The sequence below is a fragment of the Vicia villosa genome, unplaced genomic scaffold, assembly GCF_029867415.1.
Source record: "Vicia villosa cultivar HV-30 ecotype Madison, WI unplaced genomic scaffold, Vvil1.0 ctg.000073F_1_1, whole genome shotgun sequence".
NCBI lineage: Eukaryota > Viridiplantae > Streptophyta > Magnoliopsida > Fabales > Fabaceae > Vicia > Vicia villosa.
In genome coordinates this window covers 93,769-165,857 of record NW_026704997.1, presented here as the reverse complement: position 1 = coordinate 165,857, position 72,089 = coordinate 93,769, and the positions used below count along the sequence as shown (strand labels likewise).

The 72,089-nt window shown below is 35.0% G+C and overlaps 3 protein-coding genes across 4 annotated transcripts; 1 reads left to right on the top strand and 2 right to left on the bottom strand.

Annotated features, from left to right (window-relative positions):
* Positions 1–18,734: 18,734 nt before the first annotated feature.
* On the bottom strand, positions 18,735–24,030 carry LOC131623512 (bifunctional dihydrofolate reductase-thymidylate synthase-like). The gene is made up of 12 exons (XM_058894523.1): positions 23,820–24,030; positions 22,793–23,239; positions 22,315–22,714; positions 22,197–22,241; positions 21,928–21,993; positions 21,484–21,545; positions 21,324–21,398; positions 21,070–21,235; positions 20,846–20,969; positions 20,618–20,724; positions 20,353–20,517; positions 18,735–20,221 (listed from the first exon to the last, which is right to left on the bottom strand). Exons 2-11 carry the CDS (start codon positions 23,221–23,223, stop codon positions 20,407–20,409), a joined length of 1,587 nt encoding a protein of 528 aa, XP_058750506.1. The 5' UTR covers positions 23,224–23,239; positions 23,820–24,030; the 3' UTR covers positions 18,735–20,221; positions 20,353–20,406.
* A 6,527-nt stretch (positions 24,031–30,557) lies between these two features.
* Positions 30,558–34,358, top strand: LOC131623511 (phosphatidylinositol/phosphatidylcholine transfer protein SFH3-like). 2 transcript variants are annotated; one of them, XM_058894521.1, is made up of 15 exons: positions 30,558–30,702; positions 31,013–31,185; positions 31,291–31,537; positions 31,640–31,739; positions 31,839–32,105; positions 32,212–32,289; positions 32,428–32,529; positions 32,620–32,669; positions 32,760–32,859; positions 32,950–33,045; positions 33,132–33,200; positions 33,282–33,393; positions 33,506–33,873; positions 33,959–34,027; positions 34,125–34,358. In XM_058894521.1, exons 2-15 carry the CDS (start codon positions 31,137–31,139, stop codon positions 34,134–34,136), a joined length of 1,719 nt encoding a protein of 572 aa, XP_058750504.1. In that variant the 5' UTR covers positions 30,558–30,702; positions 31,013–31,136; the 3' UTR covers positions 34,137–34,358. The 2 variants fall into 2 exon arrangements, with proteins under 2 accessions (XP_058750504.1, XP_058750505.1); XM_058894522.1 differs by lacking the exon at positions 30,558–30,702 and adding an exon at positions 30,739–30,865.
* A 1,589-nt stretch (positions 34,359–35,947) lies between these two features.
* On the bottom strand, positions 35,948–41,376 carry LOC131623510 (phosphatidylinositol/phosphatidylcholine transfer protein SFH8-like). The gene is made up of 14 exons (XM_058894520.1): positions 41,102–41,376; positions 40,702–41,005; positions 40,517–40,616; positions 39,928–40,194; positions 39,764–39,841; positions 39,517–39,618; positions 39,361–39,410; positions 39,081–39,180; positions 38,892–38,990; positions 38,656–38,769; positions 38,234–38,372; positions 37,112–37,491; positions 36,481–36,558; positions 35,948–36,378 (listed from the first exon to the last, which is right to left on the bottom strand). Exons 1-14 carry the CDS (start codon positions 41,133–41,135, stop codon positions 36,361–36,363), a joined length of 1,863 nt encoding a protein of 620 aa, XP_058750503.1. The 5' UTR covers positions 41,136–41,376; the 3' UTR covers positions 35,948–36,360.
* Between the last annotated feature and the right edge of the window lie 30,713 nt (positions 41,377–72,089).

Sequence of the window (72,089 nt, the reverse complement as noted above, 5' to 3'; positions counted from 1 at the left end):
ATGGTCCCTCGTAGGTGGGAGTCCATTTGCCTCTGGGATCACCTTGTGGTAAGATGATGCGTTTGACAACCAAGCCACCAGTTTGGTATGCTTGACTTTTGACTTTTTTGTTGAAGGCTTTGATCATACGCTTTTGGTATAGCTGACCATGACAAATAGCTGCGAGCCTTTTCTCATCAATCAAGTTTATCTGGTCCAACTGTGTTTGAATCCAATCGTCTTCGTCTAGATTGGCTTCTTTCATAATCCGTAGGGAAGGAATCTGAATTTCAATTGGAAGAACTGCCTCCATACCATAGACTAAGGAGAATGGAGTTGCCCCTGTTGAAGTACGCGCAGATGTGCGATAACCATGAAGAGCAAAAGGTAACATCTCATGCCAGTCTTTGTAAGTTACTGTCATTTTTTGTATGATTTTCTTGATGTTCTTGTTGGCAGCTTCCACCGCGCCGTTCATCTTTGGTCGATATGGAGAAGAATTATGATGTTTGATCTTGAACTGTGTGCAAAGTTCAGTAATCATTCTGTTGTTTAGATTTGTGCCATTGTCCGTGATAATCCGTTCAGGGATGCCGTACCGACAAATGAGATTGTATTTGATGAACCGGGCCACCACATTCTTGGTAACAGAAGCAAATGAAGCTGCTTCTACCCACTTTGTGAAGTAGTCAATAGCGACCAGGATAAAGCGATGTCCGTTGGAGGCAGTAGGTTTGATTTCTCCAATCATATCAATACCCCACATTGCAAAAGGCCAAGGAGCCGTCAGGACGCTTAATGGAACTGGAGGTACATGTACTTTGTCAGCATATATCTGGCATTTGTGACAGGTTCAGGAGTGATGATGGCAGTCTGTTTCCATGGTAGACCAGTAATAACCCGCTCTAAGGATCTTTTTAGCCATTTTATGTCCACTGGAATGAGTACCGAAGGCACCATTGTGTATTTCTTCCATGATCTGTTCTGCTTCCTTCTTGTTTACACAGCGAAGTAAATTCGAGTCATGGTTGCGTTTGTATAAGGTTCCATTGCTTAGAAAGAATTTGGCAGCAAATCTCCTTAGAAACTTTCTGTCGTTAATGGATGCCCCTTCAGGGTACTCCTGAGCTTCGAGATATCTTTTTACTTCATGGAACCATGGTTTTTCTTCTGTTCCCTCGGTATTGATCTCATTGCAATATGATGGTTCATCTTGCCTGTAAATGGTGATCATAGGCGCCTCGTTGTCCCATCTGACTTTGAACATGGATGACATGGTAGCTAAAGCATCAGCTAGTTGATTTTCCTCGCGTGGGATGTGTTCGAAAGTGATTTCTTCGAAGTAAGGAATCAAACTCAGCACATATTCTTTGTAAGGAATTAGATTCGGGTGCTTTGTGTCCCATTCCCCTTTGACTTGGTAGATTACCAAGGCCGAGTCTCCGTAGACTTCCAGGAATTTGATTCTTAGATCGATTGCAGCTTTAAGACCCAGAATACATGCTTCGTATTCGGCTATATTGTTAGTGCAGTTGAAGCATAATCTGGCAGTGAATGGTGTATGACCTCCTGTGGGGGAAATGATCACAGCCCCGATGCCATTGCCAAGTGCATTAGAAGCTCCGTCAAAAACCATAGTCCACCGGGATCCTGGCTCGGGTCCTTCTTCCGGTCCTGGTTGTTTGTAGTCATTGACTAGCATAATGTCTTCGTCTGGGAAGTCAAAGTTCAATGCTTGATAATCATCCACTGCTTGATGAGCCAGATGATCAGCTACCACACTTCCTTTGATTGCTTTTTGTGAAGTGTATTGAATGTCATATTCTGTTAAGATCATTTGCCATCTCGCTATTCTTTCAGAGAGAGCAGGTTTTTCGAACACATATTTGATGGGATCCATCTTGGAGATTAGGAAAGTGGTGTGATTTAGCATGTACTGTCTTAGTCGGCGAGCCGCCCAAGCTAAGGCACAACAAGTTTTTTCGAGTAATGAGTATCTTGTTTCACAATCGGTAAACTTTTTGCTAAGATAGTAGATTGCGTGCTCCTTTCGGCCGGATTCGTCATGTTGTCCTAGTACACACCCCATTGAGTCTTCTAACACAGTTAGGTACATTATCAGAGGTCTGCCTTCCACAGGTGGCAACAAGATTGGAGGTTTTTGGAGATATTCTTTGATTTTGTCAAAGGCTAACTGGCATTTGTCATTCCACCTTTCCACTTGGTCTTTCTTCAACAGTTTGAAGATCGGCACACAAGTAGTAGTCATGTGGGCAATAAATCGGGCGATGTAATTTAGACGTCCCATGAATCCTCTGACTTGTTTCTCGGTACGAGGTATAGGCATTTCTTGAATGGCTTTAACCTTGGCGGGATCAACCTCAATACCTTTGCTGCTGACGATGAAACCTAAGAGTTTGCCGGATCTTACTCCAAAGGTACACTTATTTGGGTTCAGTCGCAACTTGTATTTCTTGAGTCTGTCAAACAACTTGTGTAAATGACCCAGATGTTCTTCCTCGGTGTTGGATTTTGCAATCATGTCATCGACATACACCTCTATTTCTTGATGAATCATATCATGAAATAGCGCTACCATTGCACGTTGATAGGTTGCTCCTGCGTTTTTCAGACCAAAGGGCATTACTTTGTAACAAAAGGTTCCCCAGGGTGTTGTGAAGGTTGTTTTTTCCATGTCTTCGGGTGCCATCTTGATTTGATTGTACCCTGAGAATCCGTCCATAAAGGAGAATACCTTGCATTGTACGGTATTGTCAACCAGTACATCGATGTGTGGTAAAGGGAAATCATCTTTGGGGCTTGCCTGGTTCAGATCTCTGTAGTCCACGCACATTCTGACTTTCCCGTCTTTTTTAGGTACAGGCACGATGTTAGCTATCCAAGGAGGATAACTTACAACTTTTAGGAATCCGACATTGAACTGTTTTTCAACCTCGTCTTTGATCTTTTTTTGACATATCAGGCCTACTCCTTCGTAGTTTCTGTTTGACTGGAATGCTACCTTCTTTGATTGGCAGGCGATGAACTACAATGTCCGTGTCAAGACCTGGCATATCTTCATAGGACCATGCGAATATCTCGACGTAGTCTCGCAGCATTTGAATCAGTCTTTGCTTGATGCTGTGTTCTAAATCAGCCCCTATTTTGACTTCTTTCTTTTCTTCGTTGCTGCCCAAGTTGATGACCTCAATTGGCTCCTCGTGAGGCTGTATGGCCTTGTCTTCTTGTTCTAGCAGCCTTGTAATTTCTCTTGGCACTTCACAATCTTCCTCACTTTCGTCCTCAGTTTGGTAGATCGGACTTTCAAAGTCATGACGGGCAATAGCAGAATCGTTGCTGACTGGATCCAGAGTGTATGTGAATCTGCATGTTAGTTATGTGAGTGTGTGTGAAGAAAAACATAGCTATTTGAAAGCGAAGAAAGAAAGAAAAAGGATCACAAAATTTAAATATGCAAGCGTCCCATGATTTTATTGAATGCACATGATCATGATATGATAAGCCCTTATAGAAGGGCCAGTGTGCTTTGGGCAAGGCACACGGCTTTCAGGCTCATGGTTCGATTGTTCAGGAACCATTTTTATCTTTGCACAATATACACAAAGAAAACAGGAAATGGCATTTACTCCTGGTCAAAGGAGATCACATCCTCAGCTTTCCAGTTGTTCAATCCACTGTTGTGAGCAGGGAGTATCCAGCTGTTCCAGTTGCAGTTGTCTTCTTCATCTTCCACAACATTGATTTCATTAGTGGGAAAATGAACCGACGATCTTTCGGGATAAGCGATATACTCTGCTGGATACGAGAGCCCAAGCTGAGATATCTCTGCTGGTTGAGCAAGATGCTCAATAAGGCTGTCCCATGCAGTCGGGATGATGTTTTGAATAGAGACTTGTGCATCCTGATGAGGAGTGTATTCTGACAGAAAGCAACCTTCGTTATTTGGTATTTCCCTGGCTTCTTCAAAAGCGAAATTGTCATCGTAATGTTCATCCCATCCAGTTGGGACAATGTCCTTCATAGCAATTTGTGAGCTCGGAGGAGCGGAATATTTCACCATATAGTCATATTTGCCGCTGGGTTCTCCTAGCGTGTCCCATACTTCTTTGGGTGGATTTTGATATTGCTCAGTGATGGGACTTGTGAAACTTTTGTCATTTTCAATTTGATCACCCCATCCAGTCGGGGTAATGTCTTCCATAGCAACATAAGAATTCTGAGGTGCGGTATGCTGATAATTATACCCGTCACTTGGTTCTCCCACAGCATCCCACATTCCCATAGAAATGGGTGAAATCTAATCTGGATATGGCTGAATGATATGGTTCAAGAACACTCCTTCATCTTCAATAGCGTTTACTTCTTGGCTGACGAAGTGTGACATTAATCCTCCAGAACGAGGACCTTGATCATTCTTTTGATCTTTACTATCATAGCCCAAGCCTAGCTTGTCAGACTTGTAAGGTATATCGGGAAGTTGTCCCCATACTGTGCAATCACCCTGTTCAATCATGGCTTTAGCATCTTTGAGAGAAGCCATAGTTGTAGTTGGAGTAGCAGGAATATGCTTGGTGGTAGAGACATCTGGGGAGACCACCTCAAATGATTGGCATGGAGTTTCGATGAATTCGTCCTCCAACTCAACATATTTGGAATTGCTTAGGTGACTAACCACATATTCCTCTTCGCCATAGACTGTGACAATCTTTCCTTTTACTGGATATTTTAACTTCTGATGCAGGGTAGAAGTTACAGCATTTGCCCCATGTATCCAAGGGCGTCCAAGTAAACAGGAGTAGGCTGGGTGAATTTCCATTACGTAAAAGATAGAATCGAAGATTTGAGAACCCACTCTGATTGGGAGATTCACTTTTCCGTATACCGTTCTTGTTGACCCGTCAAAGGCTCTTACCACAACATCACTTGGTTGTAACACAATTCCTTCGAAGTCAAGCTTTTCTAGTACTGTTTTCGGTAACACGTTCAAAGAAGAACCGTTATCTACTAGCACATGAGATAGAGTGGTGCCATTACATTCAATGGAGATATGTAGGGCTTTGTTGTGATTTTTTCCAGCAGGGGTTAGATCCACATCAGAGAAACCGAGACCATTGCTCACGGTTAGATTGGCAACACAATTCTCAAATTGGTCGACTGAGATCTCTTGAGGCACATGCGCAGCTTTAAGGAACTTCATCAGAGCTTTGGCATGAGCTTCTGAATATTTTAGCAGAGATAGCATTAAGATTTTTGAAGCGGTGTGCCCTAGTTGCTCAACAATATTGTAATCACTCTTGCAGATGATTTTCAATACTTCCTCCATTTCTTGCTTTGATGGATCCTCAGCAGTGATCTCCACCGGGGTTTGAACTTGTTCAACTTGTGGCTCTTTGCCTCGAGCGCTGTTATCTTGACTAGGAACTGGGACTCGGACTGGACCAGCAGCAACATTTGGAGAAATTTCTGGTGAAAAGATTCTTCCACTTCTCGTGATCTTGCTGGTACCCACAATATTACCCACAGTTGGAGTAGTTAACTTTGCGGCCTCTTCAGTCGAGGTACCCTGCTTAACTCCATGAACATAAACATTAGTGTCGTATCCCCATGGGACAGCTTTGTCTGAGGAGTATGGAAATGGAGTTGGACTAGCAATGACTACTGATGCCACTTTGAGTGTAGCAGAAATTTTGAATGGAGCCTTGGCAGAGATTTTGAATGGTAAGCTGGATATCACTGAGGCATCCTCTATTCTCATCCCGTTTGTAAAGACTTCGCACAGCACGTCCATAGAAGGGAGCCTCTCAAACATAATGATACGGTGATCCATCCACTTTTGAATTCCCATTCTTAGATTTTCACAACCATTGGGCAGGTATGAGCAATAAAAGCAGTCGGGGTCACACCCTGGAAAGTAACCAGCTTGGATTAGCTTTCCTTTGACTTCGCAGAGTGGAGTTGATAATTCGTTCACATCATAGATGTAAACAGTGTCCAGGATAGCGTTAACAGTTTTGTCATGCTTTGGCATAGGTGCAGTGATGACATTTGGAGTTTCTGGAGGATCGAACTCATTTTCCCCAGCATCTATCATATCTTGTATTTTATTTTTCAAGGCCCAGCAGTGATCTGCGTCATGTCCTGGAAAGTTTGAGTGATAGGCACATGTTGCATCAGGGCGATAATTCGGAGAGGAAGTGTTGACATTCTTTGGAGGACCTTTTAATGTGATCAGATCTGCTTTTAGCAAGTGCTGCAATGCCTGAGAGATTGGCATGTTGATTCTGGTGAAATTTCTTCTTGGTGCATCTGGTCAATGCGTATATTTTGGCTGTTGATCTTTTTGAGGTGCAGATGCGGAGATCAGAACTGCCCCTACAGATTGATGCTGCTCACTTTTGCGACTTTTCTGAATTTGTGTTGCATTGACCTCATTTCTCCCGCTGATGGGCCTTTTTGTAGTACCAGAGGAGGAACCTATTTGAATTTTTCCATTTTGAATGCCACTTTCGACACGTTCTCCGGTCAGTATCAGGTCAGTGAAACCTGATGATGAGCTTCCCAGCAAATGGCTATAGAAAGGGCCAGTTAAAGTGCCCATGAACATGTCGACTAGTTCGTGATCAGATAAGGGTGGTTGAACCCTTCCAGCCATATCTCTCCACTTTTGTGCATATCCTTTGAAACTTTCTTTTGGTCCCATAGACATGCCCCTTAGTTGAGTATGGGTTGGCGCAAGATCAGCATTGTATTGGTACTGTTTGTAAAAAGCAGCAGCTAATTCTTCCCAAGTATGAACTTTGGTATTTTCCAACTGGTAGTACCACTCGAGTTGTGTACCCGACAGACTTTCTTGGAAGAAGTGAATCCACAATTTGCTATCTGTTGTATGAGGTTGTATTTTCCTCACATAGGATCTCAGATGTAGTTTCGGGCAAGAAACTCCATCATATTTTGCAAAGACAGGAACTTTGAATTTTGGAGGGATAACAACATCCGAGATGAGCCCCAGATCATTGAAATCTAAACCAGGTACTTTTTGTATCTCCATAGCTTTCATACGGTCTTCCAGCTGTTGGTACTTGTCATCATCCGGTTCGTCCCCAGAATGATCATCTTCTTCATTTGAAGAGAGAGAGGGTTTAGCAAAACCCTGGTTGCTTTGATTGTCTTCTTGTTCACCATCACCGACTGTTTCAGGGATCGGTGGCTTTTTGAACTTTTTGACTGGGATTTTGATCTTCCTTTTCAGGTGACTCACGCCTACAGATCCTTTGGGCTTCTTTTTCTTCTTGATTATCAGAGCTTTCAGTTCTTGTTGCCCCTTTGCCAGTTCCAGAATTGCCACTTGAACTTGGGCATTCTGTTCTTCGAGGTTCTTGATGCTTGTCTCAGATTCCATCTCCTATGACTGAAATAAACAGCGAGGAGATGAGAAATCCGTCATGTGAACCTGTTATGCAATGTGTATGACTGGATGCAATGTATATGCAAATGTATGAAATGTATATGCAATGTATATGAATGCAATGTATGTGAATGCAGTGTATATGAATGAAATGTGTGTGCAATGTTTTCAAGGATCTTAGAGTTTAGATTTGTTAAAGAAGAAACAAACATTAGTTAATCAATTTATTCTCTTTTTTTATTTGCCTCATTTGGGCTTACAAGACAGAAGTAAAATAAATGATCCTTCAGGTTTCCCATGGACGCTTTCTCTTGCCCCCAGGAATGTATTGATCTGCTGTTCTTCTTGAAGCTGTCCGGTGAGCTCCAATATCCGTCTCTCATAGTCCTGACAGTGTGCTTTGAAGGTGTCTCTTTCCTCTTTTAGTTGAACCCAAGATTTTTGCAACTCTTCTAGGTCAGTTGGCATATCCGGGTGTAGAATAACTTGGGGTTCGTCTCCTTCGACCTTTGGCTCAATAGTCATAGGTAGAATAGCGGGATATGGCATAATGAGTTTCTGAGCATGAGTGCGGACCCATCTGAGGTAAGGTTCCATAGGGATAGAATTCCATTGCCCCAAAGTTTTGCTTTCTATTCTATAGACACTGTCCCATGCATGTATGAAACTTCGTCGGTGTCTATGAGAATCATTCTCATAATCAAACACAATGCCACGGATAATCATGTCATGAGGACCGTTGCTCCTTGCATATCCGAATTGGCGTAGAGCTAAAGAGGGATTGTAAGTGATGCCTCCTTTGATGCCAAGGAGTGGTACATTAGGGTACTCTCCACAATGATCAATGATAGTAATGTCTCTTTGAAAGAAGTTGTTCCACCGGATATCTGAATGAGACAAAGACATAATCCTGCGAGACCATTGCATTCTTTGTTCATTTCTCAACACTGATCGGGGAAGATGAAATGTAAACCACCTAGCCAGTAGTGGTATACAGCACATGAGAGTTCCTCGTTTCTTCATGGTACGTGTGTGTAGAGAATGTAGAATGTCTCCCAGCAATGTTGGTACCGGGTTACGGATTAGGAAAAGGTTGATGATGTGTACACTTATGAACTGGTCGGGATTTGGGAATAAAACCAACCCATAGATCAAAAGGGCCATAACCTCCTCAAAAGCTGGATAACTTTTGTTTTCTAGCAGTAGTCGAGCCTTTTCCAATAAGAATTTAGCAAGCAAACCCTTAACTCCACTCTTTGTTTCCTAATTGGACTCGATTTCTGATTTTCGCAGATGTAAAGCAGTAGCAATGACTTCAGGTTTTGGAATCCTTTCTAAACCAGTGAAAGGTAATTGATCTCGAATAGGTAATCCCATTAGCTCAGAGAACTCTTCCAAAGTGGGTACCAACTGGTAATCAGGAAAGGTAAAGCAATGATGTTCAGGGTCAAAGAACTGGAACAGGACCCGTATCATGTCTTCTTCAAATTTTGAGGTAACCAAATGGAGTAGGTGACCATGCCTTTCGGTGAATTGAACATTCCTGGGGAATTCTGACACTAAGTCTTTTAGTTCAGATGGTACCATTGAGATGTTGATTCGGATGTAATCTCGGGTGGCGGGAGCCATTACCTGCAAAAACAAAGGTAAACTCTTTGATCCTTGAAGTGTTTTGTGAGAAAATGATATGCTTATGATGCAAACATGTGGCACACAAAAACAAATCAAACAATAGCCTTAGGTTTAAAGGCTTGCATGGAGCTGATAGGTGATACCCTCCCCACTGAAGTTGAGTTGGTTAAAACCTGTCCTAGAATAGTATTCGGGTTCTATGATCCTTGGAAGTAACATCTCAATACGGCGCTCGAGCGGCCGATCAAAATATTCCTCGAGGATAACTAACTTCGATCAATTTCAAAGCTAGCCACTTAATAGGCCATAAGTCAAGTTCAACTAAAAAGGTTCTAAGACAAATTAGTGTTTAATGACATTTCGGAAGCCTAATATACTCCTTGATCGTTTTCAAGGGACATCAGTATAAACCAAAGTATCGCACTAACGATGACTACCAGATCAACCGTATCGGTACATGCCGTACAGTTTCCTTGGTCTATTGTCATATACTTAAGGTATCTCGAGATTCGGGTTAGAATCTTTCACACAAGCAAAATACCCAAACAAACCTTTGAAAAATAGAGCAATCAAGTCAAACAATTGAAAACATCAAAGTAATCTATTCTCTTAAGGTAACCCCTTTTGAAAACATTTTGTTTTTTGAAAGTGACTCCCCAGCAGAGTCGCCAGTTCTGTGGACCTCCGTTTTTTTCGGGCCATACCTCTGAGCGGGAGAGATACGTGAACTGACTCTTTTTTATCGCTTATGCTTTCGCATTTTTTAAAATTCACAGAGTCGCCACCGACCTTTTATTTTATCCAATTAAGGAAAGGTTTATAAAAGAAACAGAAAAAAGACCTTTAAGAAATTCTGGGTAAGGGGGTAGGTTATACAAAGGGAAGGTGTTAGCACCCTTTGTATCCATGGTTATCCATGGGCTCTTAAGTTTGCTTAGCTCACTTGTTTTTCGATTACTTTTCAATTGCTTTAGAATCCTCATATGTGGTTTCAAATACCTTTGTAAATTGAATTTGTAATGATCCTTGTGCGGATGTATACAAAATGTTTGTTTATCTTTCGAAAGATGTTTTGAAAAGAAAGTTAACTTTGTAATGATCCGTGTTTGGATGTATACAAAATATTGTCTTTTTGGAAAGTTTTGTTTTGAAAAACGACAGTGTATGAGAATTTTGTTTGTTTTGATTTGAGCAAGCAAACTAGGAGGTCTACCCTGAGTTGTAAGGTCTTTATCCTATTTCCTTTAAAAATCTATCCTTTCACCGGATACAAACAAAAGGTTCGATTTTGTACTCAAAACAGTAGAGTTTTGACTTTGATTTTGAAAAGAATGAGAAGGGATTACCTTAAAAGGTGCAAGTGTGATTGTGATTGGATTCAGATATTTTATCTTTGAAGTTAGTGATCTAACGGTTCAATTTTAACTTTGACATACACGCAGTTTATATTTGCTGGAAATTAAAATGCGGAAATGTAAAGTGCGGAAAGTAAATCTACGCTATTACATCCATTGTGCAGGAAATGTAAACTAAGCCTATTTACATGATTTTGACATCCTATACATTTATCTAGGAATTTAAATTGCAATAAGATAAATAGAGAAATGCATGTTTTTGGTTTTTTTTGATGATTGATTTTAATTTAAAATTAATGCATAATTAATTAAATTAAAATGAGAAAAAGAAAATAAATTTAAACCTAGAAATTAAGCTTAAAAATATGTTCAAATGTGCTTGTTAATTAATTTTAAAACAAAACTAATTTTTTTTGGAATTTTTGAAATTGATTTGAAGTTTATTAAGTTAATTAAGACATAATTATGCAAATAATTATACAAATAATTAAAACTTAAAGAGAAAATTATCCTAAATATGTACAAAATTAGTTTATAATATATAAACAATATTTAATATAAAGAACAAATTTTTTTATGATTTTTTTTGATTGGTTGAAAATAATTAAAAAGCAAATATATAAATATATACTAATTAATTATGCAAAATATTGGAATTATGAAGAAAAATAAAATATTTTTATTTCAGAAAATAATATATTATTTTAGAAGCTTAAAAATATTTTTTGTGTATTTTTTGGATTTTTTTAAACTATTTTTAATTAATTTTGCAAAGAAATTAAAATAGAAATAAAAAATAAAAGGATACTAATCAGATGTGATGGTTTATGAGGGAACATGGTGTGGAACACTTGTCGGGTGTGTTGGATGGAAAGTTGAGAAGATCCAAGGGCTCAGATCAAAGAGGACATGGTGCGCTTGCATTGACCAGTCACGTGGGATCATAAAGACTTTCAATAAGTCAGTCTGGTCCCACCATGTATGCGTGGACGAATAGAAACAAGGGAGAGAGTGCTGAAGATTGACCAGCCAACCAGGGATGCACGCGTGGAGGTCAACAGGTCTCAATCACTGTTCATCATCTTCTTCACAGCTATGGCAACGGTTTTTTCAAGGTTTTGGCAACGCTTTTGATTCCAGATTTCCTCCTTCATTAAACCTGCATAAACACGAAAATAAATGGATGCAAACAACCCAGATAGCCTAATTAAGACCCTCTGAGTTCATTAGTGGCATTAGTTTTTGTTAAAAGTTCCTGGAAGATGCAACTCGAAGCATCTCAAGTTTAAACAACCAACAATGGTGGAAGGTGTTAGAGGCGAGATTCCTTGCATGAGCTACATTGGATCCACTCTAAATGATGTCAGGAACTCAAATCAAAAGTTAGATTAAGTTATTACACGTGAAAATTTGGAAAACGAAAGTTATAAAGTTATGAACATGAAGATGATGATACACGTATTTAAAGCATTATGGGACTTGTTTAGTGCATCAATCTTACTCTATGTGACCTCAAAGGATGATTTGAATGATTGTTTTGTATTGATATTGATTGGAAATATGAAAATGAAAATTACAAAGTTTGGAGATTTTTGTGAGAATTTTGAGGTTTCTATGCTATGCTTGGGCTATAATTTCGTGCTCTCTTTTTTCTCCTCCTTGTTGCTGAAATATTCTAGCCTATTTATAAGCCTTGAAGTGCTTAGGAACTAAGCTAATAAGCCTGGATTGTCTTTGTTGGAATCTTGACTTTCAAACTTAAAATCTAAGCAACCATTGCTTGAATCTTCCACACTCTTGCTCTAGGCTTCCTTTGCTGAATAATTAAGTCCCATGTGGATACTTTAGCTTAGAAAATAAGCTATGCTTTATCATTCCTTTTTTTCCCTTTTTAATTTAATCTTAAATGATAAAATTAAATCAAAAAATGGAGAAAAATGTTATGGGCTTGGTCTTGGTCGTGGGAGGCCCATAATAACATGGCAAACATGTTTGAACCATGAAAACTTGGCCCCATTTGGAAAAAATACATTTTTGAGCAATGTTGGTTTCATGCATTTTCCCAAAATTTAGCCAACTTCAACAAGGTGTAAATCCCTCAATTTTTGTCATATGAAGGAGTTCTTGCACTTTTTGGAAACCTCAAAGAGTCCTCTAACCAATGTCTTTGGTCTCATGTCAAAATTATTTTTGATGCTCCTTGTGTGTCCTTTTGAAAAAAGTGTCTTTTTGTTGACTTTGAAAATGACCTGTAATGTCTTTGGTCATATTTTTCAAATGGTGAATGCAATGACCATGGGATCAATTGCATTTGAAAGATAATTGAATTTCCTTCAAAATGAGCTTTGATTTGAATTTTTTGGATGAAGGATGAGAGAGTTATGACCAGTCAAAGTTGAGTTGACTTTTCAGGCAAAAACCCTAATTTTGAATCTTAGGGTTTTGTTGATTTTTGATCTTTCCTTGATGAATTATGATCATCCAATGATCAAATGATGAATCCTTTGACAAAATATGGACTTTGACAAAAAATTTCATTTTTGACTGTCTGTTGACTTTTTGGTCAAACGGGTCGTCTGTTGACTGTTTGAGCTGCTGACGGTGCGTCTGAGTGAATTGAAGTTTGAAAATTTGTATGATGGTACTTTGAGATATATGGATGTGCATGAAATCCATTTGAGGTCTCAAAAACTTGTTTCTCCTGTAAAAACAAGAAAACCCTAGTCAGGGACTGTTTGTGTAGGAGACAGTTAAGCGTACCTGATTTTTGTGCAGTGTTGAGTCTCTGCTAATCGCGTGATATTCAGAAGACTTCTAGAACAAAAATCTTGGAATTTTGAATTGTAAAAGATTGATTTGATTGATGGTACAAAACACTGAGAATTGTACTGCCAGCAGTTTGGCTGTCAACTGACTGTTCAGGTATTGACGTAGCAGTTAGAGTGAAAAATCAACAGTCAAAGTTAATTTTCTTTTCTTGTTGTTTTTGTTTTTGTTTTATGTGAAAAATGAAAGTTTATTTACATGACTTGTTAAAAAAAACACAGACATAATAAATAACTAATATTTACTGTATGCGGGCAAAATTACCGATAATAACCCTGAAAATCATTTAATGCACAGAAAAATGAATATTTGACTGGCAGAAAACACACAAAATATTATCTGAGTAATTAAGCAATATTATGACAAATAGTACAACATTTAATACTGACAGTACAAGTATTACATACTATATTGAACAGTACGACGAATAAACGGTACATTTAAGAAATAAGAAATACGGCAAATTTTAAGAATGACGATTGATAACCCATGCTACAAATAGTAACATGTAGATGATTGGGAGCATAAGCATCCCAGGTCCACAGTGTTCCGGGCTATGTAGACAGAAGAAAGACATGATCACCGTAGCAATGGTGATGACCATAAGAAAACACGTTTCCCACCGCTTCGCCATTTTGTCGGGGAAGAAGAAAGGATGGATTATGAAGTAGAAATTTGAGAGATGAATTAGAATTTGATGTGAGATTTTTATGAAAAAATGAGAGGTATTTATAGAGTGGAAAGAAGGATAGAGACGTTGGGGAATGATGTGATTCCGTACAAAAGGAAAATTTGAGTGGAAGTAAGATTTGAAAGAAAGTGTATGATAGTGTTGGGAAAAAGAGAGATGTAGAGAATAAAGTTAGGATTTGATTTTTGAAAAAGAGATTTGAAAAGATTTTTGAAAATAATGGAATATAGTACAAAAATTAATGGGAAACAAAAGATAATAATAATCTACTTGTTACCAGTACAGTCTGAGTTTCCTGATTTTGCGTCTGCAAAAAGATTTAACTCTGTACCAATTGTGTCAGTACTATTTATCTGTAAATAAATAAAATAGCATGTGTGAAGTAATAAACAGTATTTGGCGTTTGCGTAAGAATAAATTCAACTGCAAGCCAAATTACTGTATAAGAAAAATTCTAAAAACTAAGTATTTCATATGTCAGGATATTTGTTGAAATAAAATCCATGATTATATGAGACTCTTAATTTTCAGATTGGAGTTTTCTTGAAAAAAGATGCGGGCAAATTTTGGGGTATAACAGTATGTCACAAGTGTCTCCTACTCCGATAGCAAAGCATCCAGACGGACGTTCAAACTCAACTATTACACCTCGCTCGATGATATCATTGACGAAATCCACTAGACAAACGAAAGGCTGTGAAGCTCGAGTATCGTTCACCTTCAATTGACAATGAATGGAACTTCGTTTACAGCAACTTTGAGCTCAATAACCGAGAGGATGTTTTGGCGATGTGGCGAACATATTGCGATTTTGAAGAGAAAATCCCGCTCGAGTTGGTAGCGACGGTACGAAGAACGGTCGAGCAAATCTTAGAGATGTGCAAACGTCCACTATTGAAATGTAATATTTTTTTTCTTGAATTTATCAATGTAATGCCAATTTTAATTTACAAATGTCGTTTTTCTCGTTTCAATGTTGATTTTCTGATTTTCAATTTTTTGATTTCTTCCGTAAATATACATACAGACAGATTCCGTATATGCATCGACAGAAAATTTTGACGTTGAGTAAGAAAAAAGTGCGTCCAAATATACATCTATGAAAACAAAGGGTATTTTTAAAAACGTACATGAGACCTAAAAATCCTAAAGATGGGATAAGATATTTTCATTTAGATAAATTGAACCCAACTAATGACTAGATAAAGTCCATAGTATTCAAAATCAGAAACATATTTTTGTTTAAATTGTATAACATAAAAATTTAATAAACAAATGAAGAAAATGGCAAATCTAAATACTGTACGTCAAAAGAGAGAACAACTAAAGTCAAAATTAAAAAATTGGTCAAAATTCTTTCTTGCTTTCTCTATATCACATAATTTTCTAATAGCTTTTTTTTTATATTCCTTTCTTATGTTTAAATTTTTAAAATTAGATCATATTATATTACACTTTTCATTTACCTTCTTAATACAACTTTTTCTAATCTTATACTCAACATTTTCAATCACAATACACAGAAAGACTCAGCAATTCACACTCTCTTCTTTTCCCATGCTTCAAATACACTCACTCATCATCATTTAAATTTTTAATAATTACAAAAAAAGGAGATTAGAAACATACTATATTTTTACCAAATAAATATTCATAGCTATTTTCAATTAATGACTCAACGTTATAAAATCAATAGTTTATATTCATACTCATAATTTTTTTCCATATTTGTTTCTTTACACTTTTTTTCTAACTATTTTCAATAAAATATCAATATTTCACATTTATTTATTTATTAAAAATATATTAAACACTATATATATATATATATATATATATATATATATATATATATATATATATATATATATATATATATATATATATATATATATAATCAATCTTTTTTTCCTATTCTTGCAAATATAATTCTTTTGTGGATTTAAATTTTTTTATACACGCACAAAATATTGAAACCAATTTATTATCTCTTTTGTAAATAATACACTATTTTGATTAGGCAATTTTGTTTTTTTTCATTTCATTTATTTTATTTTATTATATTTTAAAATCAAAAGCGTGCGTATCATACGTGTACCCATGTTGATACACGGGTAACACATCAATACTATGTGAACGCACGAGTAATCATATCAAAATTTGTGTGAACGCACATGTTATTACATTTTTTGCACAATTAAAGAAAATAAAAATAAAATTTATGTTAGTTGTATTATTGACTTTTCATTTTTTTTTATACTTGTGATTAACACGTATTCTTTAAATATTCTCTGCTCATTTATTTAACTTACACTAAAAGTAATTATTTTTTGTCTATTAATTTGTTTATATTTAGCAACTTGTTTATGTAATAATGTTATTACACAAAGAAATCCACAAAACAATTTGATTATAGGGATTTAATTTGTTTCCATTTTCATTCTTTTTACTTTTAAATTACAGTTAATTTGTATTTAAGTTAGTTTTTAATTTTTTAATATCTATGTATATTTTGTTTTTCTATTTTAAAATATTAAATGTTACATACAATTAAAAATAAATTATAAAATAATTATGTATAAATAATAAATTTTAAAAATTGCTATTAATAAAATTTGTATATGATAATTTAAATATTTTTATATACAAAAAATGTTATTTATGATCTAAATATCTTTTATCAAAAAATTGTATATGGAAAAAAATTCATTATTGAGCTACATATTTTTATATACAAAAATTTACTATCGATCAAAATATTTTTCTAAACGATACCTAAACAAAAATAATATTTATATACGAAAAAAATTTATTATCATTGGTTTAAATATTTTTATATAAAAAATGATATTTATGATCTAAATATTTTTTATCAAAAAATGGTATACCGGAAAAAAATTATTATTAATCTAACTATTTTTATATACGAAAGTTTACTGTTTATCCAGATATATTTTGATAATCATTCATACCTAAACAAAAATAATATTTATACACGTTATTGATCCAAAATATTAATTATTAACGGAACATAAAATTATTGATCAAAATATTTTTTTTATTAATTATACATTTAATTATTAATTTTTTACGAGTAACTAGATATATTATATTAAAAATATATATATATTTGGAACAAATGTGCGTAAGCGTCCCCTATCAGAAATGCACGGGTTACTCGTTTAGTAAACAAATGAAGAAAATGGCAAATCTAAATACTGTACATCGAAAGAGAGAACAATTAAAGCCAAAATTAGAAAATTGGTCGAAATTAAACACAAGAGAGACTAGCGTACGAGAAAGAGAGAGAGAGAAGGAAAGCATGGAGAGGTTGCCATGGATTTCCGATAGTGCGTGTTAGGCGTCAATTGAGGGGTTACGGTGGCTGCGGTGGTGACGAGGTGATTTCGCAATGGTGCGAGGGCCGACGAACGATGGCGGTTTCGGAAAAGATTGCGGGAAGAATGGAAACACGGTGGCGCGGTTACGGTGGTCGCTGGAATAGAATCCAAATTGTGAGTTTTATTTTCCTTCTTCCCTTTTCTTATAATTGGATTTAGATTGTTTTATGGATTTTGAAGAATCAATTTATTGTGTTGTTGATACAATGACTAAATTGATTGATTCAAATTTTCTTCTAAGAAACTCTCTCTATTCTGTTTTGGTATTGAAGGAGATGATTGATGTTTAAATTTCAACTGTAATATTGATGTTTGAATGGGTGAAAAGCTTTTATTCAAATTTTGAGGTGATTATGGTTTTCTTTCTCTCCAAAAACCCTCCCTTTCTTAGGTGAAGTTGTTGAAGAAAACAAAAGTGATTCATAAAAATAAAGAATGAGGTACAGTTGTTGAAGTTTTGGAGAGGTGGATGGAGCACTTTGAAGGACAGGGGTTGGATACAAGACACGCCCCTGCAGAGAATATTGTTCATTTTTATATTTTTTTAGTTATTATTTTTATTATTTTTTGTGTCATTGTTTTTTTTGTTATTTTGCGTTGATTGTAATATGGATGGATCTTTGGGTTTAAATCAAATGGGCCAGCTAAATGCAAATTAGATTTTTGTTCTGTTTTAGATTTTCTTTTGATTTTTTTGTTACATGATAATCAAATAAATATTAAATATACAATATTTCTTTTTGGATTTTTTTAAAAAGTAAATTAAACATGATATTAGCATACAAAATTAAACACAATATCTACATTTTATAGATATTTTTTAGAGAAATTTTTGAATTGCTGGGACAAAATTTGGATACTTTAGCCGAGGAAAATCCAAAACAACTTTAGGACCTTTGATGGCCAATACAAACAACTCAACACGGAAAGAAATGCCTTGTATAATAATTGGTGCATTCTTACATCAAAAGTGGCACACCAAATACGTGCCACAACTTGTTGCCACTTTGAAACGAGAGGAAGGAGTCACTAGTAAAACCTAAACGCACGACTAACGCGGTTTGATGAAATTATGTGTGCTCCAACTATAAATGAGAATGTGATGTCCATACACCCCAATAACACGTAAAGAGTGACTCTGAAGCTGACTTGCCAAAGAATGCAAGCTAGAAATGTCAATGAAAACTTCATGAAAATGTGGACTCTCTGATATGGGCTCGGATCATCATCTTCGTCTCTAATGATGAGTAACACCTTACTACGATAACGTTGGGTAGAACTCTATTTCTTATTACACTTAAAGCATAAATCTTTAGAACGGCAGCCCCAGAGCTCCGTCATGGGGGTGGGGGGAGGTGGCAAAAGGGTACGTTAGATGAGAGTGTAGGGAGTAATGGTGGAAGGGGTTACGTTTTGGTGTTGAAGAAGATATTTTGGATTGAGAAGTGTTTAGACGAGGTTATTTGTGTGGGAAAATCTATTTGGACTGGGAGAATAGATTGGGCCTTTAAACTCTCTTCAATTAAGGGGAATTGGCTTCTAAGCTTCTAAACGAGCTTCATAGGAACGTGTCATTGCAAAAGCCTCGACGAGAGAATGAGGACGATGGAATTGCAATTCACAATGAAGGTTACGTTTCAACTCGATAATGAAGAAGCTGATAATTAACAATTCTAAGATTCCGGTGACCTTGTTCAAAAGGTCCTCAAATTGGGCCTGAAAACCAGTGACCGACCCCATTTACGACAACTAGGACAAATCAATTTTTATATCTTCGTATGTCGTTGGACCAAAATGGTGGTGAACAACATCCAGGAATATTGGCCACGACTAAAGTAGAACCACGCACGCATCAACTCAACCCTCCAAGTGAAATGCGATGATTTCTAAGAGCACATAATCTAGCATCTCATGAAAATCAAAGAACACTTCAATTTGAAATAGCTACTCGGTGCAATTAGATCCATCGAATCTGAGAACGCTCAACTTCATCGCTCGTGAGACTGGTCCAAACGCACTAGGAAGGGGATGTGAAATTGAAGGACAAAGATTTGCGACTTTGGAATCAACTTACAATAAATGATTATGAAGAGTGGAATGAATGGAATCAATATGAAACTCGAGTGTTGATTAAATGAAATGAATGCAAGGGATTTTCTTACATGAAGAAACTTTGTCTTCAAAGCATTCTTTACCTAAATTTTCTCTAATGAAATTAGTGAGGAGGAAGAGAACAAGAGATGCAAAATCTGATGGCAGAGAAGGTTTTCAAAAAGTGAAAAAAATAAAATAACCGATATCATGGGGTGCATAAAGTTTTTCTATTGCAGTTTTTAACAAAAATAAGTTGACATCTTCAAAACTCACCTAAAATTTGCTGGTGGTACGCCATTAGAGTTCTCATTGTCATTGCTGAAAGAAACAGCGAGAAGTGTGCACCATTAGTCCATTCTTATAAAAGTGTTCAGACTCGTCTACTGTAGTTTCGTGCCATAAGCGAGATTAATGGCTTGTGTATCCACACAGCAGCATACAATCACATCAGAATTAAGAAACATAGTGTCTAATGATGTGACAAAGCAAAGAGAATAATATAGCAAGACAACATCCAACAGTCATGTAACTCTATCCTCCATTCTTTCGGTTTGAGGCGAGGGTGGTAATAAATTACAGCCAAATAGCCCACACAAAGACACCATTTATCTTAAAACGCGAAGTTGCTGATCATTCAAAATTATACCAGCACGTCTTCACCGGAAAGATGTGAAAATGTTAAGTTATATCACCTCAGAGCCACGACACGCGTGGAACTAAAGGATTCAGAATTGTAAAATAAGTAAAGTTTGAAGTCTGTCCAACTAGTTTCCTATTAGTTGTCCATAAATTTATCACAAACCTCCTTTAGATAAGCCTGAAACAAATGAAAATGCAACACTTCAGTAAGAACATACTAGATATATTTTTTAAAAATGCACCTTAACTACCTATGTATTTTCCATTAAAATAGTTAAAATAAGAATCAATAAAAGACATATTACTTGCCTTGTTTCAAAAAGCACAACAGCCTCAAGAAGGGATTGAGAATCTCATAGATTCCTAAACAGCCATCTTCATTTCTATCTTCTGGTGAGGATCATAGCCTATGAGCTTGAAATCAGCACCCACAAAAGAATCTATGTCTTTCTTCTTTGGATTTATCTTCAAAATCTGAAGTAAGTTTAAGTAGTCAACAAGGAAAAGGCAATTAATGCGAGTCTTGAAGGCATCTACATCAAATCAAATGATTTTCTTATACATGCCCACATACCGGAAAAGGTTTTGGCAGGTTTTGTAGCTGTTCCTGCAAAGGCCTCACATGATTGCGGTAAACATGTGTATCCCCAATAACATGGATAAAATCACCTGGGACAAGGTCTGAGTAGAAGTGATGGATAGTCAGTTGCAAATTTTCCGTCTTTAAAGTTCAAACTCTATCAAACTATAAATGTACATAATTAAGGTGTCTTGTACATCCAAGTACATATAATTTGCTTACCACAAACATGAGCAATCATGCATGTCAAGAGCGCATAAGATGCAATATTAAACGGCACACCCAGGCCCATGTCGGCAGATCTTTGATACATTTGACATGATAACTCCCCATTTGCCACATAGAACTGCACAAACAAAAAATGAAGTAGAGAAACTGTAAAATAGATATACACCTACACGTAGACATACAGAGTTCTAAAGAGAAACCCAAATGTAGCTGCAGACCTGTGCAAACATGTGGCAAGGCGGAAGGGCCATTAATTTCAGATCAGATGGATTCCATGCTGAGAGGATGATGCGTCTATCATCAGGATTATGCTTTATCTTATTAATAACATCTAAAAGCTGATCAAATCCTTGGCCGGAGTAGTCCTCATGCATGTTAGTATACCTACAGAATGTGAGACATTAAGCAAAGAGCTAACCAATCCCACAAAATAGTGTAATGACGGGCAGAGAGAAAGGCACAATCCACCTACTTTGCACCAAAGTGCCTCCACTGAAACCCGTAAACAGGTCCTAAGTCACCCTCCTCCCTTTCTTTCAAACCAATGCTGAAAAATAAATTGCGGATCCAGTTAATAATTGCATGGAAAAGAAAAATTTGCGAAAAATAAACTAGTCGATAGTCATGCTTGCCTATCAAGGTATTCTCTCGATGCATTACCATCCCATATACGAATGCCTTTTTCCTGCAGCGCCTGTTAAAATAGTATTTTTAAGAATAAAATTCACCGCAGTCATTAGTGATATCATAACCAAAGAATCAATGTGACATTCTTTGAGAACCTAGGAGAAGCACATCATGCAAAGCACTAGTATAATTGAATTTTGATCCAGAAGCATAATTTTTGAGAATCTAGTAGAGCAAAACAATAGCTGATTACCAAGCCACAACTCTAGCTATATTAAAAGCCAAGCTCAAGTGTTTAAATAATATCAAGTACAACATCCTCAAGTTTCCCTATATTTAGCCCATGCCAGCTAGTTTGTGAATTGTAACCTAACTACGAAATGTCACGTCTCCTTACATGAGCGTGCATGCGTGTGGGAAGATTGGAAAATGGAAAATTATATCATTACCTTGGCATTAGTTGAGCCACTGATAAACCAAAGAAGTTCTTCAACAACCCCTCGCCAAAATACTTTCTAGAAACCAAATGAAGAAATCATGTTAACTTTTTTATCAAAATGTAAACAGATATTCCTCTTCAGTCTTCCCCATAAAGATTCAAAGTAGCAAACACAAATAATAATTACATCAAAATAATAGAAAAAGAAAATGAGAGCACATTAAACAAATTACTTTCTGCAGTATATTATACAAATTTTGAATCAAGAGTTGGGCATACCTTAGTTGTTAAAAGTGGAAAGTTTTTTCGCAGATTAAATCTCATCTGTGAAATTATAGAGGAGATCAGCATGTAATTTATAGAAACTCCACAACAAACAAACCAATTAAAATGTTACCTTGGAACCAAATATGGACAAGGTACCAGTCCCTGTCCTATCGTCCTTAGTTGTACCTTCAGAAATGATTTCTTCTACTAATTTAAGATACTTGTACTCCTCGTGTCTCTCAAAAATAATCTTGGGAAGAAAAGAAAAATCCTTGACCTCAAATTTTACAGAGTTTGAACTATCATAAAGAATTGGATCAGTATTCAGACCCTGGGACTCTTCTGTTGAAGACCTTACGCGCACATAAGTGTTAAAAGAATAGCGGATGCCATTTTCCACCAAAGGGAAAGACGAGTACCACGGATGAAATACAGAGAAATCAATTTGAGGCATAAAAGTGTCACACTCAATGCTCGCTTCAATTTCTGTAATATGGATGGCTTCACATCCAGGTCCATGAAGTGCTTCTCTGTACATAAAAATCATCAGATACTACAAAGAAAGAGCTTCACGTGATTACGAAGACCGGAATATAGATAATATATACCTAAATATCTCACCGCCGCCTGTAAGAAATACTTTCTCAATTGAAAGACAGTAAGGAGAAGCAGCCAACAGTTCCATAGCAGACGACACACTTCCACATATAAGAACATTCTCTGCAGTTGCAATATCAAAACTACCCGAGCGAGTCAGAACAACATTTAGACGGCCACTGAGAGGCCTGCTCTCAGGAGGGATAGCCTCCCATGATTTTCTACCCATTACAACAGCATTCTTCTTCTTAGGATCAGATGTTATTGTTGTGATATCCTCAAAAAACTTTTGATCAGTAGGCAATGTCCATGGTAATTCCCCATCCTTAGAAATACCCATATCTCGGGTTGCAATCACTACTGCTTGGTAAGTCCTCTGGGGATTCGGCTGTAAGTCATCAATGCCATTTCCATTGGTGATTACCAAAGAATCACTAGCCATAATTTGATTCAAAAGCCTACATAAAACACTATGAGATGAAACACACATGCATTGTGCAATTAGAAATGAACAAAACATACAAGGAGGTGTTGGGTAAATTATTTATATCAATTTCTGTAATATGGATGGCTTCACATCCAGGTCCATGTGTGTATAATTTAATAATGATACAGGAAAATGATATCAATAAATTTAATAATTTAAAAATAAATAAATAACTAATCACATGAATCCATGTGTGGACACAGAAACGTGTTGGATAGACACATATCAGACATCAAACACATACATATATCAGACACGTCTTTGTTCAGATGTGTCATTCTGCACATATAATCATAATATGAATCAAATTATCAAACCATGAAACTGATCAAGACAAATGTCTACCTAATTCTTTAACCTAATTAATTGCTTAGTATTGGCTATCTAATATCTAATACTAATCAATTAACATAGTGTGTGTGAAACTCCATCAACAACACATGCATAGTATTCATAAAAATCAAACTAAAAATAAATAAAAATATGTGAAAATGTGAAAAATAAGTTAACGGATCTGACAAAGAATGACGAGATTCAGAAAGTGGTCTGACCTAGAAACGTTCTGTTCTGCAGAAGCTCCCACCAACAACTTGGTTCAACAATACCGAGAAAATGTAAAAGAACAAAAAGGAAGAAAAGGAATGGGAGAAAAAGAAAAGGAGAAGTAGCTGAAATTGAAAGTGAGATAGTAGAAAAAAGTGGCTTCGAAAACAATGAGAAAAAGAGTGAGTGGGAGAGAAGGAAAATCGAAAACTATGGTTGACAAAATATGCCGCCAAGTAGCGTATAACAATGCCTTTTCTACGTTGCCGTATATTCATTCGTATAGTGTTTGTCTTGTATTGGTTCACGTTAGTGTGTATTTTTTAATAATTATCTAAATATGTCATAAGTCCTCTAAATTAATAGAGCTCAATTACACTTTAGCTGTTAAATTAATTTGAATGTTTAATAAAGGATAAAATTTAGATAAAATATTTTTTATTATTTTATAATAAAAATATGACAAGTGTATAATTTTTTCTTAAACGTTTTATTTTTATTTTTAAAATGATATTTAAGTACATTTAACATATTTCTATTGAAAAATAATAAAAATCATGTTGAGAATCAAGTGTGAGGAAGAAGTCTCATATTGATTAGAAAATAGAAGATTGAACACTTTATAAGGAGAAAACCCACACACGTATAACCTTAAGATTTTGGGTGAATAAGTGGTGTGTCTCTCACAAAGGTGTCTAGTCATACACTATGTGTTAATGCTCTCTAGTGAAAAACTCCCCCAACAAATGGTATCAGACCCTTTCATTCGAGAAAGGGACCGACTCACTTGTATCAAAAAGTCCAGGAAGTAGTGTCCCGTTGCAAGGTGTCAAGTTGACACCTTGCAACGAGACACTATTGTCAACAGCAGTACAAATATGAGGGTGAGCATTGTGGACTCAATTGTTGGTGCTAGGATTGGAAGCTTGTAAACCTAAATATATTACTACGGTTAATAATAAGGGCCACAGTAAAATGTCTTTTAATAAGATAAATAAAAATACAGGTGCCTAAATAAGAGCTATTACTTTGGTTGATATAGTAGTTGAGATAATAGCATGTTACGTTAGATGTATTTTGTACCAGTGCATAAACTTAATATTTATTTTGAGAGAATTTGTAATTAGTTTGATTTCACTGTCTTATTTATCATATAAATCTTCTCTCACATGAATCAGCATACATTCATATGCATCAACATACATACATACATACACACACATATATATATATATATATATATATATATATATATATATATATATATATATATATATATATATATATATATATATATATATATATATGGTACGGTTATGGCCCCTAGCGCAATTGTTCCCTCAAGTTAGTGAGAGATCCTAATTTAAACCTAATAACAATTTATGTGTCTCCGAGCTAGACCTCCATGGTTGTTTTCCTTTGATGTTTTCTTCTTCTTTTCTTTATTACATTACATCACATCAAATAATACTCATTTTACATATGAGGGAGTGAGATGAGAAAAGAAATTAGATAAATAGGGTATAGAGAAAAACACGACACACATGTCATATTTAAAATCTCAAAACAAAAATAAAATAAGACTAAGGGCATAACAGCTCACCACAAGACAATAGTCATAAATACACTATTATTATTAAATAATTTATGTTAATTAAATAAATTAAATAAAATTTTGGCTATTGATTACACTATGCAAAGTTAGTTAGGGGTTCCACTACCCGGTCAGTTCCCCTTGCGGGCTTTCCAGAAAAGTGCCCCAAAAGCTAATTCAAAATTAACAATTCACTTTGAATCGGAGTTGTATTTTGCATCAACACTTGACACTTTTTACAAACCCTAAAGACACAACTCTTGTGGCGTCATAAACCCTAATCACATAACTCTTGACACCATAACTCTTAAACCGTCATAAACTCTAATGCAACACATTCATACCATAAAAATGTCATGATCAATTATTCAATTTGACTGCTCAAAATCTAATTGCATCACCATACAAATATCGAATTATGAAGCAGAGTGAACATTGATCATTCAAATGAAAGACAATCATCAACTAATCGAATGGACGAAATAAAACCGTATATTAATATACTACCATTGCATATAGAGTTATTTATATTATATCATATATAAATGGGTCGGTCGTGTTTATATCCATTATAGATGATTGAAGTATCGCTGCTTCACCATACAAAAGTCAAATTCTGAAGCATAGTCAACAAGGAACATCCAAGTCATATAAACATGATGGTCACTCTGTTATGGACAATGTTTTATTAGCAATAATGTTCTCAACTCCACATCTAGATCCATGGTGGTTTCAGGTCGAATGGTGGCATGATCACCTTGAGAATAACTTATGATACTTGCATAACATTATATGTAGCATTCTCACGGTGGGTCAATCCAATAGAAATATTACTCATAATGTTCATATCTTTGTGAAGATTTAATAGCTCTTTTCTATGATCCATGGGATGTCATCATCTGTCTATCCAAATAATAGTCTCAGTGCTTTAATGTTATCTCACTTTACTCTAAAGCTTGACTATAGATACATTAAAAATATTGTCATTATGTTTAATAGGATCTTATGCTTAAGATACACTTAATGTTTCAGTAAACGAACTATCTATTCTAGAGACTATATTATTTTAAAAATACAAACATATCAAAGAAATGCATTTTATTATTAATAAACAATTCAATACAAGTACCAAATTCTAACAAAACTATTGGCCTTTAAGACTTACACCAACACCCTATAGACGTCAAAATAATGATGGGAAAAAGGGCTTACACCAACACCCTATAGACGTCAAGATAATGATGGAGAAAAAACCTTTAAGGATGCACAATGGTGACACAAAATTATTAAAGATGTACAATGATGAAAGTAAAATCATTCATGAAAGAAAACAATAAAACAAATTGTGCCCACAAGAGTAGAAAGTAAATTTATTCATAAAGATGAAAGGATATAGTTAACATTCGTAAAAGATTAGGCCGCAACCAACTCCACTATTGGCAACAAAGCCATCAACTCCCCCTCCACAACCTATTTCTATGTGTCGATATACTCCCACAAAATCTTCGCTCCTAGACAAGACAACTTGGCCTTACTCAAAGAATTGTTGAAGAAGACCAACATGAGTTATATTTCTAAGTTAACGCAGTCTTCGAGCTTATTCCGCACTTTAGTTGGTTTTCATAGGACTTCACCTTCTTAGAACAATCTTACTTATCCGCTTCTAATAAGAACTCCAACTATGTCACCGTCCTCGTTGAAGTATTAAGGGAGTCGAGTGTCGGCCAAATATTTCTTGATCTTAGCCAATTATGCCTCATTCTCCTTCAAAATCCCTTTTTAGAGCTTAACCTTGGCAGCAAGAGCGAAAAGGGTACCATGATCCTCCACTTTTTTTTAGAAGAATTTATTTTCTCTTTTACTTTAGCAAGATCCTTTTGAAGACTAACTCGTTCAAGAAGGACATCATCATGTTGCTTATTCAAATTTTATTTCTCCCTCTTCATGTTGTATGGAGCCAAAATAGTACTACAACGACTTAATGAATGTGGTAGGATATCTAGACCATTACCTTATTCTTGGACGTCTCGGTCAACATTTGAAAGTAAGTATAATCCCCCTCAGGGTAATTATCCTAAACATCTTTTGTAGTCCAGGGCTCTTTAGTAAGGAGGAATCGTTGCATGGAGTAGGTGAGCGATACACTTTGGTTGCCCCATGACCAACAAATCGACCTAAAGCATCGTCGAATAGGCCTCTTGGAGGGAGGTTCTTTGTTTGCAGATTTTCCCATACCCCTTGACAAGGAGTCATCCCTAATTACCTTCAAACGTTCCATGACACGATCCCCCGACTTTTCATTGGATTTTTTTATGCAGGTCATAGAAGATGGTTGGTTATGATTTGTTATGCCTTTTAGACCAAAATGTTAATTTGTTTGCTCTGGGTTTGGAATGTTACTTTCTTCTAGATCAGCACCCTCTGTCGAGGAAATAACATTCATAGATGAACTCGGATGAGGGGTAAGTGTATTCTTTGCTAACACCCATTCCTCTTCATTATATCTTGGATGACACTCATGCTATCTACAAGACAAAATGAACAAACATTTTAAGGTATATACTAAAGCGATAACAGAGTACAATTATAAAAGTAACTCACATTTCACATCAAATATATCTTTTCTTTCTTGACAATTAGACACCTCTACTATAAATTGTGTTTTAATGTACCATTTTTGCTTTCGAGACACCGATACATCTGAACCAGCCACTTCCAAAAAGCCCAAGCTTTCCTAGAAAGCGATGAGGTCAGCATTCAAGCCCTCTTTTCCGATTTCAATTCGTCTGGTGAAGTCACATACATGTTTGAAGTCTCTAAGAAATGATTATGATTCCAATACTTGGGGAATTTGTCCTAACATCTAGGTAGATCCGACCTTGGGGGCAAGATGAGAAGCACTATAGAAGAGCACACAAAATTAAGTGTGTAACGACTTTGACAAACAACTAACATTGAAGTTCTTAAAGCTGTCAACAAAAACATCAAATATTTTATTTTCTTAGCAAAATAAGAGCAACCATTGCCTCTGCTTCATATTACCAGAAGTGGATGCACGTTGAACAATTGGAAGAGAAACTTTAAAGTTAGAGTACGACCTTTGTACTTGCGCTAGTATTAAAATACTTTCACATATGCCTAGTTCACTAGATAAAGTTGAGATGGGGAGATCTGATATGATTATAAATCCCTACTTTAAATTCGTTGAAGGGGAGTAAGATCCATATTCTGGAAAATAGACACTCGTGAAAAGGCGACGTACTTCCATCAAAGGAGCTACATAACATTTTATCAGATAATTTAGGTGTGAGACTGACCAATGTAAATATGGGCCCACATAACTGTAAACATTTCCAACCTATATACCTAGTTAAAAGGTGGAGGTCGTACCCAATACCTCATTTTCCACCCAAGGATATTGATAACACTGGCCACAAGTTGGAGATTTTGTTTCCCCATTCGTACCATCTCCTCCTTATTGTCAATAAATATAAAAAATCAAAACCGTGAGTTCTAGCGCATTCCCGAGATTCAAGATACCTCCTTATTTTGTCATCATTAAGTTTCCGACCGTTCAGAGTCCTAAAAGCCTTAATATAAACATGGACTGTCAAGTTACTATGATAATCCTCAACCCTATACGAGTTCACAACAAACACTTCAAGGAAAGTGAAACCATAACCAACCTCCATACTGTCAAGCCTAAATGGGTTATCTCCATTATTCTGCTAGACGAGCTCCTTCAGATCCTAATCACCTTATGGACTTCCATATTCATTACCACATCATCATAACTACTCCAAGAGTCAGAACTATTGCTAATTTGTATAACCTTCATACGAGGGAGATATAATCGCTGGAAAAAACAAGTCCAATAGCTCTGGGTGAATCACTTAAATGCATGAAGAGGCATATCTTATTTCATCCCTACAAGATGAGTCGACAAAGTTCATGTATGACTTTCCTTGGTTTTCCATTGTTGAAGAAAGAATAAGAACAATAATAAGATGAAGAGAGAAAGTAATACTACCTCAGAGAAACAGCAGATGTATAAACAAAAAAATAATTAAGAAACCACATAGAAGCTTAAAAATAGCGAAGGAATGCAAAATCTAGGGAGAATAGGCAAATGAACAAATCAAACAATATCGATTGAATCCAAGGAAGAATAGAAGGAAACTCGCGAGAAGTAAAACATTTGAGCAAGAAGGAAAAAATGTTCATAGTAAGGGGAAATCCTTATATAAGAAGACAAGAGAGACAAATCTACGACCCAAAATGAAGGAAGACTTATAAGATGAAATCAACAGCGAAAGATAAATCCCGAGATCACAACGACATTCGAGTGCATTCAAGTACTCGAAACACCAGTGCCCCTCTCTACTCTAGGGACTTGAAAATCAACTACATGACATATATAAACCTCACTACGCACTCGAGTCCATGTATTATCTCATTCTTCCTCTCAAACCACGTTTCAATAGTGCTTAGAATAAGCTAATACTATATTTGTATTAAGAAATGTTATGAAAATTCAATAGAGTATTTCTTCCTTACTTTTAAATTTTTAAAAATAACAAAAAAACTTATACACAATTATATTCAAGTTTTTGAGATATAATGTTGTTCATTCCACTATACTATATTTGTCCTCTACAATAAGTTAATTAGAAGTGTCTAACCTCTTGTAAGATGTTACCAAATATCAACACTTCTAAATTTACACTCATATTTTGGCTATCTTCTTCAAATGTCAATTGTGATAAAATCAAGCCACCTTCCTCACAAGGATGATCTGTTAATTAACAAAAACTTTAAAACGATGTGTGAGAATGGAAGTTGCCATATTGAAACTAAAAAATAAACCAAAAATTTAAGGATAAACTTTAAGATACAACAAGTCACCCTATGAATATTAATCATAACAACAAACTACTCAACCATCATATTCAATAGGCTTATTTTACATAAATTAACTAGAATAAGTTAAACCAAAACTTAGTTAAATATATTAAAAAACACTATAAATAAAATTTAACAAAATAAACTATATCATGTTAAAGACAACCTAAAATACATGACATTAAACAAGAAGAAAAAAAAACTAGTAGCAAAAATGAAACTGAAAAAATATAAACAAAAAAACAAAAAAAATGGCAAACTCTAAATATGAGTTTCACCAACCTGTCTTCCAATTTTAGCCCTAATATCATAGCCTCAATCTTATTGATATATTAGGATAATTAATTAGTGTTACATATTCTTCTAATTCTAATTCCCACATTTTTAATCTCAAGGTAAATATCTAATCATAATTTTTTTCATTTATCAATCTTTCTTCATTTTTAATCATAATTATGTTAATAATTAATTTACATAATGTTGATTCATGAACCTTTTAAACCTCCATAGATTTCAATATTTCACCTCATTCACCTACACTTGATTCTAATTCATTAAGTATATAATTTATAATAATCTTTTTTTTTTCTTTCATGCATGTTGAATATGAAGAATGTTGATTTGATTGTTATTGATAATTCATTACAAGATCATGTGTTTTTCAGATTCTAATTAATTATATGTGTTGTTTTTGATTGATAATAGGTGTAGGTACACGTGAAGGTTGAATTTCTGGCATTTTTCGTATACGCGAATTGTTGATTCTCTTTCACCTTACAGTATTTTGTGATAATTTGTGTTAGAATTCAAGAGATTCTGATATATAATTATGTGTGACACTATTTCTGGACGTGTTAGTTTTGAACAACCGGTTAAAGGTTCGCGAGTTTATGTTATTATTGCAATTTCATCATCCATTTTCATGATCATGATCATGTTTATGAAATGTGTAAATTTCGCTCTACTTTCTGCGAAAAAAATAGGTATTGAGAATGAAAATTTGGAGGATGAAAAGTTGACAAGGCTTGGATCCTTAAAGAAGGTAGCAATAAGTGCATCTTCTAAGTTCAAACATTCCTTGAAGAAGGGGCGAAGGAATAGTAGGGTTATGTCTGTTACTGAGGACGAACTCGACATAGAAGAGTTGCAAGCAATTGACGCTTTTCGCCAAACACTAATCCAAGAAGAATTGTTGCCCTCAAAACATGATCATCATCATATGATGCTAAGGTAGCCTTTGGATAACCAATATCGCAACATGGTCTTTAAATATCGATGGCCGAGTTCAATTCTTAATGTGGTTTTATTGGTTTGTTATATGATAATTTTCAGATTCTTGAGAGCAAGGAAGTTTGACATTGAGAAAACAAAGCAAATGTGGGCAGATATGCTCCAATGGAGGAAGGAATTCGGCGCTGACACGATTATGGAGGTATATATATCATTTGATGAATAAATAAATAAATAAAAACACTATTCGTAATTGCGTCGTTATGTATAATTAAGAGACTTTTCTTTTGGTTTTGTTAAGGATTTTGAGTTCAAGGAGGTAGATGAAGTTCTAAAATACTATCCTCAAGGAACACACGGAGTCGATAAAGATGGAAGACCTGTTTACATAGAAAGATTGGGTTTGGTTGATTCTAACAAGCTGATGCAAGTAACAACTATGGAGAGATATCTTAAGTACCATGTAAGAGAGTTTGAGAAGACACTCAATGTTAAGATGCCTGCTTGTTCGATTGCGGCAAAGAGACACATTGATCAAAGCACAACTATCTTGGATGTTCAAGGATTGGTATGCATGTTTGGAAATTATTCTACCGATTTCCTATTATATTATGTAACTTGTTATGCAAGTAAAGAAGTTTCATATAAGTGCTGACTATATCATGGTTGTTCAGGGTCTCAGAAGCATGAATAAAGCGGCAAGAGATCTCCTCCAGGGGCTTCAGAAGATTGATGGTGATAACTATCCCGAGGTACAGTTTTACCTACCCGATCATAAGGGGTAGCGGCACGGCTTGTTGCAGCTTGTTGTCTGTTTGTCTGCTATTTGTGTATAATCTTGATGAATAAAATTCTGAAATTACCTTAATCGAACATTTCTTTTCGTACAGTCCTTGAACCGTATGTTCATCATCAATGCTGGTTCTGGATTTCGGATGTTGTGGAACACTGTTAAGTCCTTCCTTGATCCCAAAACAACCTCCAAAATCCATGTAAGCTTCTATTATTATACTCAACAGTTTCATATAATGTTGAACTCGGTTAAGTAGGATTATTGAACAGCTTACTGAATTGTTGATCAGGTACTAGGTAACAAATACCAAAGCAAGTTGCTCGAAATCATTGATGCAAGGTATGTATTTTCTTCTTTCTTATTGAAGAATTTTTGTTTATCTCTTTCTAATTTTACCTTAACACCTTGCTTGTGTTTATTATTTACCAGCGAACTTCCCGAGTTCTTGGGGGGTACATGTACTTGTGCAGACAAAGGTGGTTGCATGCTTTCGGACAAGGGACCATGGAATGATCCCGAAATCATGAAGGTAATTTCAATATTGAAAGATAAAACAAAAAATTAGTTATATAATCAGAAAAGAAAATAGTAAAGCGTTTTTTTTGTACGGATGAATTAGATGGTTCAAAATGGCGAAGCAAATTGCATAATGAATACTTTGTCCCGGATCGAGGAGGAGAAAACAATCATCACAGATGAAACATTGTGTCAAAAGGTAGTTATAGCTTCTTTACATCCTTATAATTTCAACTTTGAAGCGCATAGTTTGGTTATAAAGCTTGATATCTTTCTTCTTCTTAGGATATTAAGGAATGTAATTCTTTCAAAAAAGAATATGCTCTCGAGGAGGCGTGTCATGCTATCGCAGAAGTAAGTTTCATCGAACAGGTTTCGTTACTTGATGAAATGTAAAACAAATGATGATTTAACTGCAAAATTTCTATATTGCAGGTAGCAAAACAATGTAATAATGTATATAAGTTCGACACCTTGGTCTCAATGAAGGACAAACCAATGTCTTGGAATGAAGCCATACAAAATGATCAAAAGGCGCTTTCTAAAGGCATGTATTATATTAGTATTTGATGATAATTCTTACAGACAAAATTGTTTTGTCAAGCATAATCCGCGTACTCCATTTTTCCGAAACGATTAAATAGATTATTTCAATTCAGGTGCAAATTGTTCTGCTGGCAACATTTTCAAGACTTCAACTAGATTTACAAATCATTTTGCTGGCGGAGTCATGGGCATTGTTTTGGGGCTCATTACGTTAATCCGCATGACACGGAACATGCCAAAGAAAATGACTGCAATTGCACTCTACGGTAACTCAGTATTATATGATGGCAATATGATGAAAGCAGCGCCTGTCATATCCATAGACGACCGCATCGCTCTGATGAAGCGCATGGCCGATCTAGAAGAGGAGGTGAATACTCTCATCACGAGGCCTTCCATGCCACCTGAAATGGAAAAACTGCTCAACACTGCTCTAAACCGCGTCGAAGCACTCGAGGAAGAGTTGGCTACAACCCAGAAGGTACGATTTTTCCCGATACTTCGCAATTTCATCGTTGCCTTTAAAACATATTTCTAATTTTACTTGCTCCTTTTTATGGCTTTAGGCACTTGAAGACTCGCTTGCTAAGCAAGCGGAGCTTCAATCAGAGCTTGACATAAAGAAAAAGAAGTTTGTAAGTCCCTTTAACTTTGACACTGATGAATTACTTGCCATGCAAGTTATCTATATACTATTTTCTCTGATACAAGTTTTTGTGTTTGTGATTGCAGTTCTACTGGTAATTAAGATGATAGGTGTTCCTGTCTAACCTCAAATCTTAAACATTAGTTGAAGAGTTGTAAATTTGGTGGCGTTTCTCTATCATATCAGCCCCATGGATGCTATAGCATTCTGCTTTGTATAATTATATTTTCTGAATAATATATAAACAATGTATCATCCTTCACAATTGTGTATATATCATATATGTGTTAATAAAACTAGGCAATGATTATTTTTAACAACTAGCAATTTATTTTAGTTTTACAAATTCTGTCTTGAGAGATCAGAAGGACAAACGACTCTAATTAATGCAAATTGAAACTTGCATTGAAGCCAATTTCTTATGTACATTTAATGCAAGGACTCATTTTTTCATCAAATTTATGCTATGTTGTAGCTTACATACAAAGGCATAGCTTACAGTGCTGATATTGTGGAAATATAAGATATTCACATATCATGTTGCAGCAAATTTTGACAAAGTTCCACTATATTCAGGAATCACATTGCCTTATTTCATTATAAATAGAGGCCTTGGCATATGAATCTATGCATCAGAAAAACATAAGTTGAAAGAGAAAAATGCCTATGTGTTGTAATAAGTGAGAAAAATAAAAGCTTTTGATAATGAGAGAAAAAAATAGAGTGTTGAGTAAATCCTAAGAGTGTGAAAAATACACACCAAGGTGGTTATCTTCTCTTAGCTTCTATATTTTCATGGTAGAAATGCATTGGAACACTGAAATAAGTTCAAATTAAAAATAAAAATAAGTTCAAATTTTAAACCTCGGAATCATTTAAACCCAACTCATTGGCAAATAGGGTGACTCGGTGATGATGTGATTTGACGTGTAATAGATGTGTTCGAATTTTGAAATCCAGACTGCACAAAGGATATTTTAAGGTTTTATAGGGGTGGTTGTTCACGACTAAAAGTGGAAAAAGCAGTGCTCCAAATATTCTTGAAAACTTGCCATTTCACAGTGAAAACGTTCGTCTAGCCAGCTCTACAATTGTTAGCTTCTATATTTTCACGGTAAAGATGCATTGGAATGCAAAAAACGGACAAGCAAATGTGCATCCAAACATACTATAAATATGTTGGTGAATGAGAAACATTGGGTTTATGAGAAGTTACAAAACAATTCATAAAGAATGGGATCCCAAGTTTGCACATACGTTGTTTTATCAGGCCGAAGCAATGCTACAAACACCTCTTTTAGATTCAATGCAACAAGATACTATTACTTGGAGGTCACATTGGAAGGTATATGTTTACGATTGAGTTTGCCTATAATTTAATTTATTTTTTTTGTAAATAATGTAATAGATGCATCTAATTTACACTTGGAGAGCCGTTGTCTTTAGTTTGGAACTTGAAAGCCTCTCCCTTTTAAAAAAAATGTTTTAATGATGCTAAGAAAATTTGATCCTAATGTTAAATATACATGTTTGGAAGTAACAGCCTATCAACTGTTTTTATTTTTCTTGTTAGAAGTTGGCTAGGATTAGTTGTGTAAGTTTGTTTGTTAAATAATAACTTCCCCTCGATCTCCATATATAGAGTTTGTTTGTTAAATAATGCTATTGAGATATAGAGAAAACAAGAGTTGTCAAATTAGATTTTTAGCCATATATCTTGATTATTGATGGTATAATGGATTTACTTTTTACTGCTGTCCTACAAATGCTCAAGTAAAGCATACTATGTGGTGCATGATGATGTGGAGCATATGAAAGAGCCATAACTTGAAGTTTTGGGAGAATATTAAAGAGGATGCTAAAATGATATAAGATCGCATTGCAGTGGCAATGGATAAATCTTGAAGTTGCATCACACTTTTCACGCCCTGTGGTGTGTTGAAGTGTAGCGTGAATACAAAGTTTTCTGACAATAAGATGGGCATTGATGTGTTTGAAGAATCATAATGGTAACTTTGTACTAAAACTCTTATGCACCTTTGTTAAGAGTGAAAGAAGGTGAAGCATTTGGGTCACTAACGAGCTAGCTAATGGACTGCAGATGTGAGATTTGATATCCCCAATTTACCATTTTGAGTCGAAGCTTGTTTTAAACCAAGTAGTCATCCTAACTATACACAAGTTTGAAACGATTCTTCATAGAGTTTACTCAAAATTTAAAATCAATTTTCTGGGTTTACATCATGTGCAAGGTCAGCAACCATAGAAACACTGACTGAAAACCACCCTCCCCTCCAGAGTCTCTATAAGCATCAACAAAAGTCACCAGCAAGACTTCTTCTGATTAACATGAAGCAAAATAAAGGAATAGAAATATCAGAATTTTTAGTAAGAAAAGAAGTTCATAAGGTTTTTATTGTATTTGAAATAAATGTGTCATACCCGCCGCAACTTAGCCTCTTCTTGACTATCAATGTAAGCAAGCAACTCTTCTTGCCTCATTAACGCTTCGTAGAGAGCCTATTGCACAATCCAGAAAGTTTAAATGTAAGAGAATCATTCATGTATGGAACAAATGAAAACAATTCAACATGAAGCGAATGGCTGATCAGAAATACAAATCTAAAACAACTTAAAACTTCTTACACATATTAAGTATTAGTTGAAGATCAGCTTGATCACAAATAAATACATTCATCTATTAACCAACATGTCAGATAAACCAGCTTTGGTGGCTGAAAATAATTAACAAGCAAACATAACATTTATTTTTCTCTTCATTTATTTGGTCTTTTAACTTTTATCAAATATCTTCCATGCTTTGTGAAATATTTTCTTCATATTAATGGTAACTTAAACCAGACAGTAAAAAGAATAGAACATTGGTTGCTTTTCAATATATGAGCTTATTATATTCATAGAGCAGTTGGCTACTACGACCTTCTGCCATACTATCCAAACCACTCACCACATATTGAAATTGAACAATAAAAAATGAAAATTGCTCTAAAGTGATTCACCATGACTGCAGTTTCTTATAAATATAATGTAGAACAAAATTAAAGCATCCTACCTTTTTAGTTGCAATTAGCTCTGCTTCCAAACCATCCACCCGGCAGACAGCAGCATTTAGTAATTCTGCTTTCTGCCAAGGCATCTCAGATGGCTTAGACTTTAGCATGTCAACCTTCTCTTCGAGCTCAGTTAACCTTTTCATCATGGAGGATAAGACACTCGTCTTTGTATGTTCGGGAGTTGGGGACTTGTTTGTTGTATCAAGAGTTAGCTCTGAAGTACTCTTATTGAATGATACTGATGGAAGTTTCTTTGTGACACGACATGCAAGTGAATGGAAGAAAGTAAACATAGTCAAAAAGAAAAATGACAGAGCTATCCAAATCCGAGCTTGAATATTTTCTGGTGGCTTTGAAGTGTCAGGAAGGGGAGGTGTTCCTGTAATGGAAACATATTTCCAGAGCAAAATTAATAATTAAAATCAAGATACCAAGCAAGGCGCCAAAATTATGCCAAAAGCTTAAGTTTTTAGGAGCAGGTGGACTTGTTTATATTTAAAATCAGCCCTGAGCTCAAATAGTAGCCTTTTGTGCTTAAAGCACAAAAGTCATGTCAAGGATCAACTGCTCCAAGAAGTTAAACTTTCAATTGCATGCCCTGGGTAGGTTTGTTTTTAAAGTCAAGAAGCTCAGTACAGCAGGTATATAATAAACCATTTTCATCAGTTACCTTATCATGTTTTTAAAATTGTTGAAAATAAAACTCAAATTTTAAAAACAAAAAATATATAGTGTTAGTCTATTAGACAAGGCAGTGGATTCCTATTTGTGGCAATAGTGTATGCTGCACAGTCTTTTGACAATAGAATGAGCAATAAAGAAAACCATGTTTATGTCTTCGATAAAACCTATCAAAATATTTGTTAATTTTGATCTAACATTGATTAGTCACGACTCACAAATTCATTATTTAATTGAACAGATTCTTTTATTACGACTTGACATCTCTTGGTAGTGGCATTCATGAATTTACATCAAATGTCCTCCAAAGACTATGGGAATAATAAATTTCTATAGAGCTTTATGACAACCCGACATACAGCACTCACAATTTTGATACTTTTGGTGAATAAGCGCTAGAAAAAAGTATATAACATGAATAATAAGTTAAAGCTGTTAACCTTTGCTACTAGGTGACGTTTGGAGTGATGCTTGTTTCTTCCAGACAGCATCAACAGGTTTGTCTACCATTGGAATGTATTCATCATACCCAGCTAAGTTACCACTAACAGCATAGCTTGACTTTCCAACTACCTTTGACTGAAAGACAACACAAAATGTAAATAACTTAGTGTTTTGGGATAGATTCCGGCTACTAGTCAAGCATTACATTAAAATTTGATCATCCTTGTGAAACCTTTAAACATTGTGCCATTACATTGAATAGACATTAAACACACAAAATAATAGGTGCAAAATGATTTGATAAAATTGTGCCATTCAAACTAATGAACTGGAGGAATGTCCGAAAAAAGTTACAATCAATTAAAATTGTCCCAATTAATAAAACAATGAGTTATCAAAAGACAAGGTCAACACTTACTTCCTCACGAACAGGAGTCAACCTTAGGTTTGAGTAACTCTTAATTGCTTTTGGAGTAGCTATGTCTTCAGCTTCAGACCCCGATTCCGCTGTGGATGTATCACTGCCTTTTACCTGCAAGAAAGAAGTGGCATGATCTATCAAGTCATAAGAAGAAAAGGACACTGAAGAGGCAAATGAATCAAAAAAGGCTTCACTCAGTTCAAGCAAATAATGAAAATCAGACAACAAATTACCATTGGGCTTCGCGGCTTAGCATATGCAATAACCTTCCCCTCACTGTTTAAAACTTTTACCACTTGCCTTGGCCGCTTTGCTTCACCACTGAGAATCATCTGCAAAATGTCCACATACAATTATTTGAATTAGTATATCACCAGATGAACAATCATAAGGCAAATAAGTACTACAGCATATAGCCTAACCTTCATAATTTCAGGGTTATTCCAAGGCCCTTTATCGGATCTGAGGCAACCTCCCTGATCTAAACATGTGCAGCTACCTCCCAAGAATTCTGGCAACTCGCTTTATTAAGTTCACAAAAAATTAGGCTATTTAAAGGATAATGTGAATTGGTTTTTGATAGTGATGAATGAGTGAAAACTATAATACACCACATTGATATAAAAAGGTCAATAGAATAAAAAGGACAACAAGTCTAAAACATGCAGAGAAATAGAAATGTGTAAGACACACATGATGTACCTGGCGTTGATTACTTCAAGCAATTTGCTTTGGTACTTGTTTCCAAGAACCTAAATAATGATTCCAAAGAGACATCAAGCCTAATCACCAGCCTTAATCCATCAAAAAATCGCAAATACGAGGTCTAGACGGCTAAAATATAGCAATTTTACATACATGAATCTTTGAAGTTGTTTTGGGATCAAGAAAAGATTTGACACTGCTCCACAGCATCCTAAACCCAGGGCCAGCATTAATGATAAACATTTGGCATAGAGTCTGTATCATTCATAAAAGAGAACAAAAGTCATTAATCATTGAGATTGAGACCTTATTATAAGTTTATCTTAAAAATTTCCTACAACTAGACCAATAAAATCAGAACAATGAACGTAAGAAAATCAGTGGAACTGAGATTGCTAACCTCCGGGTAATTGTCACCATCAATCTTTTGTAATCGCATAATGAGATCGCGGGCAGCTTTTGAAAAGTTCTTAAGGCCCTAAACACACCAGTATAACATAAATATTTTTGCACGTTACATTAACTCACAAGCAATGCAATGTGGAACAATTAATAGCAACATACCACGCCTTGAACATCTAAGATTGTAGTACTTGAATCTATGTGCCTCTTAGAAGCAATAGAGCAAGCAGGAAACTTTATTGCAAACGATTTCTCAAACTCTCTTACATGGTACTTGACATATCTATCCATTGTTGTAACTTGCATAAGTTTGTTTGGATCCACTTTTCCAAGTCTTTCAATGTAAACAGGCCTTCCCTCCTTATCAACACCATGGTGACCATGGGGATAATACTTAACCACCTCATTTATTTCTTTGAACTCAAATTCCTAATGAAAACAAGACATTTCAAACATACATGAAGCAATAGTAAGAATAAGAACATCAATTAGGACCTGTTTGGATAAACAACAGCTTACTTGAAACTTATAGCACAAGTGCTTATCAAAATAAGGTGCTTATGAATAAGCTATTTTTATAACAAAAGATAAAATAAATTTAAATTGCTTTTATATATATTCTAAGTTGTTTTATAAGTTATTTTGGAGAACTTATATGAAAAATGTCATAAACTGATTTGATAAAATCACCCAAATAAGTCGATCAATGGATCATCTGAGAGGTCGGTCAATCTTGTGTTACATAATTTACCTCCATGATTGTATCAGCACCAAAATCCTTCCTCCATTGTAGCATATCAGCCCACATATGCTTCGCCTTTTCAATATCAAACTTCCTCGCTTTAAGAAATCTGCAAAAGATAGATATAAATCAACCAAAAGAGCACATCTATTAAAACTTCATCAAAGTAAACAACACTAATCAAGCCAGGCTACCTTAACATCATATGATAATCATCATGCTTTTGAGGAAGCAATTCATCGAGGATCAACGATTGTCGAAACGCATCAACAGCCTGAAGCTCCTCGACGTCACGAATATCCTCAATGGAAACAGAACTAACTCTGCCATCACTCTTCGTCCTGCCACCTTTCTTCTTAAGAGAATGTTTAATCTTAGACGAAGCATTGAGAGCTTTCTTCTTAAGAGATCCAATTCTAGTCCTTCTCTCATCCTCAGAGTTCTCAAAATCAGATCTCCTTTCTCTCTTCTCATCACTACCAGAAAAACCCTCAAAACCTAAACCAAAACCAAAACAATATATAAATCAAACCGCAAAGCAAATATCAAGAATGAAACGATAGAAAGATAGAGAAGAGAGAGAGAAAAACTGACATGGAAGAGCGAAACGATCGACGGAGGTGGACATTGTAGTGTAGCATGCAAGGATGATGAATGTGAGAGGAAAGGTAAAAACCCTAAGAAGAAGAGAGGAATGAATGGCGCGTAGAAAGTGAAACGAGAATGGCGCGTGAGGGAAGAGTGGTCTAGAAGGTGAGTGAATAAAAAGAAGAGAATGTTGAGTTGGTGAATCACGAGAAAATGATGGATGGTTTTATTCCGACACTGCACTCTGTTGAGCTCTGATATCACCTGTTACTACTCTTCACTTTTCATAGCACGCCTCATTCGTTACAATTTTAAATGTTTATTTTATATTTTAATTTTAATTTTAATTTTAATATAAATAAATATAATTGCCGGTTAAAAACGGGAAAGCTACTAGTCGTTGACCGACACGTGGCGGCGGTTGCTTCTTTTTAACTTTATCTTTATTATTTTTTTTTTATTTCTTGGAAAAAGGAAAAGGAAGCAGCCAATAGGGAACGGGTTAACTATTTGGTCAGGTCTTCTATGGTCTACTCGTACTGCCTTGTGAATGTGATCGCTAATCTTACTCCTTTTGACTACATTAAATAAGATATTCCTTCCTTCAATTATTTTAGTTTTAAAATAAATGTTCTTTAAAATTTTAACACACATATTAACAATGATAATAAAGTTGTGGAAACACTTGATTTTTATTAAATTAATAATATTATTAATGTCTTGAAAGATGTCTATACAATATTGATAAAAGATGATTATGCAATTTTTTATTATAAATTATTTTAGAAAAAAATTGTACTTTAGTATAAATATAAGCGGCTTTATCATAATTAATGACATTTTTATTATATTCTTTAATATTTATTATTCTCTCTCAGTTATATAAATTTATTTTTTATATGTTATTAATGAATGACAATTTTAAAAAAATCTTCATAATTTCTCATTTTCATACAACAATTATTATTTTTTTAATATATGCAAAAAATACAAAATAACTTATAATGAAAAACGGAATTATAATGAAAAACGGAAGTAGTATTAAAATATGTAAATAAATGATCTCGCAACTATGGATCGGGTCTTATAAAGTATTTTATACTCGTTTAACTTAATTATTAAAATTATAATCAAGACATTACATATCGTGTTAAATATAAGAGAAATTATGAATTAAATTATATTAAAAATAAGAAATAATATTACTTAAAACAATATATTTATAATGAAAACCATCTATTAAATATGAGAAATTAGCAAATATGAAAGGGAGAGAGAAACTTGAGAGATGGTGACAGTGTTTTAAAAACAGAATTGAACCAGACATTTAAATCGGAAACTAGAGGTGTCATCATTATTATTTGATTACTAAATGGGTATGTTACTAAACTACTGAGAGCCGACCAAAATCGATAAAAATCAATGAATCGGCAATTTTTAAAAAAAAAACTAAAGGGTTAAATGCTTTTTATTTTCCTCATACAAAATGACGCTGTTATGATAATTTAAAAAAATAAGTGAAATATAAATATAAATAGATTGTATTCAAAACTTATTTGAAACAACTTTTCCATTTTAACTTTAAATTTATTAGACACTACACATATTTTGTCGTTCAATTTATGCTACAATTAGACTTAGTTCAAAAATTATTTGAATTTGTATTTTGTATTATTTTGTTGTATAATATTATATTTAAAATTTGAATTTAAAGAATGAACTTGTAAAATCATGATATTTTGAAATTTGGTAGGTTTAGTAATTTTTTTAAAGATCGAGTTATTCAGTTCGATCGATTTAATAACTATATAGTTTTATTATATAAATCAGTTTATTTAACTGAGTTATCCGATTTAATCTGATTTAGTCATTCGGTTCGACTCGTTTAATAACTATATAGTTTTATTATAGAAATCGATTTATTCAACTAAGTTATTCAATTTAATCTGATTTAGTCATTTGATTTTACCTGTGACCCAATAATTCAACCAATAAATCAGTTACCCACCCTCATTTATTTAATGATCGATCTGATTTTTAAAATATTGATAGGATATATATATATATATATATATATATATATATATATATATATATATATATATATATATATATATATATATATATATATAGGGAATGTATCAAGTAGGAGGGTTTTTAAATAAGAGATAAGAGGATTCAATGCTAACCTTTAGATTAATCAAGAGAGAGAAATAATAATTATAATAATATTTTAATAAATAATTTAATTCTCTCTCTTGATTAATCCAATGATTAGCATTAAATCCTCTTATCTCTTATTTAAAAATTCCTCCTACTTGATACATTCCATATATATATATATATATATATATATATATATATATATATATATATATATATATATATATATATATATAGTGTGTGTGTGTGACTTATCCTTACAAAATTAAATTAGAGTTTGCCTAACTTATCCTTACAAAACCGGCTTGTAAGGTGAGGGTGTCACTCTGTATAAACTCTTTTGAGGCTCTATCTCCCATCAATGTAGTATTTGGGATCTTCCCAATATATGTGGTTCTGATTCCATCTTGAATGCTATCTTTTAAGCGTAACTGAATTCAAATCTCTGACATTTTTTAACAGTGTATTTTGAAGGTTATTTAAAATCTCTAAAATTTATTTCTGTTTTAAATGCGTCTAGATTTGAAAATACGAAATTAAGGGTTATTTTTTAAATTTTCATAAGATACGTAAGTAACATATATGTGTCTTTGTAACACCCCTGTTTTCGATTAATTTCTCTAAAGTGATTTATTTGTATTATGCACATTTTATTTAGTTATTATGTGTTTAATTAAATAAATAAGTGTTGGACGGTGTATGGTTAATATTGTGGAAACTCTCCCTCAAATGTGAATCCACAATTCCCCCCTTCAAGTGGAAGATGTCTCTTCCACATACATTTGTATCGCCGTTAACACATTTTAATGAGATACCTCATATTCTTCTCATTGAACCGTGCTTGCAGAAACGTGTCCAGAGCAAAATATTATGGTAACGGTTCGAGATGGAGTCCAAGGCAGTGATGAGTGGTACTTGGATTCTAGTTATTCAATACACATGATATGTAGAAAGAATTAGTTTGTCAAAATGAGTCAAGCCACAAAGAATAAAATAAAATTTGTGGATGATGGTCATTCCTTGATCAAATATGTGCTACACATTCCTAGAATTAAATGTAATCTCTTGAGTATTGGTCAATTGCTTGAGAAGGATTACAGGATTCGCATGGAAAACAAGATTTTGCACGTTTTTGACCGAAACGAGATTTTAGTCCTTAAAGCTCCTATGGTTTCCAATAGGACTTTCAAGATAGAGTTGAAATTGATGAAGCATAGGTGTCTTGCTATAACAGCAATTCGAGAAGAGTGGTTGTGGCATTACCATTTTGGACATCTCAATTTTTTAGACCTTGACGTGTTACATAGGAACAGTATGTTAATCGGGTTACCAAGAATCAATGTTCCAACTGATACGTGTGAAGAGTGTGTGCAAGGGAAGCAACACAAGGGTAGCTTCAACAAAGATGAGGGTCATAGGACCAAATGTCACCTTGAGGTGGTGTATTCCGACGTCTGTGGTCCGATGCAAGTCGACTCGTATGGTGACAATAGATATTTTGTCATATTTATCGATGATTTTAGTAGGAAGATATGGACATACCTAATCAAGAAGAAGGATGAGGTATTTGATGTGTTCAAGAAGTTCAAGTCTATATGGTTGAGTGGCAAAGTGGTCACAAAATCAAAATTCTCAAAACGGATGGTGGAGGTGAATATACCTCAAATGAGTTTGGGAACTATTGTGATGAGGAGGGTATAGTGCGTGAGAATGTGCCACCTTATACGCCTCAGCAAAATAGTGTTGCTGAGAGGTAAAATCGTTCGATAATGAATATGGTCCGTAGCATGTTGAAGGGTAAATGCTTGCCGAAGGAATCGTGGGGTGAAGTCGTCTCTATAACCACCTATTTGTTGAATAGGTGCCCTACAAAGAAGTTAGACAAAGTGGCTCGAGGAGATTTGTTAGCAAAACAATCGAGGGAGGGTCGAGCGAGGAGCATTCTTATTTTTGGGATTTTCCGTTGGAGCAACACATCTTTGTGGGAGACACACCACTTGTAACACCCTTCTAAACCCCGCGGCAATTTAATTAAATAAATCAGAGTAACATGCACAAGGGCGTCACAGTTCATAATAAAATAAACATCATCAGTCATATGTCATGCATTCACTGAAGAAACATCTTAACATAAATCATACACAAATATCTCATGCTTACACAGCGGAATTAATCATCAAACTAGCATCGCACCATCAATGCTATAATCCTCAAAATAATTTAAACAAAATAGAGTTATTGTCATAAACTTAAAAACAACGTTCCCCAGTGTTACATCTATCAGAGCATGACACCCGATGCTAACTGACACATTGACTCATGAGCTAATCCTCACCGAGTCGAAGCCGCTATCCTCAATCTGAAAAATATAGTGTAAGGGTGAGTCTCATTCGCAATTAACAAATATTATTGCATTATAAATAACAACACATCAATAGTTATATTATCCACCCAATCCATCTATATTCAGATAATCCATCATCACACAAAACACACATCACCAATCATAACAATGAAGTACATTCAGTCATGTTATCAAATTCATGCATATGAATGCAACTGACTCTATGCATGTGGTACCAAACATCATCAATGGGAATAACCCACCGACCGATCTAACATCATCCAGATATGGCCCTGCCAGCACAAATTCCACACAGTGGGAATCTTGCCCTTCACTGAATCCTCTCATCATTAGGATTCAGCCCTCCTCAAATGGTTATGAATGCATGCAAACATATATACAACATACTTTCATCATCATCATCATTCTATGAGTAACATCATCCTATACTCATTTCATCATCATCATCATCATCATCATTATTAAAGCATGTTTATATATACATTAACATCATCCAATATAATTCAAATCATCATCACCATCATTACAGAACATACATGTATTACACTAATCATCATCATCAAAGTAAGAATATACAGGTATTCACATCTTCCAAAACAAGTCAATCATCATTATATAATTCTCAACAATCATCACATAATCATGTTTTCAAACACATCTTATATTGTCACATCTCATCATATATGTCAACAATATATCACCCATCAAACGAACAAAGTATTCACATCATACTCTTATCATCACATGAAATATCTCATGAGCTCCATTATACAATCAAACAAATCATCATACAAATCATGTTTAAAACATAGCATGTATTGTCATATCTCATCATATATATGTACAATACATCATTCATCAAGCAATAAATTCATAATTCAAAATTAATTGAAAGCTACACCTAATTTTATCATTTAAACTCATAGGTTATCTCATAAGGTTCATCATACTCGAAACGACACTAAAAACGGAGTTACGGATCAAAAGTTACGCATCATTGAACTTTCGAAGAAAATCACAAAACAAAATTTTTACACACAGAAGCCATACGAGTATGGCACCTCCCATACGCGTATCACCCAAAGTCATATGCATTTCAGTCATCCCATACACGTATCAACGAACTAATTTTCCACTGAGAATTTCCATACGAGTATCAACACGCCCATACGCGTATGGCCTCATCCCATACGCGTATCAACAATTCCATACGCAAAACACCAGTATTTCTCCAAAAATATGCAATTTCACACCAGTCCGTTTTCCACTCGTTTTCACTCATATCAGGCTATGATTTTAAGTCTAAAACACCATCTTTTCACACATTAACATATGGTATTCATCCAATTTCATCAAGTGAACCTATAAGATAGGGAAACTCACGAGTGAACCTAGAAAAATTGATAGATGGTTTGCATTGAAGATTGTGGATGAGCAGATGACAGGATGACCTCATTAGATCTTATCTTTCTGCCGTGTATTGTTATAGACAAGCTAATTGTATATATTTTATTTGAAGAGTTAATTTGTGTATGATTTTAATTCTTGTCATTTTCCGCTTATGCATGTTTCTTTTACTATTTTTGGCATCACTACATATTATTCTAGACGTGTATGTACGAGGTGTTACATTAGAGAGAATGCACCAGGATTTATAGAGGTTCGTATGATCTTATGCCCCACTCATCTCTCTAAGAATTTCTTCTTGAGATTTCCACTAAAATAATATCTTTGAGCTTTTGATAGGTTATATCCAAGAACCTTCTTACAATCAATTAAGAGATTTTACACAAGTTGATACCTCAAACCAAACAGGAGCTAAGCCCATGAACCAAGAGCGATATTTTAACTAGTTGATCTCAAAAACCAAACAACAGTTTTAACAAGCTAACCTCAATAACCAAATAGAGATTTTTCAGGTTTATCTCTAGAACCAAACATGAAAATATTCAAGATAATCGTACTCTTGAAGAACAACTAAGCACAACAATAATACAAATGCTTCCTCACGAGTATTTTCAATCCCAATGCACAAAGGAAACTTTTAGTGAAAGAAAATAAGAGAGAGAGAGAGAGAGAGAGAGAGAGAGAGAGAGAGAGAGAGAGAGAGAGAGAGAGAGAGAGAATAAGAATAGGATAGTAAAAGTAAACAATTTGGTTTATTTTGGAATGATGAGAAACCTCATTTATATAAGAAAAAATTTGGTAAAAAAGTAAATGATCCATGGGCCAAATTAAATGATATGATTGAATATTTGGTTAAGTATGTTTTCAGTCCCTATAAATATCTCAAAATTCATTTTTAGTCCCTATTAAGAAAATGACACATTTTGGTCTCCGTAAAATTATTATGCATGTAGTTTTAGTCCCTACTCTTAAACCGATGTGCATTTTTGAATGATCATTTTACAAACATGTTTAGAACGTTATAAAAAGTTCCTAAATAAAAGAAGTCAAATTTTGATTTATAAGTCGAGATTTGCATTACTTTTATCATTATCTTTTAAAATTTTAAAAATTTATATTTAATTCTTCTCATTATAAAAAATTCTATAATTTGATAAGGAAATATTTTATAATATTCTAAACATGTATGCAAAAAAATATTTAAACATTTAAAATTTTAAGGGTAATTAAACAGTTATCAAAATTTTAAAAAATAGCAGGGACTAAAACTGCATGCATAAAATTTTAATAGGGACTAAAATATGTCATTTTTTTAATAGAGACAAAATAAAATTGAAATATTTATAGGGACCAAAAACATATTTAACTCTTGGTTATTTGATCTAATAATCGATTATGGCACTCCAAAAGGCGGCTACCCTGATCCAAAAATAGGAATCCCCCAATGACTATATGTTTTAATTTATTAGAAGTGTTTCTAATCGATTAGGAAGTCATCTTCCTAGTTCTAATCATTAAGGCCAAGCCCTTAATCAATTAGACAGAGTTAAAACTTTTCCAATTAATTATAAATACTTTTTAATCAATCCCACTCAAGATATTTAAGCCTTGTGATTTTTCTTTGTAACTTATAATTTACTCTTATAATTTTACTATACTCTGTTCACTCAGACACTACGCTAAGCGTACAATCTATAACACTCTAATTTTCCCAACTATCTATGAATGTATATTCATCTTACAATCCATTAAATATCATTTTAGTTAAATTTTAGGGTTGAATATGTATGTAGTCCCTATAAATAATCCAAAATTTGGTTTTAGTCCCTTTAAAAATTTCCTTCAAAGAATGACAACCCTAAAGTTTTTCGTCCACGCCCCATGTTACACCACATCACTTAAGATCAACATCATACCGGAATTTCAAACCTCCCTAAATTCCTTTGAATATGGTGAAGTGTTTTTCTCATTCATCAAAACCTCTTGGCTATGTTGGTCTCACTGCTGGACTCACCAAATAAACTACAACGACATTCCTGCAAATGATGTGTTGATGAATTGAAAGTTACAAAAAATAAAGAATTTGTGCAAATAACATGTTGAAACGAGCAACCATGAAAATGCTTAGAAGTTGTTTGCTGAAATTCCAGAGAAGAATGTCGCCACATGGAATGTAGTGCCATCGTGAGTTGTGCATTACTTGATAGAAATATCTCATAGCTTCCCTTTTTGCTAAGTTCTTGTCAACACTCAACTTTTCTAGTTATGAATTAAAGAACATTATATTAGAAACCATATAGAAAAAGCTTGGTTGCAGAATTTTGAAATGTGGATTGCACCAGGCCTTAAGTTGTACCTTACCATATATTATATATTTCATGAACAAGTGGAGCATACATAGGGTACCATATATTGTGTCTGAAATATTCTACAGGCTCCTCCTATAACAATAAGCAATGGCAAAATGTTATCATATGAGGAATGGTAGTCTGATATAATTTCAACTATAGTCACATAATTCGTTGGTATATACGAAGAACCGTGAATTGGTTCATGAGTACCGGTTCACGGTACTTTTACGAATTAGTACGTTAAAATTCACATAGACGTACCAGAAAAAATTTAAGTGATAAATGTAAGACTCCACCAACTCAAAGCTTTTCTGTAAGCTGTATTGGAATGGAGAGCCCTTCTAATTCATTACCATGCAAGTTCTATTGAACACAAAACTGCAAGTGTTTTTATAGATGACTTAGATTTTGAAACTAAACAAAGCACCGCGATGTGGGACTTACATGTATGATACTGTCTGAATATGTATTTTCTGTTAGCCACATTTCCTATTCTTTAACCATATTTTACTACATAATAATTATTTTATAATTAAATAAATTAGGAATTGATTTTTTTAATTAAATAAATTGAGAACTTATTCTAATTAAATTAATTTTTTATTCATAGCGTACCGATTATTCTATTTAAATGTTCCGCGAATTCAAATAGCATACCGACTCTATATTCCCCTCGCGTACCTAATTCTTTGAGTTGCGAATCGCGTATCCGAATTCGTACCACGTACCGAAGCGAATTATGGATTATGTGACTATGATTTCAACTACTACAACTAACCATAATTCCAACTAGAGCTATGCTATGCTTACACTCTATTTCTTCACACCGTAACATACACCATAAATATTAACAAAAACAAATTTTTTTTACACAGAAATCAAGACAAGATAAATAATTAAATAATAGCATGTAAGCATCGTAAGTATAATTATACGGTGTTAGTGTCAAAAATAGTGTCAATTTATCATTTCTCTTCCTGCTACTATAGTATTTATCTTTTCAACAACAACCAAATCAACAAGACTGATTTTATTCATATAAGAAATTAGTTGAAAAGAGAGTGAATCAACACCTATATTCTATTTATGATATCAAAATTTGCTTCCAAATCCTAGATAACATTCAAAACACCACATCTTAATTTCATAAAGAAATTGCAATTTCAATTGTTCTGTTCATCATAAAAGAGAAAGGAAAAGCAGAGTCAAACAACATATAAAAAATCAAAACATAACACATGGAAAAAGGAATAATACCTAATAACGGATGGATATAGAAGCAAGGCTGTTAGAATGACAATGCTATGTTAGTAATTTATATGACAAGATGCATCTAATGACATCTAATCATAAATAGAAAAATATAATAGGATTTCATTTAGATGCATCAGTCTGTAATGAGATGAGATTTATACAACTCCATTGGCCGCATAGCTGATGGCATTTGTGAAGGTAAATTATACAACTCCATTCCATGTTGTATGTCACTGCTCCTTTATCTTATGATGAATTTTTCAATTAAAGCATTCATCATAAAAAGGACAACATTATTAATGCAACTTGCACTTATATAAATCAAGGAGCTAAAAGTGGTGGTGATTTGGAGTTTGCTCAAGGAAATAATCAGGCACTAGAGATGTTGGAGTTGTTTTTCATACTTCCTACAAAGCTTTTGAAACTTCTATTAAAGAAAAATTTGACAAAGTGTGCAAGGAGTCACTACAACCACAAAGGAAATACAATAACACATTGTTCACATAAGCTTTGGTGACATTAAAATCACTTTATGTCACTGATTATTCATCTGTTTTAATTTTCACACCCTATTTTTACTAATTTTGCCCCTGGTTTTGTCTAAAAATCAGCTATATTGTTGGGGGAGTACAAAAAAAATAGGGGTTGAGCCCGGGCATGTGCCCGGACTCGCTGGGCCTTGGAACCGCCCCTGTGTGAATGTAAGTAGAAACCAAGAAACCATAGCATTATAATAAGTTGTTGTTGGTTCAGGCATTTCTTCGAACAATTTGCGAGCTTTTTTTTTAGCATGCTGACTATCATCTAAATGGTGCACTCCAACTCTTCGTTCTATTTATCCAACCTATAATACAACAAGTAGTGTCAGTTTCAACAACCCAAAAAATATTTTTGCAAATTTTCTCTTAAACAAATATGCAATATAGATGCTTTAGGAAATTTAAGGTATTGTCAGTGTTAAGATAGATATTGGAAATTTTCATACGCGTTTGAGTCTTATAGAGAGTTTTTTTCTTCATGTGAATTCACAACATGGTGAAGGAGAGGAGGAAAAACAAGAAGAAAATCACTATATTTAGGGAGGTTTTTAACCCCTGCAATCTACTGCATTTTTGTAATCAAGAAAAATATTGACTTTAATGTCGTGGCGTGCCACGTCAGCTTGTATTAGACCAAAGAGACTAAAATTGTGGACGAAAAAACTTTAAGAGAACTATTCTTTATAAAAAATATTTTTATGGACTAAAATCGCCTTTAAGATTATTTATAGGGACAATAAACGTATTTAACCCTAAATTTTTATATGTAATTGTGTTAGTCATTATTTTGATATTTTTTGTTTATATTTGATTGATAATAATAATGCGCATAGTCATATTCTAAGTGATTCTAAAATGTTATATTTTAATTTTTTATTTTATAAATAATTACCCCAATGTATTATTATAGTGACTAATTTTCTCATGTTCATATTTTCTTTAGTGTGATAATTATATAAAAATGACTGTGCTTTAGTAAGTAATAGTAAGTGTTTAGGTTATATTTAATTATTCAATTTATTTTAAATAAAATAATTAATTGTATTTTAATATTTACATTTTAGTGATAATTTTTTAGTTAAAAAAAGAGCAGGAGTTGTTGAAATGAGATGTTTTAAGTAAGAGAAAAACTTGCATGAATACGAACATAAATCATGAGTGTTAGGAACAACCAATGAGAAAAAAGAAAAATTTAAATTTATTTAAAATTTAATTTCTTTTTTAATTAGATTCATGGGGTGGTTGTGATTGAGTAGGAGAGAGAAACAAATATTTCTTATTTTTTAATTAATAAAAAATTATGATTGGTTGTTTGTATAACCACCTGTTATGTTTGTGCTCATGCAAATATTTTTCTTTTAAGTAAAGAGAAAGGTAAGAAAGAAGGAAGAGTAAATGTGTCAATCACAATTGAGATAAGCCCATTTAGAAGACAAAGTCAAAATTACTAACAAATCTAATAAGTAATAAGAGTTATGTTGCGGTACTGTAGCCACTCTAAAAAAACACACACAGCTGCCGAGTTAAGATAAAAGGGGAAGAATTTTACTTTTGTGCTAAACAACTAAGCAAAACACTTTTTTCGATTCATCTCAAATTTCAATATGAGTTTTCAAAATTTAAGTTAGATATTATTTTATAGTCATTTCAATTTTTACATATTCTCTGACATTTCTAAAAATACAGCTTGAGAATTTCTTTACCCACCTCCTAATCTTCTTAGTCACCTTTGGCGAATTTATCAAAATACCCCTTATTTTGGAAATACATTTTCGAAAACGTACTTTTATTGAAAAAAAAGGTGTTTTCGGAAATGCACTTCCGAAAACACGAAAAAAAAGGTGTTTTCGGAGATGTATTTCCGAAAACACTCCTTTTTGAGTTTTCGGAGATGCATTTCCGAAAACACTCATTTTTGGGAGAGGGGGTGTTTTCGGAGATGCATATCCGAAATATTCCAAGACCAAATTGGTCTTGGAATGTTTCGGATATACACTTGCGAAAGAATTCAATAATTATTAAAAAATTAAAATCAAGGTGAATCAGTACAATTAATAGGTATAAAATCAAAGTGAATCAATAAAATGAAGGTGAATCAATAAAATCAAGGTGAATCAAAATTTCTTAAACAATTTTAAAGTTAAAAATTATTTTACTAACTTATATAAATCAAAAACATCGTAATTTCATCACTAAATTTTGAATTATATAAAATTAAATATAAAATTTATTCATTAAATAAAATTAAGACAAAATCTTTTTTTAATTTTTTTAAACTAAATAAAAAATTATTACTCATTTTTAATTATGAATCAGAATAGAAATATATAAATATATAATCATAATTATTAATTTTGTAAGTGAAATATATAAATATATAATATATAAATATATAATAATTATTATATAAATATATAAATATATAGTAATTATTATAAATTAAAACACTCATTTTTTTAATTTTTATAATTATTATATAAATATATAAATATATAAATATATAATAATTTTTATAAATATATAATAATTATTATAATTATTATATAAATATATAAATTAAAACACTCATTTTTTTTAATTTTTTTATAAATATATAACAATTATTATAAATATATAAATAAAAAATTATAACTTATTTTATAAGTGAAATTATTTTAATTATTTTAATTAAATTTTTTTTTAAATTTTAAAATATGAATCAGGATAGAAATATATAATAACTATTATTCATAACTCATAAATTATATCAAAATATATAATTATTATTATTCATTACTCATAAATTATATCAAATTTATGATATGTGAATTAATTAATATCCTAAAATTAATTTTTGGGATTTTTTTAGATTTTTTTGTTGTTTCGGATATGCATCTCCGAATTAGTCAAAATCCCAATTTCTGGGATTTTTTCGGAAATGCACTTCCGAAGTCTGGAAAAATTTAGAAAAAAAAATTTTCGAAAATGCATTTCCGAAGCGGGGTAAAATGAGGTTTTCGCTGGGGGTGACCCCCATAGGGAGGTGGGTAAAGAAATTTTCATACAGCTTTCCTCCATTGTTGAACTTCATAGTTTTAATCTGCTCTTCTTCATTGTAACTCTGATTTAAGTGGAACTAATGCCAATACGATTATCAAAATATTATCAATATTATCCATCAGTTTATTCTCTAATTTAGGGTAATTTATTTAATCCAAATTTCAAAATTGATCTTTTTAGAATCTATTCCCATATTAAATTTTTAATATCTAACCATAAATTATCAAATTTGACCAATTAGAAGATGATGAGTCAAACAAATGGATGATCCTGGCTAGTGGATAGGGATTCCCATGAGAAACCATCAATTTATTTTGGGCTAGATACGATAATTGTAGCCCTTGAGTGATTAATTAAATATGCATATTTAGAAGTGTAAGGTTAAAAGAGAGAATAGAACGCATGATGGTTTCATCTAGATTACCATACAAGAACGCATTCTTCACATCCATCTGTTCCAGTTCTAGGTCGAACTGTGCCACCATGACAAGCAACATTCGAATGGACATATGCTTCACAACAGGAGAAAACACATCATTGATGTCGACACCTTCTTTTTGAGTGAAACCCCTTGCAACTAACCTTGCATTGTATCTTTTCAACGTCACTCCTTCATATCCTTCCTTGACTTTGAAAATCCATTTACAGCTGACTAACCTTGCCCCAACAGGTTTCTTGATCAGTTCCCAAGTGTGATTATCATGAGGAGAATTCATCTCATCATTCATGGCCTTCAGCCATTTAGTCTTATTTCGACTCCTTATAACTTCCTCATAGTCTCTAGGTTCTTCGCCTAGAACCTCACTTGCAGAGATTAAGGCATAAGCTATAAGATCTGCATACCCAAGTCTCTAAGGTGGCTTGATGACTCTTCTCGACCTATCTCTCGATAATAGGTAGTCATCGACCGTTTCCTCAACTTCCCCAGCATCTTCTGCGACTGGAATATGCAATTCAGCATTAACTTGCTCCACCTCAATAGGAATCTCTACCTATTCCAGCTCTTCTGCACTTCGACCATCATCATCACCAGTTTTCTTGAAAGCCATCTCAGCTTCATTGAAAACTACATATCATCTGGTTATACACCTCCTGTGACCTGGCTCTAGGCACCATAGCCTATAAGCTTTGACTCCTCCAGGGTATCCCATGAACATGCATTTAAGAGCTCTAGGTTTGACCTTGTCTTGCCTAATGTGAGCATAGACTATGCAGCCAAATACTCTCAGTTTGTCGAGATCTAGTGGATGTCCCGACCAGACTTCTTCAGGTGTCTTCATATCTAACATTGTCGAAGGACATCTGTTTATTAGATATGTTGCTGTCGAAACAGCCTCAGCCCAAAACACCTTCTTTAATCCAGCACTAGTCAACATGCATCTGACTCTCTCCAAAATAGTTTGATTAAACCTTTCAACCAAACCATTTTGTTGTGGAGTACCTACAGTAGTTCTATGCCTTGCAATATCAGAGGAAGCACAAAAACCGTCGAACGCCTCATGGCAAAATTCAAGGCCATTATCGGTTCTCAACCTCTTGACCTTCCTGTCAGTCTGATTTTCAACCAGAGTCTTCCAACTTTTGAAATTTTCAAAAGTTTCATCCTTAGTCTTCTGGATGAATACCCATAACTTCCTAGAATAATCATCAACTATGGATAGAAAATATCTTGCTCTTGAATGCGATGGACACCTTGCAGGCCCCCAAAGATCAGCATGGATGTAATCAAGGGATCCATGTGTTCTTTGTTTGCCTTTGTTGAACTTCACTCTGCAAGATTTTCCAAGTACACAGGGTTCACAAAACTTCAGCTTTTTGACTTTGTCTCCACCAAGCAGATTTTGTTTCCCTAATTTGACCAGACCCCTTTCACCGACATGGCCCAATCTCATGTGCCAGATTTCTGTCTTCGACAATGGTTTCGTGGATGCAACATTTGTCGAACCACTTACAACTTCAGCCTCAAGGATATACAAGCCTTGTTTCTTCACACCTCTCAAGACTTCCTTCAACCCCTTCATGACTCTTAGAATACTTTTCTCTCCTTGGAAAACATATCCTTTCTCGTCGAATTCACCAAGAGAAAGCATATTTCTCTTCAAATCAGGAACATACATGACTTCAGTCAACAACCTTATTGACTCATCATGGAGCTTGAATCTCACAGATCCAACACCTGCAATCTTGCAAGCTTTGTTGTTTCCCAGCAGTACTGATCCACCATCTTGATCACATAATTCCTCGAACAAGTCTTTGTTTAGATTCATGTGCCAAGTGAAACCTGAATCCATAATCCACTCCTTCCTAGAATCACTTCTCGAAACCACAAGGATGTCAGATGATTCAAAATCATCTTGAACAATGGCTGCATTGCCATTATCCTTACCTCCATGATCTTTCAGTCGTTTAGGGCACACCTTTCTTGTGTGACCCTCCTTCTTACAATGATAGCATCGAATGCCAGATGCTTCGCCACTGTAAGACTTTGACTGGCTTTTGCCCTTCTTCTTGTCGAACTTACCCTCCTTTCGCAAGAATTTTCCTTTAAAGGCCAAACCTTCACCAACAGTCGAAGGTTTATGCTCCTTTCGTTCGTTCAAGTCCTTAGAATACAGGGCTGATTGAACTTCTTCAAAGGTCAGAGACTCCCTTCCATACAGGAGAGTTTCTTTGAAGTGAGCATGTGTTTGAGGCAAAGCGCACAATAGTAACAACGCTTGATCTTCATCATCGATCTTCACATCAATATTTTCAAGATCAAAAATCAGTTTGTTGAACATATCCTACTGCTCAACCAACACTTTGTCTTCAATCATCTTGAATGAATACAAAGCTTGCTTCAGGTAGAGTCGATTTACCAGCGATTTGGTCATGTACAAACTTTCTAGTTTCACCCATAATCCTCATGCCGTCGTCTCCTTTGATACCTGCCAGAGAACCTTATCACCAAGGCTCAACAAAATTGCGATGTGTACTTTCTCTATCATAGTCGTCTTCTCCGCTGTCGTTAATTCAGCATTCATGGCTGCCTTTCCCTTCAACGCTTCCAAGCAACCCTGCTGAACCAGTAGGGCTTTCATCTTCAAGCGCCACAAACCGAAATCATTCACTCTGGTGAACTTTTCAATCTCATACTTTGTTGAAGGCATCTTCTCCATGCTCACCGCACCAATTTGTTGTGAATTTAATGCTAAGAACAAAGTATAAAACAAGGGATGAATAAAGAACCAGGAAGAAGAAGAACACAATAATTGATTATAACTGCTATTCTTTTACTTTCTATTAGAAAACAAGATTACAAGTTTACAAGAATAACAAATAACCTCTCTAATCCTAAATTAGGATTTGCCGTGTGCAATGATGAGAGACTAGTATGCTATTTATAATAAAACCTAACATACTAACTAATGGTCTTTTTCCACGAGGCTCATTACACAAGTCAACTTAATAAACAAGCTAACTTAACAAATTAGGGTTTAAACACTAAAACCTAATTTAACATGCTAACAACCCTAGCATCTTCGACACAAGCATGTGAACAACCTTCGACTTCATGCTTAATCCTGTCGAACCAGGAAGCTACCCTTCGACCATACTAGAGTTCGATCCAATATCTCACAGTAAGAAAGATGATTATAACCGTCTCCAATGAGTGTCACGTCTTGTGCGGTGGGCCGTTGGATGGGCCAACGTTTCAGGGCCGACCCAACATATGTTGAGGCCTTTATTGCCTTACCCGAAGGTCGAGGCTGCAACGGTTGAGTTGGAGCGGTGTCTTGCTCCAATACAAGACTGTTTCGTGAAATAGCATATGTTCGTCAACTTAAATGAGCGCGGGATTGGATTAGACCTCCAAATTGAGCCGGTCGTATCGAGCCGTTTGACTAACCCAAAATATTGTGAACAATAGTATCTTTCAATTCTTTACTTACTCTATTGAGTGTTAGAATCTTTGCATGTATCATTAGCATTAACGAAGGAAGTTTGCTAATTAACTCATCACCTTTAAGAATCAATCATTTTGATCTAACTCAAATAACCGGTTCAAATCAAATTTATTTTCACCCATTAATAGAATTATTTCCAAATTTTAACAGCAAAATTAAACACGAAATCACACATTCACAAAAATAATCACTATATTAAAAAGTGAAGCAATGATTTTTCTGTTATTATATTATAAACAGAATCTAGATTTGTCCTCACTCCCTTGAAGGTGTATCAAAGAAAAAGACAGTATGCTCTATAACCTCATAAATTTCATCATTAAGATGGCCAATTTCGAGATTGTCATCAAGTTTACCACCAAAATACAACACCATACTCTCTAGCTCAAGATGTTGACCTATTGGGGCCCGAATTCACACGACCCACACAGAACCTTTATAATTTTATTTTCTTTCTTTTTGTGGGCAAGTGCAGGACACATGCAAAGTTGTATCCACTCCCACATATTTATAACACGTTTACGTATTAATTCAATCAACCACAAAAGAAAATCAGTAGATGCATTATCATTGGCTGAAACATACACGTACTTAACCATAATAACATAGGGTTGTTTATGATATAGTTCCCTAAAAGAACCAAACTATATCGAACTGAATCATAATAAAAGTTAACAAAAACTGAACCGAACTGTTTAAATTTGTTTAAAATTGAACTGAACCAAAACAATTAGCTCGATATACCGGTTCTTAGTTCTGAACCGTACCAAACCATTAGTAACTATTTTTTAAGAGTACCATTTATTACTATGTTATGGTTAAAAGAACCGATACGTAATTGTTGTTATGGTGAATGGTGAATACAATCGTTATATTTTTTTTGAAATTATTAATAAAAATTATTTTAAACTTTTTAAAACCATTCTTATAAGTATTTTATCATTAATATATAATATATAGTATTTAAATTAAAATGTCAAATTTATTAAAATGTTATATTTTTCAGATTAATATTTTAAAATCTATCAGTATATATAAAATTTTTTAGGAGGACCATTCTTTGAAGAAAAATTTTAGAGGGACTAAAAATAAAGGTTGAGATATTTAGAGGGACCAAAAAATTCATTAACCCTAATATTAAGAGTACTTAACAAATCTCAAAGAGACATGTGATCCAACAAAGTAAAAACAAGGTTCATCTCAAAAGATCCTAATAAAGAGAAACTTGACTACTCATTGATAAGATAATAAATACCATAAATGGAGAAGTATTCATCAATATCATCAAAATCTTTAGAATAATTATTGTTCAATGACTCCAATCATGTACTCCAAAATTTTCTCTTGAATAACCCTTGCCGTCACTATTTCTCTCTAATTAGGAACCCCTTAAAAAGTAGCCAAACAACCATTTAAATAGAAAAAAGAGTGTCATCTCAAAAAGTACCATCGCGCCGTGATGCAAGCCTTATCGCGGCACGATGGAATGCATCGCGTGCACGAGAAATCAAGTAGAAAATCATACGTTTTTTTTTCATTTTCTTTACAAACTTCATTAAGTGCTTCTTTCTTCCTCGTCTTAATTTTTTCCCCTTTTTCTTCATACTTTGGCTTTTATTTTTGTCAATATTTTTTATAATTCATCTAAATTTTCTTATAAAAATGACGTAATGACGACTGTCATCAACTGACACAATTTTTTCTATCGGATAGAACAAACTTGACTTTTATTGGTACTAATTCCTCTAACTGAAGGAACAAACTCAACTTCCCCTAACAACAGTACCTTGAACCAAAGGAACAAGAATGACTTATCTGATGAGTTGTTCTCTTTGATGGTCATTTTTTCTCTCATAGAGATTTAATTTGGATTGTCTTGTCAAACGCTACAAAATTCATTTATCTAGTTGATACCTTAATATACTATCATCATGATATCCTTTACTGTTGTGAAAAACGATACCAATAACAAAGTATAATAGGGAATTAGGGAAGAGAATAAAGACACGGAAGAAGAGGAACACAATAATTGGTTATAACTGCTATTCTTTCACTTTCTCTTAGAACAAGATTACAAGTTTACAAGAATAACAAATAACCTCTCTCACCCTAAATTAGGATTTGCAGCTTAGCAATGATGAGAGACTAGTATGCTATTTATAATAAAACCTAACATACTAACTAATGGGCTTTTTCAGCAAGGCCCATTACACAAGCCAACTTAATAAACAAGCTAACTTAACAAATTAGGGTTTAAACACTAAAACCTAATTTAACATGCTAACAACCCTAGCATCTTCGACATCTGCATGCTAGACCCATCTTCGACTACAGCATGCACACTTCGACACCAGCATGTGAACAATCCTTCGACTTCATGCTTAACTCTGTCGAACTGTCGAACCAAGAAGCTACCCTTCAACAATACTAGAGTTCGATCCAATATCTCACAAATCTCCACCTTGGACCTAACTCTACAACGTCAAGGAACAGACTAGCTTTCTTCATGCAGCTTTATCAACTGCATACAGTGGAAAAACTTGCAACTCGGCAATGTCTTGGTGATCATATCAGCAGCATTGTCTTCAGTCGAAACCTTCAGCACTTGGACTTCTCCACGCTCGATTACTCCTCTGACGAAATGCAGCCTCACATCAATGTGCTTAGTTCGCTCATGATAGGCTGAATTCTTCGACAGGTGTATTGCACTTTGACTATCACATTTAACAGTGATACCTCGACCTTGAAGTTTCAGCTCCTTCGCAAAACCTTCAAGCCACAATGCTTCTTTCACAGCTTCAGTTAGGGCAATATACTCCGCTTCAGTGGTTGATAGAGCAACAACCTTCTGAAGTGTTGCTTTCCAACTAATTGCAGTGCCAAACATAGTGAAAACATATCCAGAAATAGATTTTCTGGAATCCATACAACCTGCATAATCAGAGTCGACATATCCTTCTATTACTACTTTATTATCTTCACCCAAGGCTCCACCATAAATTAGGACTCTATTCAGAGACCCATTTATGTACCTTAAAATCCACTTCAATGCTTGCTAGTGAGCCTTTCCAGGATTCGCCATGTACCTGCTTACAAGACTGACTGCGTAAGCTATGTCGGGTCTAGTACAAACCATAACATACATCAAAGAACCAACTATATTAGCATACGGAATGCTATTCATATAGGCTCTTTCGACATCAGTACTGGGACACTGATCAATACTCAGCTTGAATTGAGGGTTTGTTGGAGTCACAACTGGCTTCGAATTCGACATACCAAACTTTTCAAGAATCTTCCGTAGATATGCCTTTTGAGATAAGCATAACTTCAACTTCTTTCTATCTCTTCGAATGTCAATTCCAAGAATCCTGGAAGCAGCTCCCAGGTCCTTCATATCGAACTCCTTATTGAGTTCAGCCTTCACCCTCGTCACATCTTCAACATTGTTGCTTGCTATGAGAATATCATCCACATAAAGCAACAAAATAACAAATGAATTACCAGATCGAAATCTGAAGTAAACGCAGTGGTCGAACTGACTTCTAATGAAACTTATGCGTGCCATGAACTTGTCGAATCTCCTATTCCACTGTCGAGGAGATTGTTTCAGCCCATACAAAGATCTCTTTAACTTGCACACATAATCTTCCTTCCCCTTTTCGACATACCCTTCAGGTTGCCTCATCAGGATCGTTTCATCTAAATCACCATACAAGAACGCAGTCTTCACATCCATCTGTTCCAGTTCAAGATCGAACTGTGCCACCATGGCAAGCAACATTCGAATGGACCTATGCTTCACAATAGGAGAAAACACATCATTGAAGTCGACACCTTCTTTCTGAGTGAAACCCCTTGCAACTAACCTTGCCTTGTATCTTTTCGACGTCACTCCTTCAATTCCTTCCTTAACTTTGAAAATCCATTTACAGCTGACTAACCTTGCCCCAGCAGGTTTCTTGATCAGTTCCCAGGTATGATTATCATGAAGAGATTTTATCTCATCATCCATGGCCTTCAGCCATTCAGTCTTATTTCGACTCCTCATAACTTCCTTATAGTCTCTAGGTTCTTCGTCTAGAACCTCACTTGCAGAGATTAAGGCATAAGCTATAAGATCTGCATATCCAAGTCTCTGAGGTGGCTTGATGACTCTTCTCGACCTATCTCTCGACAATAGGTAGTCATCGTCAGTTTCCTCAACTTCAGCATCTTCTGCTTCTTCTTCGACTTCATCTGGGATATGCAATTCAGCATCAACATGCTCCACCTCAACAGGAATCTCTACCTGTTCCAGCTCTTCGTCAGATGTTTCTGTACTTCGACCAACATCATCAGTTTTCTTAAAAGCCATTTCAGCTTCATTGAAAACTACATCTCGACTGGTGATACACCTCCTGTGACCTGGCTCTAGGCACCATAGCCTATAAGCTTTGACTCCTTCAGGGTATCCCATGAACATGCATTTCAGAGCTCTAGGTTCGACCTTGTCTTGCCTAATGTGAGCATAGGCTACGCAGCCAAATACTCTCAGTTTGTCGAGATCTGGTGGATGTCCCGACCAAACTTCTTCAGGTGTCTTCATATCTAACGCTGTCGAAGGACATCTGTTTATCAGATATGTTGCTGTCGAAACAGCCTCAGCCCAGAACACCTTTGTTAACCCCGCACTAGTCAACATGCATCTGACTCTCTCCAAAATAGTTCGATTAAACCTTTCAGCCAAACCATTTTGCTGTGGAGTACTTGCAGTCGTTCTATGCCTTGCAATACCAGAGGCAGCACAAAAACTGTCGAATGCCTCATTGCAAAATTCAAGGCCATTGTCGGTTCTCAACCTCTTGACCTTTCTGCCAGTCTGATTTTCAACCAGAGTCTTCCAACTTTTGAAATTCTCAAAAGTTTCATCCTTAGTCTTCTGGATGAATACCCATAATTTTCTGGAATAATCATCTACTATGGATAGAAAATACCTTGCTACTGAATGTGATGGACACCTTGCAGGCCCCCAAAGATCAGCATGGATGTAATCAAGGGATCCATGTGTTCTTTGTTTGCCTTTGTTGAACTTCACTCTGCAAGATTTTCCAAGTACACAGGGTTCACAAAACTTCAGCTTTTCGACTTTGTCTCCACCAAGCAGATTTTGTTTCCCTAATTCGACCAGACCCCTTTCACTGACATGGCCCAATCTCATGTGCCAGATTTCTGTTTTCGACAAAGGTTTCGTGGATGCAACATTTTTCGAACCACTTACAACTTCAGCCTCAAGGGTATACAAGCCTTGTTTCTTCACGCCTCTCAAGACTTCCTTCGAACCCTTCATGACTCTTAGGATATTTTTCTCTCCTTGGAAAACATATCCTTTCTTGTCGAATTCACCAAGAGAAAGCAGATTTCTCTTCAAATCAGGAACATACCTGACTTCAGTCAACAACCTTATTGACTCATCATGGAGCTTGAATCTCACAGATCCAACACCTGCAATCTTGCAAGCCTTGTTGTTTCCCAGCAATACTGATCCACCATCTTGATCACATAATTCCTCGAACAAGTCTTTGTTTGGAGTCATGTGCCAAGTGCAACCTGAATCCATAATCCACTCCTTCTTAGAGTCACTGCTTGAAACCACAAGAACATCAGATGATTCGAAATCATCTTGAACAATGGCAGCGTTGCCATTATCCTTACCTCCATGATATTTCAAGCGTTCAGGGCACACCTTTCTTGTGTGACCCTCCTTCTTACAATGGTAGCATCGAATGCCAGATGCTTCGCCACTGTAAGTCTTCGACTGGCTTTTGCCTTTCTTCTTGTCGAACTTACCATCCTTTCGTAAGAGTTTTCCTTTAACGGCCAAACCTTCGCCAACAGTCGAAGGTTTATGCTCCTTTCGTTCATTCAAGTCCTTAGAGTACAAGGCTGATTGAACTTCTTCAAACGTTAGGGACTCCCTTCCATACAAGAGAGTTTCTTTGAAGTGAGCATGTGATCGAGGCAAAGAACACAATAGTAACAGCGCTTGATCTTCATCATCGATCTTCACATCAATATTTTCAAGATCAAGAATCAGCTTGTTGAACATATCCAACTACTCAGCCAATACTTTGTCTTCAATCATCTTGAATGAATACAAAGCTTGCTTCAGGTAGAGTCGATTTACCAGCGATTTGGTCATATACAAACTTTCAAGTTTCACCCATAACCCTGATGCCGTCGTCTCCTTTGATACCCGCCGGAGAACCTTATCACCAAGGCTCAACAAAATTGCGCTGTGTGCTTTCTCGATCATATTCGTCTTCTCCGTTGCCGTCAATTCTGCATTCATGGCTGCCTCTCCCTTCAACGCTTCCAAACAACCCTGCTGAACCAGTAGAGCTTTCATCTTCAAGCGCCACAGACCGAAATCATTCACTCCGGTGGACTTTTCAATCTCATACTTTGTTGAAGGCATCTTCTCCACGCTCACCGCACCAATTTGTTGTGAAAAACGATACCAGTAACAAAGTATAATAGGGAATTAGGGAAGAGAATAAAGACACGGAAGAAGAGGAACACAATAATTGGTTATAACTGCTATTCTTTCACTTTCTCTTAGAACAAGATTACAAGTTTACAAGAATAACAAATAACCTCTCTCACCCTAAATTAGGATTTGCAGCTTAGCAATGATGAGAGACTAGTATGCTATTTATAATAAAACCTAACATACTAACTAATGGGCTTTTTCAGCAAGGCCCATTACACAAGCCAACTTAATAAACAAGCTAACTTAACAAATTAGGGTTTAAACACTAAAACCTAATTTAACATGCTAACAACCCTAGCATCTTCGACATCTGCATGCTAGATCCATCTTCGACTACAGCATGCACACTTCGACACCAGCATGTGAACAATCTTTCGACTTCATGCTTAACTCTGTCGAACTGTCGAACCAAGAAACTACCCTTCGACAATACTAGAGTTCGATCCAATATCTCACATTTACAAAGAAAAGTTAGCTTCAGCTGAAATATTTCAAGCTCCATTTAAAAAAGTGATTTATAAATCATTACAATTGAAAAAGTACAATGTACAATAATATAACTTATGCGTGATAACATGCATAACAATATAAATTGTGTGCAAACATTCCTACCAATTGGTATAATTTCTACAACGACTGTAATCCTAAAAAAGTATATCTTGAAATAGTATAATTAAGACCCTCTATATATTTTCATCTCAAGACACGCAAATAATTTTTCCATTTGATTAGTTATTATTGAGATGAAAGAAATTTAACGAGAAGATTTCCTAAGAAAAACAAAAATCTCAAGTGAAATTAATTTAAAATATTTTCTTTATAAAGTTAATCATTCGTATTGAGCTTATTTCACATCCTTTCTTCTAAGAGTTATTTGCAAATACTCAAACACCTTTTTTTTTCAAACTATAATCCCTGAAAGCGCTAAATTGACGTCTATAACCTTGAGAAGATACTGAGATTTTTCGAAGTTAAAATTTTTTGGGGGAGAAATTTAAGATAATGTTAGTTGGACAAAGAGATATTTTTAGTGGTCGTAAACAAATTTAGTTATAGTGAAATTCTTTCAAGTGTATAGACACGAGACATAGGTAGGAAATTAAATGATGAAGTAGGATAAATCTGTTGAACCAAATATGGTCTGAATAAACTCTATTTGTATATTTTTTTTATAATAGCCATATAATTAAGAATAATTGGTACTCTAATGTGTTTGTATTCATATGTAGAACAATTTGAAATCATCTATAGGAAATAAAAACATGATTGTCTGCATGAGGAAATGATCATAATTACTATAGTCAACAAGTTTGATCACCTACACCTCAAGTCTTAGTAATCATTGTTAGAACAAGATTTGTTCTGATCAATATTCTTAGTTTTGATGATAACAAGGATATGAATTTTGTGTGAGATAATGTGGTACTCTAATACATTGCAATTTCCCTTTCAGGAAATATATAAAGAGTATGCACAAATCAGCGCTCAGAAGCTTTGACTCAGAAGGTTCAGCATGCAACATCAGAACATAGTCTGGCAAGACATCAGAAGATGGTCAAAGCAGAATCAGAACATGGGTCTATGGAAGCATCAGAAGAACTTGAGTTCAGAAGCAGAAGCACTGAAGTTCTCATGGTATCACGCTCAGAAGCACTTCAAGGTCAGAAGACAAGAAGATGCTATGCACCAAGCTGTTTGACTCTGATGATATTCAAGCGTTGTATACACAAAACATCAGATCAGAAGCAAGTACAAGTGGCAGGCTACGCTGACTAATAAAAGGAACGTTAGAAGCTATTAAAGGCAAAGTCAGTAGACACAGCGTGAACAAGGCTCGAGGTAGTTGACAAAAGCGTGAAACATTAAATGCAATGCTGTACGGAATACGCAAAGCATTAAATGCTCCCAACGGTCATCTTCTCAAGTGCCTATAAATATGAAGTTCTGATGAGAAGCAAGGTTGACGATTTCTGTGAATATTAACTTGCTGAAACGTTATTCAAATCAAAGCTCTCAAACTTCATCTTCATCAAAGCTCACTACATTGCTGTTGTAATATATTAGTGAGATTAAGCTTAAACATTAAGAGAAATATCACTGTTGTGATTATAGCTTTTCAGAAGCATTTGTAATACACTTAGAATTGATTACATTAATTTGTAAGTAACTAGAGTGATCAAGTGTTGATCAGGATACTCTAGGAAGTCTTAGCTTGTGTCTAAGCAGTTGTAATTAGAGTGATCACGTGGTGGTCAGGATACTCTAAGAAAGTCTTAGCTTGTGTCTAAGCATTTGTTCCTGGAGTGATCAAGTTGTGATCAGGATACTCTAGAAGACTTAGTCGTGGGCTAAGTGGAAAACCATTGTAATCTGTTGCGATTAGTGGATTAAATCCTCAGGTGAGGTAAATCACTCCGTGGGGGTGGACTGGAGTAGTTTAGTTAACAACGAACCAGGATAAAAATAAATGTGCAAATTGTTTTTATCGTTCAAGTTTTTAGACTACACTTATTCAACCCCCCCCCCTTTCTAAGTGTTTTTCTATCCTTCAATTGGCATCAGAGCGCCGGTTCTAAGGTGCAAGCACTTAACCGTGTTTAGAAAAGATTCAGGAAGAGAAAAACGCTTCAGTAAAAGATGGCTGGTGAAATTCCAACAGACCCACCTGCATCTACATCTGGCTCTGCTGAGCAATACAATGGTAACAATGGTTATACTAGACCACCAGTATTTGATGGTGAAAACTTTGAATACTGGAAAGATAAACTGGAAAGTTACTTTCTTGGTCTAGATGGTGAACTATGGGATCTTCTGATGGATGGTGTCATACCCCAAAATTTGCCCACATTATTTCTCCTACTCAAGTTTCAAATCCATATGCAAAGCCTCTAGACACACTCTCCTATACAAGGCTCTAAAACCAGTGTTTGGCTCATTCAAAGGAAAATCAGTGAATCAATGGCTCCAAGACATCTCATATGGCCCAATCTTCACTCTCAAATTATCCAAGGCCTCAAAATTCAATTGCCACGAAATTGTTTGGTTTATTTTATTTATTAGAAATTTTTTATTCATAAAAAATGATTAAAATTAAGTAAATCAATAAAAGATTAAAGATATGGTTTAAAGAGATCAATTTGAATCCAATTCAATACCATATATTTAACCCAATTTCGTCCAAGACAAGATTGGTTGGGAAAGATTGTGATTGAATCAATTTTGGAAACCTTTGCAAATCAATTTTTCAATCAAAATTTCTATCACCAATGAGCAAAGATTGGATTGGATTCTTCACAATTTTGTTACCCTAAAAACATCTACTATAAGTACGTAATTGAGTCTGAGGCAGAGGGAGAGGTTTTGCCGCTGCAGAAGACGCTGAAGAACAAAAAATTTCAAGAACTACCAAAACTCGGATTCAAATGTTCAGGAGGATAGAGGCCAAATAAAGAACACCAATCGATTCCTTGAAGTTTACTGGAGCTATATCGATCATCACCTTCGATCAAAGCGGACAGAACCGAGTCCCATAACTCACGGTTTTAACGTTTTGTTTTTGATTCCGATTTCATATATTTACGCTATTCTAATTACATTCGGCCATGGATTCAGTTTTGCTAAGGTGTTTCGATGGTGGTTGGTTGGCTTGATTGGAGTTTAGGTGCAGGATTAATCGGATGCCATTGTTAGGGTTCATATTCACAAATTTGGGGAAAATCCGATAGAAGCAATTTCATGTTCAATTAAGGACCTCATGGGATTAGCAAGGCCATATACGATCGGTTTGTGCAATTTTATTGCGTTCATTAGCGTTCATTTGCAGGTTTGAGGAGAGAGGACTATGGCCACGGTATAAAACTGTCGCTGTAGGTGTCTGTGTTCTTCGCAAATGCCCAACGAGGAAGAAGAAGCTGGCTGGGCGTGCGGTAGTTGTTTTAAAATTCTGGAGTTATTTCGTTTCTTTATCATGTTATGCATTCATGTTAATGACAGCGAATAAAACTTGGCCCAGTGGTGAAGCAGCTTTTTTAGCAAAGACGTTCGTATGCAAGGGCAGGGGTTCGATCCCTGCCTCTTGCGTTTTTGTTCCTTTATTTTCTTGTATAATGTTGCTTGCAGATCCTATGTAGCCAGCCAGCACTAGTCCATGGTGAACCTTCGCCCTCAACCTTCAGATCGCCATGAAGTATGATCAAACGCCTACAGATCTGCAGGCACACGGTGAACATTCAAACGCCAGCCTCACAGGATCCAAGCTAAGTTCTCCAATTTTTCTTATTTTTAATTGCATAATCTATATATTAATATATGTATATTATTATTTTTATTTGTCATTTTTTTTTCTTTCTGTCACTATTATAAATTTTATTTTCAAAAGTCTTTTTTTATATAAATAATATATTATTTTCTTTTATCCTTATTTATCTATTTATTTATTTATATTTTGTTTAATTATACTTATTTAGTTATATATTTTTAATAATTCATATATACATTATTTTTATTCCAAAAATTCCATAAAAATGTTTTTCACCCAATTTAATCTGCTGTCCCGATTTAATTAATTAGGTCGCAAGACCAATAATTAATTAAATCGACTTATCATTATATTCCATTTGAATCTTAACCAGGGTTTATTCTACACTGAGAAATATTTCCTTTCTGTGCCTTGCCTTTTCAGGTTTGTTTCTCAAAAGCCTCGACAACGTGCCCGATCAAGACTCGAAGCTAAGTACCTTATTTATTCTTTTTCTTAAAGTCTATTTGGTTTCCTTTAAATCTAGGGTTGGCCCTGCCTTCATTCTTCTGCCTTTGCCTTTTCAGGGTTAACCCCGAGGCTTCCCGCTAACCATATCAGATCAAATCAAGCTAAGTACTTTTGTTTATTTTATTTTAAATACATTATATCCTTATTTTTATGGTTAACTGTGTTCGCCTTCGAACCGATAAATGCACTCACCTTATTTTGTTTGCCTTTTCCAGAGTTTGTCAAATTGCCAAAGCTACGAGTTTGGTAACCTTAAACCCTAATCTTTTATTTTTTCTGTTTAATTATTACTTGTGTCAAACCCTATTAAGGGATCCGCTGGTTACAATTTCCCCCCCCATATTTGTTTGATTATATTATTTAAATGTGTGGTTAGTAAAATAGGGAGTGACAACCATTAAATTGAATTAGCTTCACTAATTTACAAGATAATATAATTGAATATAATCACGTGATTGGCGCACACACGCACGCTTTTGGGTAACCCTCTCTGTTGCCTTGTTGCCTGTTGCCTCGTGTTTTTGCAGAATAGTCAGTCCCTCGAATATGAGGATACCTCAGCCATGTTGCCTCGATAAAAAGGTCACGACCCTAAATGATGCTGCCTTCGATACACAAATGACCTCGACCCTCGGAAGTTGCCTACGGAAAAAGGCTAAGGTATCTTCTGGTTGCCTAACGAAAAATGGCTTATTCTGATCCTTGCCTTAGATTACCTGCCCTTCTATGGCATGGGACAGTCTTATGGCAAAGGATGCTTCGACGACCCTTCAACCTCCAAACGAAAGGCTTCCTGCCCTCTTATGGCAAGGATAGACCCTTTCATTCTGAAAGGCTAAAAAGAGACCTATCATCTGAGTTTAAGGTAATTGCCCCTAATTGCCTTGCAATGCTCATCTTTAATATTCTTTCTCACAATTTTTCAAAAGGGCTACGCTCATTTACGAGCTAAAGTCCCTACCTCTTTCATCTACATTTTCTAAACAAACGAGCAAGCAAAGCAATTAAGAGCCCATGGAAAACCATGGATGCAAAGGGTGCCTTACACCTTCCCTTTGCATAAATTACCCCCCGAACTTAGATTTCTTTAAAAAGGTTTTTTTCTGTTTCTTTTTGCCTTTCTGAATTTGTTTGGATAAAATAAAAGTCGGTGGCGACTCTTGCTTACCGCGACATTTCGATTATTAAAAAGTCAGTTCACCGTATTACAGAACTGGCGACTCTGCTGGGGATACTTCGATAAAAGAGGGGTTACCTTAAAAGTTTAGGATTCACTTAAATGTTTTCTATTGTTTGCTTTGTTTGTTTTATTTTTTAGGGTTGTTTTGGGAATTAACTGAAGGACGAATCCTACACCCGGATTCAAGTACACTTAAGAATAGGAGTGGCATAGTCATGGCGACCTCTTTCACATATGTGGGAGATGAGTCAATATGAAGTTCACACTTGAGTTAGGACTCCATAGCATATGCACACCTTTCTCAAATGAGGGAGGTCTATGTATGTGTCTGTGGGTGCGCCGGAGCTCAAGAACCTTTAGTTACCCTTAACCCATCCTGGCCTTTAGGAACGTAGTGGGGGGACTACTCTTGACAAATGTTAAGAACTAGTCGCTACCCGATGCTACAATTCAGATAGGTTCTTTCTCAAAGTATCATTGCATGGTGCAAATGCATCATGTCCGAGGGTGCTTTAGAAGGGCTGACAATTCTGGATAACTTGTAGAACCTGTTGCTGAAATCTCCTTATCCATAGAAATACCCTTGGGAAGGACACCTAATCAGACTCCATGCAAGCCTTAAGCCAAAATTGTGTGACTTGTGTGACTTGCGTGACTTGCCTGTGTTTTCTACTAATCTTCGTTTCCTTGCAGGTTTAGTTAAAATGACTTGTCACACTGTGCCTAATGAATTGCATTCGCATAACATCATGACATCATGACATCATAAGCATAACATGTTGACTAACCCTTTCAAGGATCTTAGGAATTTAGGGCGCACGATTTTAGGTGCCTTGGTCAAAAGCTGAATTCCTATCAAGGGGCAAGAGGATTTACTTTCCTCTAGCCACATACCTTCCAATTCAAAGACATAGTACTTATCAAGGGGCAAGAGGATTTACTTTCCTCTAGCCATGTACCTTCAAATTCAGAAGTCCCCAAATCAGAGGCGATGACCCATTCGATATGGTGAGCTTGATTCTCAAAGAAAGACATTCAAAGACAAAAGTCAGAATTCTTTAGACAAATACGCGACCAAACCATTTTCTATGGTTGCTAGCTAAATTCCTAAAGATCCTTGAAAATATTGCATTTGCATTCATCACATCGCATAACAGGTTTCTTACTATAGATCTCTCATCCAACATCGCTGTTTATTTCAGTAAGAAAATGGATCTCGAACAATCTGTCAAAAATCTTCAGGCTCAGAATAACCAGTTCCAAAGAGTAATCTTTCATCTGGCCAAGGGGCAAGAAGAATTGAAGGCACTTCTGATCAAGAAGGAGAAGAACCAACATAAGCATCAAGGTGGTCAAGATAATCAGAGATCCAAGCCTAAGCGGTTATTTACTCCATTACATATGCCGCTGTCTCAAGCTCTGCAACAACTGCTCAATCAGAACTTGATA

Excerpts from the sequence above, each read along its gene's own strand:
- LOC131623512 (XM_058894523.1), bottom strand. The coding sequence starts at position 23,223 with ATGGCTAGTGATTCTTTGGTAATCACCAATGGAAATGGCATTGATGAC. Across the intron at positions 21,399-21,483 it reads TCGAGAGAATACCTTGATAG|CATTGGTTTGAAAGAAAGGG; the intron begins GCAAGCATGACT and ends TTTATTTTTCAG. Across the intron at positions 20,725-20,845 it reads CATGATTGCTCATGTTTGTG|ACCTTGTCCCAGGTGATTTT; the intron begins GTAAGCAAATTA and ends ACTTCTACTCAG.
- LOC131623511 (XM_058894521.1), top strand. The coding sequence starts at position 31,137 with ATGTGTGACACTATTTCTGGACGTGTTAGTTTTGAACAACCGGTTAAA. Across the intron at positions 31,186-31,290 it reads TTTTGAACAACCGGTTAAAG|GTATTGAGAATGAAAATTTG; the intron begins GTTCGCGAGTTT and ends CGAAAAAAATAG. Across the intron at positions 31,740-31,838 it reads GCGCTGACACGATTATGGAG|GATTTTGAGTTCAAGGAGGT; the intron begins GTATATATATCA and ends GGTTTTGTTAAG.
- LOC131623510 (XM_058894520.1), bottom strand. The coding sequence starts at position 41,135 with ATGTCCACCTCCGTCGATCGTTTCGCTCTTCCAT. Across the intron at positions 41,006-41,101 it reads CGATCGTTTCGCTCTTCCAT|GTTTTGAGGGTTTTTCTGGT; the intron begins GTCAGTTTTTCT and ends GTTTTGGTTTAG. Across the intron at positions 40,617-40,701 it reads GATTATCATATGATGTTAAG|ATTTCTTAAAGCGAGGAAGT; the intron begins GTAGCCTGGCTT and ends TATCTTTTGCAG.